This window comes from Aptenodytes forsteri, unplaced genomic scaffold, assembly GCF_000699145.1.
Source record: "Aptenodytes forsteri isolate BGI_AS27 unplaced genomic scaffold, ASM69914v1 Scaffold535, whole genome shotgun sequence".
NCBI classification, from domain to species: Eukaryota; Metazoa; Chordata; class Aves; order Sphenisciformes; family Spheniscidae; genus Aptenodytes; species Aptenodytes forsteri.
Genome location: NW_008795855.1, coordinates 502514 through 573351, shown reverse-complemented (window position 1 = coordinate 573351; position 70838 = coordinate 502514). Strand labels below are relative to the sequence as shown.

Below are 70838 nucleotides of genomic sequence, written 5' to 3'. Positions count from 1 at the left end.
CTCTTATTAATTGATGACATTTCCTCTAGTCAATTTGAAACTTTCAATAAATTCTCAAGTAATCTCTGACAAGCAAGTTTACTGCTGCAGGGAATCTTCATCCACCAGAAGGGGCTGCACAATTAAGCACTTCCCTGTGAGAAGAGTCGGCTGATCGATATTAATCTTGTGCTTTATCCTTTGAATACAGCCGTGCATGGCAATGACACCTGCAATACTCATGAAGACACAGGATTCCTTTTCCTATTACTTTTAGTAATTCTACTTTTCATTTGTAAAGATCATGTTACTTCTGTCCTTTCTGCTAAAAGTTCTATAAGTGACTTGGAAAGTGTGGGGTTTTTTTTTCTTTGGGTGTTATTTTTTGGGTTTGGGTTTTTTTTTTTTGAGGTTTGTATTGACAGGATAACTTTCCTCAAAGAATGTTCTGAGAACTTAGACAGTAAGAAATAGAAAGAAGGCTTCTTACTAGAAGGCTGGCTGGTGTTAAATGCAACGACCGTGACCTCCTTATCTTGGGAAAGCCTTTTTGAAAAAGGACTTAAGTTTTGTTTAATACTTAAAAATAATTGAAGGTAGTAGAATGACTGGTAAAGCCACTAATTTTACTACCGGGTTCAACAAAATACCAAAGCAGTGGGGAATTGCAAGGCAAAGCACAAAATTGTTCTTCTAAGGCCAATGGCACTCAAAGCAGAACCCACTTAAAAGCTGACAGAATGAATGCAAAGCACTTAAGTCAATGTTGTAGTAAAGACTTCTGGAAAGGTAGAATGTGAATTCTCATCAAGTGGTTTTTTTCATCTTTGAGCATTACTATAAGGTTGACAACCTGTTTTTCAGGGGAGGGGGTTTTAGCATGTTACCATTATTAAAGAATGGATTTGGAGATTTTTCACTTCCAGGAGTGTTTAGTTTTTTGATTTTCACTATACTATTTTAGGAAACTTCATCTGTGCAGGCTTATGTGAGGTAGTATATAGAAGCTGTGTTTGAATTTTTAGGACTATTTTTGTCACTCATAACTCCTTAGACATCCTTACCAACATGTAACCTCCTCTGCTATGCCTCTTACTTTGTCTAAGTGCATGAAGGAAATGGCCTCAAGTCTTGAATGTTTATTTTTTTTGGTTAGGTTCTGTATGACATCATTATTTTAGAAAATGTAAGAGTTACTAGTGTAACAGTACAGGCCAGATTCCTTCTGTGACTATGGCTGCTGCTGTTTTGTGAGTCACTTACATAAAGCAGAGGCAGATAATTTGTTCAAAAGCTAATGTAACTCCTAGCTTGCGGGAGAAACGTGCTTCAGTAGTCAGCAGCAGTGCAGTCTATGGATTTCAGTACAAGACTGAAGAACAAAGGGTTAGCTCTGATATCAGTTTTCTGAGACTAATGAGTGAGTTAACCTTTTTATTCATGTTGTGTGGGTATATCTGTGAGACGGGATTTATTACTATTAATTGTCTTTGAAATGTTATCTATATGAGAACTCTGGCAGTTGGAAGGCAGGGAAAAAAGAAAGTAAAACTGTCTGTAAACCACTCACTTTTTTTGTATTTCTCTTGCAGCTTTCCTTTAATATTGACCTGTGAACTTAACTTGCAAATGGGGGAATAAGATTTACCTCTACCCCTTATTCATGAAAGGAATCTGCCAACTTTGTTGGTTCAAAGGATGCTCTTGATAACTCCTTTAAATTAAAAGTGCCATGGCTCAATGTGAATGGTGATAGTGGTCAGGTACACTAGAAGAGGTAACTGTAGAAATAGTGTTTTTGATAGGCCTGTGAAACAGCCTGTCTAGTTACTATCCAGAAGCCTATGGGAGAAAGAGGAAGGGGCCCACACATATAAACTTAACAATACATTCCTAGTTTTCCTTTACATTTACTCATGTGAGTGAAATTATTATTTCAGACTTGGTTTTCCCAGGGCATTTAGTGCTGAATATAAATGGAAGTCTTGACAGACATGTTGTGTATGCATACTGTTTCACTGAAAACTGCTCTATTTGTTTTAGGACTGTTGACAGTGATTTCTGGAGTAAACTTTTTGGGAGAATTCTGAATGCAGATGGTAAGTCCACAGTGCCTCTGCTGAGGGAGTTAAGAGAGGAAATAAGTGACATGTTTGACAGCTGTTTCCAAGATCGTCTTTGTGAATCCTTAGCTGCACTGGGAGAAACTTCCCTCTTGGAGAACTTCCTGTGATTTCATAGAGGACAAATAATTTTGTATTATAGAAAGGAATTTGGTGTTAATTTTTTATTTATTTTTTTCAAATGTAAGTATGAACAGTGATTGTAGCTGTTTCTGCAATACTTCACACGGGACTTGCTAAAAAATGTTGATATTGCATCAGTGCATAGATAACCTCCTAAGCCTACTACATGAACTAGTCTGTGTCTGAGCAGTTTGCCAGAGAAAATTGGTTGTCATAACTGCCCCCTCCCCTTTTTGTATAGCTCCTTAAAAATGTGTTTAATAGCTAGTTCACGCTGCAGTCTCTGAAACGTCTTTGTCCTATGTTTAGTTGGTCTTTTAATCAGTGTTTCATCAATAAAGTTGTATTTTGATAGCAATTCTGTCATATTAAACATTACTGTCAGATGGTTTCAGAAGACTTGATGTAGTATCCATGCTGGAGTGCTTCTGCCTGACTGGGAATTGCTTGTGACTGCTAGATACAAAAGCCCCTCGTTTGGTGGGGTCATAACCACACAAGGCCGCCTGGACACTTGAACACAACTTGAATGATTCTACTTGGAATATGCTCTCATGGATGATTGTCGGAAGAAAAAGTAGATGAAGTCATGAGTGAAAAAGATGCATACTTAAATTTTGCTTCTCAATGCAAGTGTTTTATTTACTTTTGCAAGGGCTAGAGTTACTGACTGGATTGAGCATCTTTCAGAAATCTCACTGAAGTCTAAATTTGCTATATATGCTGAAGTATTTGCAGGTTTTTGTGGGAGGTTTTGTGGGTAGATATTTGTGTTAACCTTTTATGCACTGTATTATTGAAACCAATATAAAGGCTTCATTTTATTCAAGAGAACAGAATTTACAGGATCCAAAACCAAGATGCTACGTACCTTAAGTATAGAGAAACTTCTCGGACTCGGGATTTACTTCTTCACAGCTTCTCCCGCATATGAAAGTGAGAGTAGAAGACTGCATCACTAGTAATTTCTTCTCCCTATAAAACCAAATTGGCTTTAAGTGTTTTTTCATTTGGTCAAATTCTCCAGCCATGGTTCTGTTTGATTTTCCCCCTTTGATTTATCTCTAAATTCTGTTCTGGAACTTAATTCCGTATTTTCTAAGTTGCTGCAAGCCACCTTCTTTCCTGTTCTTTCTGCATATGTCCATCGCTACTCCTTTTCCTCTGACCTGTGTTCTTTTTGCTCTTCCAGATACCTAATGCCTTCTTTATAGTCCCTTCATGAAAGTTATGTAGGCTTGTAATTCAGGAATAGGACTTAAATGTGTTGATAAGCAAGCTTTAATATCTAATGTAAACTGCTGCTGAAGAATTTTTTTGGTCCGTTAATGCCTCAAATAATGCTTCCTGTAATACAAGTTGTTAGTCATCTATTGAGCAAGCAGATGAAATAATAATCTATCTCTAGCCAGAGTTTGGAGCAAAGATCACTGGTAGAGCAACTAGGAGCTATGCATTGGACTAACTTCTGTTAGCTCTAAAAGGACTTACATGTTTGTTAGTGCTTTCCTTTAGTTGAAATTTGTTTTCTTTTGCTGACTTCTAACTTCTTTTTAGACAGTCTGAGGCATCTCACTTACTGTCCTCTCACTTTCAGCCTTTTCAGTTTATATCCTGCAACACTGATACGAAAACCAGGTAGCTTAGGAAGAGAACGCTCATAGCAAAGTTATCGGTCATCCCAAGGACTACTTAGGCAAGACATGTTTCCAGCCAACACAGAACTTCACTATCACTTCACCTATTTTGTAAACCTTATTGAGACAAAGTTTTTGAGAACAGCCTGAACACACAGGTAAGAGCTCTCGGCAGAAGTTCAGTAAAGGAAATTTGTTCCTCAGGTCTTTAAAATCTGTAAGTGAATCTATTTGTTTTTACTCTAATGAAGTCTACTTTAAAGCTGAAACACTCCATTATTACTCTTACGTTGATTTGGCATGTTTTCTTTCTGAGCAAAAAGTGTGCTAATCCTTCTCCATCTAATAAGACTACCCTCAACCAGCTGCATGAGAGCATGTCTTGTTACTCTTCATGTATATCCCAGACAACACAAGCACCTTATCATAACTAGAAAATTATTGAAACTCCCCTCCTCCCCAATATTGTAAAATAAACGTTTTAGCAATGGCATTACAGACTTCTCCATAAAATGAAGAGGAACGAGCAGCTATAAAAAGAAAGAGCAGACATCTCTCTGCTGCTGCTTGTTCCTAGTTCTTCTGCCATGGAACTCTGCATCTCTTCCACACAGGTTAGTCCCTGCCTACCCTATCCTATGCGTTGATTGCACCAATATGTAAAAGGAGCTCAGGGAGGTCTTTCAGATATCCCTGTTGTATCTCTGTTCAAGTTTTGTTATCCAAGCAACTGGGTGCAACTGTGATCCATTATGTTCCTTGAACTTATTTTCATATATATATATATTTTCATATAATAAACAGTATATTAAAATTTGCAATAGCTCAGATTCCATCACCATATTTTTTAGTGATAACCTCACTAGGACTTCTAGGCCTGGACATCAGACATAATTTCACCCTACCCTCTACCCCTTGTGGCACTTCTTGTCATCTTGGCATCTGTAGATGCCTCTCTTCCTCTGAAGCTGTTAGGACAATTTTGATCTCTAAGCATCTTGTGGGCAAGGCTGGTCTCTTCTATTTCATGACTGGTCTATTATAATCCTGGCCTGTGAGGTCTCTTGTCTGTCTCTTACACAATGATTCAAAAAGTGATGCTTAGGAAAAACTTGTCTAAGGTTGGAGGCAGACAGAAAAAAAAAAACCACAACCAACACCCCCCCTAACATGGCTTCATGCCTGCTAATGTGTGCTTAATAACAGAGGGTAAATAGGTTTGATCATGTTTGGTTACCAGAAAGTAATACCATTGGCACCTGGAGAGGAAGGTGCCAAGTTGACTAAGGTTTCCAGGGGGAAATGCCACACGCTTGAAATCTTACACATCCTTCTACTTGTCTTTGGTTCTTCTGTATCTGATGTGAAAACATCAAACTCTTACTAAAATAAAATAAAGGTTAACTTGCCTAAGTAAACTGCTCTAAAAGTTTTCAGCAGAATGGCATTTCCTCGATCACATAGTTGGTGGATATAACACAAGCTGTGTGATGTTTGTCAATATGAATGTTAGTCAAACAAAGTGCCTACTGAATTTGGCAAATCTGTGGTTAAATTTCAGAGCTGCAAGAGCTCTATTGTAAATGTAGGAGATGGCAGACAATTGTAAAAGAAGATATACTATTTCAATGTCCTAGAAAAAAAATTATTATTCTTTAAAAAAAAAGGGGACCTTCTAATATATTTTTTAAATTGGAAAATAGAATAAATTTCATGTAGCTGAAAGAACAAGAAAGATGGTATCTATGATGTCTGAGATGTTGCCATTCTTCCTTAGCCTGCTTTCCATTTGAACACAAAGTTGGTTTTGCATGTATATTAACTGGAGATATAGTAACAATATCCTACTCTTTGGCTACTGTGTCAGTAGTAAATTTTCTTCACTGAAATTACTAATTAGATGCAATTCAAGTACACTCTAAATGCTATGCATGATACTACACTTGGAATAATATTATTGTCTAGATGATGCTTTTTCTTCTACCTGGGTAACCTGCAGTAGGAAAGTTGGTTTTTTTCTTACGCCCAGCTTATTTCCTTGCTTCTAAAATGTTTCAGTAGTATCACAGGTGTTTGACAAGAAAGGTCAGAAGAATGGAGGTGACTTGTAATGTTGGACACTACTGGAAAGCACATATGGATCCTCCTCCTAAAGCCTGAGAGTCTTGTTTTTTGCCATTTTTCTTATGATCCATGTGCCAGCAGCAGCACTCTGAGCTTTAGATCTGTCCCTAGAGTTCTGACTGGCCAGAGAGTGGGAAGATAACAGGAGACAAAGCCTGCCCCTATTTCTTATTCCTTGCTAGGATAGTGCTACAGTGAAAGGTTCTTCAAAGGCTACGGAAAAGGGTAAGGGTACAGAAGAGCTGAGGTTTTAACTTTTTCAGAAATTAAGAGCAACTTGACTGATGCTCTGGATGCCTTGAATGTGCACTTTACAGAATAGCCCTGAACACAGTAACCCGCCCAAACCCCAGATACTTTCATCTGAGACTGTGGAATACTTTGTCTGCTGATGAGGCTCTGGAATGTTTGTTCTTTGAAATAACTTATTGGTATTCATAGGGACCCCTCCTTTCCTCTATGTTCATATAAACTGTTTGCTTTGATTCAGAAACAGTAGAAGAGTTAAGTCAATAATGTTGTCCACTCTGTTATATTAAGTGGAAAGGGGTCTAGAAATAATGACAGAAAGTCATTGAGCCCCAACAACTGCTACAGATAAAAAAAATCTAGGCTGATCAAATGTGCACGAGATGTACATACACTACGAGCGGGGCAAAACCCAGAGGTCGGAGCCATTTTCTGCTCATTAAGCTCTGGTAGCTGCATCTGGGTTTGAAGGAGTTGCTTCCACTGTTTCTAGGGCCCATCAAGATCATGGTCTACACCTGTGAAATACAGATGATAGGGGTTACCTCGTTGTATTTATGTGTTGTAACGACCAACAACATTACATAACCTTATTACTCCTACTTGCCTATGTCAGTGCAAATGATAAGAAAAAGCAGATCTTGACAGTGAAGAATAGAAAAGGGATTAAAAGACGCTGCAGAAGCCAACAATAAGAATCAGAGTTCTAAAACAGAGCTTACTTTTTAAAGTCTGTCTACAGATATTGATAAAAAGTCTGTTGCAAGCTCTGAAACTAACTTGCTAATACTTTAAATCTTAAGAGATCATTTTAAGAAAATGTGTCAGCTAGTAGTACTCATCACCTGCTGTCCTAAAAAGGTATTTAATATGTAGGAGATTCAAAATCCTAAAACTGACATAATTGGCAAAAGTATTATCAGCTTAGATAGATATATTCCAAATGCATTCATATCTGAGACTTCTCCTAGCCTAGGGTCTGTGTTAAATAGAAAGATTATGAAAACCACATAGTAGAAGCATGCACCTGTTGGCTGGTACATTATCAGAGGCATAAGCTTGTACTTGTGCTAGCAGGTGAGACTGCTTAACAAAAAATTTCCAGAATGCACTAGAAACAGTAGCTTGCACTCTACCTTAATGTGTGTCCCCTGTAATACTTAAGTTAGGTGTTTCTGTATAAATCCAACGGATGAATAAGGAGAATGCATTTCATGTGGCTGGTGCATGAAATCCCACACTTGTATTTACAGCTTTTGACATGAAATCATGCAATTATATAATATTTTGATTATAATCTATGTTATAGATCCATATAAATTCAGAAATTCTTAAAATAACAAAGATTTGGCAACACATAAAGGTAATTATGTTGGATTACATGAGTAGCCTTAAATTTACATGGGACAATAGTCAGATAATTTCAGGACTAACCAAAACTGTTATGTTTATGGTTCTCGTCAGGCTTTCATTCTGCAAAATATTTAAGAACTTGCCAAGTTTTAGACACATACAGAACCTGAATCTTGAGGGCTGCATCTCGCCTGTACAGCAGTATTTGTCCCCTAGTCTTCCAGACTAACAAATCTCAGAGCTCTTCTTCCATCTGATAGAGAATAAGGCATAAAGAGTAGGCACAAAGATCTTATCCCTACAGTCAGGACACGGACAAAGTGTGCTCCCAGGAAGTGGGAATGCTCCCTAGTCCCACCGGTTGGACACAGCCAAGGAATTTTTGTTTTTATGGCTCTCCTAAGCGTAGGTTTCTTCTTCTTCTCAGAAAATTGCATTCTGGATCCTGTGAACAACTGATGTGATTTGAATCTGAATGTTTGGAAGGTTTTGGACTATGTCAAGAAGCTGAATTATTCCCGTTTCTAATATCTTTATATTAATTTGGAAATTGACTTCCATTATTTTCTCCCTATTGGACGTGTCGCTTTCCTCACTACAGTGTAATATGGTCTTACGTAAGAAAACAGTCTGTTCATCAACCTCATTGAAGTTTTGCAGAGTTGAGAAGAGACAGTACGATCACGTTTTAAAAGAAAATTATAAAAGGCTTTGGTGAGCCGTTTGTCCTATCTAGTCTAAAATGGAAAGAATTATAGAAGAAAAAAATCCTAATTATTTTTCATGAAGAACACTGTCACTTCACATTTTGTGTCATTCTGACTGACCTACCAGATTGTGGATTCCATACATTAACTAATTCTGCTTTGGTTCTACCAAACCTACTATAAATCAGATCCAACTGTTTTTTAGTTCATGAAATTTATGAATACTTTTAAAAGTAGACAAATTACACCTCCTGCATGTGCATCAGCAAATAAGTCTAAATCTTTCCTCTGTGCTGCTGCTGATTTCCCAAATAATAAATATTCCAAAATGGCTTTGGGCTAAACTGTAACTTCTGAGGTGTTGCGCTCCATGCTGTGCACTAGTGATTTCTCCTGCGATGCTTTGGTGTACAAAAGCTTAGTGTTCTTATTCTAAGTGAGTTATTTGACTGTGGTCTTGAGAATTGGTGGTTAGAGTCTCTCATTTAGCCTTGGGCTATGGGCACTGCAGTTACATTAATGTGCATGTGCTTAAAAAGATTGCCCTTAAAGATTGCTGAAGGAAGACTGAAGCTCCTTTAACAGTTTCATTCTCTTGGTTCTTACTATTTTACACTCATTGCCTCTGCTTGGTTAATCTAGCAGAATGCCATGTTTAGAAACTTAGAAATAAGGGGGTTTCATTTCCATTCGTTCTTTATCTGATAGAATATTTTAAATTATTAAACAAGCACGTGAACATTGAGGTCACTCAGTAAGACCAGGGAAGAACGCTGTTCCTTTTGTTGGTTCTAGAAATATTTGTTCCCTACTCTCCTTTTGTAATAAGTACCACCCAAAGCTATTTAATTATTGATCCCATGGCTCCAGCTGATATGAAAGTGTGATTTACAAAGCAGGATCAGCAGCTAAGTGACAATGCTGATGAAAGACAAATGTTAGTCTTCTGTTTGGTTTCTGTGCCTGAGCTTATTTTTGTTTTTCCAGTGCTTTGGATTCTCTTGATGCACAGTTCTTCAGTATCTTTTGAATTGTATAGTTCCTTTCTTGAAGCTAAACTAGTAATGTATTTTGATGTAGTGTAATACTTTAAATAATCCTTCACTCAAGAATCATTTCGTAGGGGAAAAAAAATGTTGGAGTATTGCAAAAATCAGTGGTGGCTGGATATGGCTTGTTGGTACATTTCCTCAATATCCAGTCAAAATAGATCCAGTAAAGGCATGCTGGACCATTCTGCCGCACCATTAGATCTGCATTTACTCCTAAAGAGCCAGCCTGGATTAGTATTTTACCTGTACTGTGAACTGAACTGGCTACGACTTGTCCTTTTGTGAATCTGTTCCCATGGCTTCACAGTCCAGATCTGCTGATATCCTGTTTGAAAAGATAAGTATCGGGGATTAAATCCAACTGTAAGTAGGCACCTATTTTAGTGGCACATCATCTGCTCCTGCTATGTTTGTAGGGGAACCATGGAAGACCTTTCTTCATATAGCTTTAGTGGAGCGTGCCATATTCTTATATCTTGGAAACTATTGCTTAGATCCTGTGCAACTAAAAGCAGCAGTTTTTATATCAAGATGTAAAACGTAAGTGTCAGCTGAAAGTAGTCTTGCCTAGCCTGAAACAGAAAACATTACTGGCAACTGGTGTGGGCAGCTGTAAAGATAGTCTCTCATTTGCTTAACATATGGGGAATGTGTAACAGGAATAGTCCATTTTTATGCAACTAAAAAAGTTATTATTCCCCCTCATCTCCTGGGAAAGCATATTTTTCACTTGGTGAGCTAGACAACAATGGAAAACTCACTGTGATCCTGTTCTCAGTTCTTTCAACAGATAATTCCTACACAGTTGAACATTGGAGCCATCTTAGTCACTTCTTGTTTATGAGCATTCATTTCTGCTACACATGTGCTCCATGCACCAAGATCAAAATGTTTTTTTGCTTCCTATCAGCTAAACTGAGTTGATTTTTATCAAAGGGAGCAGTATATCGATATACTTTTAGACTGTCCACAAATCGCTTCATAATATTCTCAATTACAAGCTTAAGTTTCTGTGGTCTTTCACGATATGGCATATTCTTCACTTTCTTAAACTTTATTGTGGTTTCCACAGTGATCTTTCCTGATGTATCAATATCCTTTCCAGAAACGGACGCGTAGCAATATGGGTGGAGGGGGAAAGGCAGAACAACTGCCATGTGATTAGGAACACACTCTGGCATTGGATGAGGCTCATGGAAAAGAGTCGCAGTTCTCCTTGCTTCCCTAGTAAATTCACACTGGTCCTCTTAAAATGGGAGACAGCAAATGTGGAAGTGGTGTTTGAGTAGTTGGACTTGTTGTAAAGGAGAGGCAAGAAAACTATGCTCCTCCTGAATCTTCTTGCTATTTCATTACAGTAGAAGCCAAGCTGTTGGGTATTGTGCTGCAGAAGCTGTGGATGTTTTGGCAAAGCCCTGTTAATGTTTCTAGCATTTGGAATTTTGTGAAACTTCTATTACTGAGACAAACAGGGTTCCAGACTGAAGACCTACCTTCCACTGTCAGCATTGCTCCTGGCTTTGCATGGGATACTGACAAATCATTTAAGTCCTGGGGTTCTCCTGTTCATAAAACTGGTGTTACACTTTTATGTATATTTTCATATCAAAATATACACAATTTATAAATGTTTTGCTTCTGTGGAGGAGAAGTGGTTCATAAAAACAAGGTAACCCTTTGATACATTTAGTTGCTGGTTTCCTAACTTGCATTTGGACTAGTAATTTCTGTTGCTCCCTATCACTGTAGTGCTTCTGGGCAGTTGAAATGTACAATGCAACCATTTCATCAAAATAGGTTTTGGTTTTGATATTAGTATCCAGAGAGTAAAGTAGGGGATCTGTTTCTCAGACTGATACTGTCGTTTAAACTGGAGTGTAGTTGTTCTATCAGCCGTTGAGATCCAAGCTGTTTTCTTTGAAAACTAATCTATTTTTTTGAGTAGATAGTATTCAAAACTGAATTTTGGACCTTGATCTGTATCTTGGTGAAATAATTCTTCTTAGCATCCAGCTTTTAGGAATGTCACTGTCCTGTCAGATTTCAGCGTGACAGATGGTTGCATGTTTGGTTTAGGTGCCATACACGTAAATAATACTCTTTTGACATCTATGATAGCTTCCCTGTCATGTTCCTAAACCACCCTTTATTCCTCCCAATTTATTCCAAATGCATTCTAAAATTATTTTTTTTTGTTCATGTCTAAGTTTACCATCTTTCCTTTTCTGTCTTTTCTGTGTTTTGCAATTTTTATGTTCACTAAATATTTCATTATATGAGGGTTGAGTTAATGTGCAATGGCACCCCACATAGTCAAGGCAAAACCAACAGTCACAGTTATTATTCAAAGTGATTATAAGCAGTACGAAGCCTTTACATAAAACAGGGCATCCGTCCCCTCTCTTTTCGTGACATGCTATTGTCTTTCCTTTCAGAAGTGGCTGTATTTCGGTAATGCTGCGTAGATTTTTCAGGATAGAAGTTACTATACAAACACGAGTGTTATATGACCTCAAAACCGGCTATGAGCTGGAAAGCTAAATCCAGTTCTAATGAATGAAGTCCAAAAGCTGACAGCATTCAGCAATTTCATGGGCTTGGGATATTTTCTAACAAGAAAACTCATTTCTGCGACTTGTTGACAGAAACATCAAGAATTGAACTGCTGCCTTTGCCTCCACCCACCCCAGCAAAGAGTGGGGGGAGAAAAGCAGCTCTTTATAAATAGCTCTGTTCCTGTCGTATTTGTAAATTCAGTGCTTTTTGTGTCAATGACATCACCCTCTTCTCCATGGCAACTCCCTACGATGTCAAAACTGCAGGGCACTATCAGAGAAACTTAAACTGGCAAATGAACAGGTTGATTCAAGATTATTTAATTGAGAAATAGTGCAGGGGGTGACAGGAGGGGGTGGGAAACATGAGCAAACAGGCTACTGTCAGCTCTGCTTCTCTGGAAAGCTTGCATCTGTAATGATTGTCTCCTAAAATTCAGCCCCATCTCTTCTCTTTCTAAGTCCTTGTCAGGAAGAGGAGGTGGGTGGAAGGCAGGCATGCATCTTAGTCTCCATCTCTGGTGTGTCTGGAGAGAAGCACTACAGGTGACTAAGCAGGAGGAGCATGACTGACTCACCCTTGAGTTATTTTCTCACTCCCCTTCTCTCCCCCCTCCCATCTTTTCTGTTTGTTTTTTAGCTTTCACCCAACAGCTTGTATTTTTCCCCAGGCACTGATGAGAAAGAATTAGCAGCAGGCTTTCTTGTTACCTAATGTTCACAAAAATGTGCTTGCGGTTATCCAGGTGAGGAAATAAAAGCCAACTCTAAAAGCAAGAAAAATGAATTGTCTCTGGGATACACCACCTTTATCTTAAAAAGAAAGAAAGAAAAAAAAATACAAAAACACGCTTCTCCTTTCTGAATGTTGTCCAGGAAATACCAAAGTAACTGACATGCCAGGAAACTGTAAATAATTGGCTTCTTTATCAGACTACCTATGGAAAACACCTAATTGCCTCACTGGCAGCCCTGCTGGTTTTGACTTGATTTCTAAACTGACTGCAGTGGGGGGAAGCTATTTCACTTGCTGTCTTGATTACAGAATTGGATTCTGCTGGGTTCCATTTGGGACTCAAGTAGCAGGAACATAATGGTTATATCTGCAGAGTTTCAGCCAGTGTAAACTGTCACTGCTTCAATCATCGTAATAAATCTGTCCTAATTTACATCCCTATGAAGTCTAAAGCCTTAGAACAATTTACCTTCCTTCTTCTGCAGGGTGCCATGAGATCTATTGCTGAAATTTAGCCTGCAGAAGTGTCAACTTGATATTATATTTTGCATTTTTGAAATTGCATGGCATGGACGCAGGCAAGTTATGCAAGATCAGCACAACGCCCACAGAGTTCTTATATCCAGAAAGGGATGCGGGACTGCTTACCAGATTGATAAAACACTTTGGTTTGCCTGAGCGATGGAGTAACACTGTGTTTGCCACTCATGGTCTGCAGTTTATACCTCTATAGGGCACAGGAGTCTTTAATCACAGATTCTCAAAGTGTGAGGCTTTGTTATGTTGTTAACTCCCTCCCCACCCCGGAGTGAAGTGTAAGTCAGCCATCCTGTAATTTCAAGGCTTAGTTGAGGGGAAATGCATGTATAGTCTTCATACGCTAGAATCTTGATTAGTATCTTGCTTTTGCCTTTGTGCAAAATGCCACTCAACACACAGTCCCATCCTCTTTGCTGAGATCACAGCATCAGCCCACAATAAAAAAAGTCCCAGAAAACATTGATTCACTGCATTACAGAATCTTGATAGTGGTATGTGTCTACAATGAGATCTCATCAGTTTTAACTGCAAGGTTTTAATGGAATTTATCATTGTGGTCTTCTCTGTCCTCCAGTTGTGAGGATATTTTACCTTCAGTGAATTCTCCTAACACTTCTGCTGACTGCCAGAAAGAGGGGGCGTGTGGCACTGATATACTCCTCCACAGCAGCTGGCATTGGGGTAGTGCTGGTGAGTAAGCAGCTGTGAGCTTGGTGTGTTTGCATGTGGATGAGACTGAACCAGGATCTTTCTGAAGAAGCTTTAAGATGAAATTGCTGAGAATTTTTGCCTGAAGCAAGGGATGTTTCCCGTGTTTAAAACAAGCAGCAACCTGCAGTCAGAAGGAAGAAGGGACTGAATTCACTTCAGAAGTATTTCTCAGAGATCTTTTTTTCAAGGTAAGACTCCTGTTGTGGGAGGTAGATGGGGCAACAGGGTCCAGCATTCTGAACACTAAAATTGAGATGCCCTCTAAAAATTTTTTACCTTTCCCAGCTGTAGAACTGAGATAAATCTCTGATGTCTCTGGCACTCCCTTTTTAGGCTGGAAATTTAAATCAGCCAATAAGAACCACTTTTCTGAGGTCTGAAGCCATAAAAAAAGAGGTGGGGGGGAAGGCTTTTAACACTGCCTTTTGCCTGCCTGTATTCTAGTGGTGAATAAATGCCATTGACTGTGCTTCTAAATCATGTACTTAAATAGCTGAATGATGGGCGTTGTAGGAACAGTTGGTGAATGAAAGTAAAATTTAGTAAATAGACATGAGCTTATGGTTTATTAATTTTGTTTAGTGCTTTTAAACATTGGTGGAGTATTTGTTGTTCTGTAGGAGGCAATATGAAGATGGTTCCTGCCTTGGGAACTTGAGCTCGAAGGTTTTTAATGGGCTTGGTTTGAAGAAATGCTATTGAAACAAGAGCAAGGAGATAGGATTTTTTTTTTAAAGCATCTATTTGAATTGCACCTGAACAACCAGTTTATCACTGTTGAAAACTATTTGTGGAGAGGCCAGAAAGTAGTAGAGAGCTCCTTGTCCCAGCTGCAGGCAAGTTGTTTGAAAAGCCTTATTTAAGGTAGAAAAAAAATACCTTGAATGTACAGAGATGGCTCTGGAAAAAACTGGCGAGTAACATCTAAAAAATCTTTTATCATCAGTAGCCCCTCCTCCCCAGTATGAACCAAAACCTGAAACTCCTCCTAGTTGAGAACCCTCCAGACTGAGAATTGTATGCTTAGGTTGCGGTGTGTAAATTATAGTCCTTGACTGAAGTACAGCAGAGCACAAATCTTATAAAGGTGCTGGAGCCATTAAGGAATGCACTTGCTGAGCCTGGAAGTGCAGGGGAGAGTGTAGGCGTGAGTCTACACTTTCTCTTTGCACGCTAATTGATCTAACGCTTGTATGCAGCTCCATTTTGCTCTTGGAAAAGGAATGTGTTCATAAAAGCAAAAACATCTTATGTTTAGGGAAGCAAGTGTAGTTTGTAAACTTTTGCACCTGGAGCTGAGAAGGTGGAAAAGCCTTGTCAAGTCTGTGAGAAGTGAAATCAAAATGATCTCTGACTTGTTGCCTCCTTTTCCCTTCCCTATGGAAGGTGAGGAACAGAGTGATGCCTAGAGGGGAAGCTGTGCTCTGTGAAGGTTGCAGAGTGGTTAGGTGAGATTGCCTGGGGAAGGGTACTTGTGCCCGATATTCAGGCAGGGAACGATGGCCAGGAGGGTGTTTGGTGCCAGCAGTCATTGCGTAATTTATGCTGTCTCCGCAGCTGGCTTTGCCAGGCGCTGGAGCAGTTAATGCAGTTGGATGCTATTGCTGCAGTTTGATTCCACTTTGTAGAAATAGTCGAGATGAGGAAATTCCTGCCAGCTTCACAGTCAGGAGTCATCAGTTCTGCCTCTGATACTTGGGGAGCATGAATGAATGACTCTTAAAACATTAATCTAGGGCAGCTTCCAAGAATCCTGTGTACTAAAGTCTAGAATACATTGCAATCTGATTCATTATCCAGGGACAGCAAAGAATTTGAAGAGGTGTTTACCCAGTGTGTGGACATACTGAACTTCAAGCTCCCAAAGAAAAGCTGCCTTGGCAACTTTCAATAGTATATTTGGAGAGGATAGACACAACATCAGAAGGTAGGGGAGCAATGGGCGTGCAAGCAAGGAGGAGCAAGGAAACCGAAGAGGGACAGTAGTAGCAACGTGCTGTGGCTGGTGCACGGGATAGAGCAGCAAACAATATGGCTTTGAGGAGTGTGGAAGATGCTGCTGGTTTTGGCAGTGTCACTTGACATTAATTTAAACTGGAATTCTGCATAACCGGTGTTAAGCACCATATTATCTTCCACGGGATGGTTCTTTACTTCAGTAAAATCTTGTAATTCTTTTTGCTGATAGGATTTGGTGGGAGAGGGGGCTTTTTGTAGTTCCTGAGAGAACTGTGGAGGGAGGGATAAATAGGAGGAAGCAAATGATACTGCTGGAGAACACAAAGCACAGCAAGCTAGATAAAGGTGATACTAATTGAGGAGGAGGATTGGTATTTAATTAAAACTACTGCTAAAAATCAGGCTCTTAGTAGTAAAATAAATAATAGCAGGACATGAGTAATTCCTCTCCGGGGAACATTGGAGACAAAATTACACTAATGTAATAATAAAAAGGGCGTGTGTGCAATTGCTCAGAGGAATAGTAACAGGATAGAATGATTTTTCACTGCTAAGAAGTTCAAATGTGGTTCAAGTCAAAAGGGACTGAAACCTGTTAAAGCACACGCTCCTCAGGGTTCTCGGGCCATTTCAGAAGGCAGAGTTGTCTGAGTTACTGAACCCGCCGTTGATGCTTTACTTGGCAATCCCAGCAGAGAGGTGGGAGATTGAGTTCCTTCTCTGTTTTGCAAATGATGGCAAGTTAAGCATGTCGCTTGCACTCCTGCTGCTCAGCCAGTGTGTTTTCAGTGAATTAAAGTAAATATTTTAGGCCCAGACTTAGGACAACTGAGCCATGTGTCATGCATCTGGAGGCAAGAAAGGACATTAAACCACCTTTTGCTTCCTTATTTCCCTCCCACCCCTCATTTCTAATTGTGAAATAATTTCAGAGCACTGTCTGCGTTCCTCAAGCTGTGATGTCTATTCTGGTAAGGTGGTTAAATAGCGTAAACTCATTAACCATTCTCAACTGAGTAATATACAGTGACATAACATAATTTCTTTTCCATAGCTGGCTTGCATAATGCTGCACTTTAGTTGTTGTTACTCTTTCCATTTCACCCTTTTCATTTCTATAATGTCCATCTGTTTACCAGACAAGGTTTAGGAAAAAAAAAAAAAATAAAATCCCAGAATACAAAAAGAAAAAACCACACAAGTGAGCGTAAAGGGGATTTAACAAAGAACAGAGGTATTAGGACACTGGAATGAGAACTGCTGTTGCCCAAGGCAGGAAAGTGAGAGAAGATCCTGGATACTTGGGGACCAGAAAAGCAGTTAGTAGAAGCTGCTTCTTTTTATTTTCTTCCTCCTTTCCTCCCCCCTGCCCCAACCTGGAAAAAGAACCCAACCATCCCTGCCCCCCCCCAAAAAAAACCAACACCAAAACAAAACACCAAACCCCAAAACCAAACAACCACCCTGAAACAGCTCATGTTCTGGCTGTCTGAAAGCTGTCTTGCTTACAAAGACTGGCATGCATTGCCGTAGTCAGTTATTGGTCTCAAAATTTCCTAAAAAAAAAAAAGTCTATTAAGAACTCATGTTCCTCTGGACTTGTTCAAAGTCTAGCAAGGAGTAGTGATGACTTCAACCAAAGAGCACTTTGGCAACAGTTGAGTGATGTATTTTTTCTCCTGCAGGTTCACAAGGCCTTCCCCCTTCCCCTTGGCAATCTCTGAGACACTCAGGTTACCATTTGCAACAGCAGTGCTTTGCAGGAAACAAGCACAGCCCAAACCCCCCAAGTTTAGTCAAAGGAAAGAGTAAGGTAATAGTGGTTTGTGGTAGATACAGAAGGTAATTCGTAGTCTGCTCTAAAGAATTATACTGTAGCCAAACTACAGCTCTAAGCAGCGCCATTTCTAGTGGAGACCAGCTGAGGCACTGCAGTCAGCATCCATTGGCCAGGGACAGGTATCCTGCCGATATGATGTGGAGATACTTGAAACACTATTGTATAAAAAAGATGGTTTAGTTCTTAAAATGAAACATACCGTTTCAAACTGGAAAGCAAACATACTTAGCAGTTTCAGCAGAGACAAGTGTCTCTATGAACTGATAATGTCAACTTGATGGCTCTGAGCTCAGTTGTTTTTCCCCTGAGAATCTGGTTAAATTGGGCTGTCTGTAGTGTCAGTGTTATCTTACTGATGGCCCTCCAGTTTTCCGACTTTCCCCTCTGCAATGCACAATGCCTTGTAAACGACTATATTTTGTTTTTCTTATACTCTGTTGCCTTTTTCATTGAGATGAAAATTTTCATAGAGCTCACTTACAAACAAACTTTGAAGAGATCAGTATTCATGCTACTGTGTCCAGAAGACAGTACTAAATAGGCTGCAGAGCCTTGGCTGTGTTACTGAAAGAGTATGGATCAGGCCACTGCCCTCCCTGCTGTGTTGCGGGTATGTTTTTTTCTCACCTGTGTCAACCTTTGAGTCTTCTTTCAAAGCTGTGGCTTTTCAAGGCATAGCAGGAGCTGAGGGTCTTTTACAGTGGAGCTGAAGAGCTGTGTTTCGATAGGGAGAACAGGTATGAAAGTCTTTCCTTAATCTGGACCAGGAACAGTGGGGTTAATATGTGTAGTGGCCAGAAGGCACTACACAAAGCTTAAAATAACCAAGATGAGGATAATTTGGCTTTAAAAACCATCTGGGGCTTGATTCAGTGCTCATTAAAATTCATAGTAGCCTTATGATTGGCTTCTGGAAGAATTAAGCAGGGTGTTGCACTTTATAACGAGTACTTTGGGCTTTGTCCAAGAAAATACATAAATGCATACAATAACGTTAGAAATTAACTTATTTCCTGTAACATCCAGCTTAGAATAAGAATCTTTCTAGCACTTGTGGAAGTCAGTGAAAAAACTCTGGTTTCAAGGGACTTTGGATTGGGTCTGAAGAACAGATGTTAGAGCTGACTCTGGAAAGAAGTCTCTCTGGGCAAGTCATCTCTGAGCTGTTCATGCTACAGCAAGCTGTCCAGTTTGGGTACACACATAATTAATTTGCAGAAATTGGAGCTCCTGAATGTGTAGTGAGAGGTGTGGAAAATTAGATTGCAAACCTAGATGCTGTTATGGAATATTTGGGCCATAAAATGAAAAATGCATGCTGTGTTTATTTCATTAGAAACCTAAATGTATAAAGTAATGTCACAAGTAGTTTAGATCTTGTACCACCTCATCAACCATACATGATGTTAGTAGACAAAATGCTCCTGTTTGTGATTGCTACTGAGGAAACTTCCTGATTTCTGACACTTTATTATAAAATATGCACTGTTTGGTGTTAACAGAGAAGAAAATACTAATTCTGCTGCTTGCTCCCAAAATCAGGAATTTGCAGAGCTCTTCAGGCTTTTGTGTTCTCTTCCAAGTTCTAAATATGTTCTCCCTAAGCTTCTGCAAAATAGCAGCCTGAGTGACGTAAAGCTGAGCCAATAACTTATTTAAAGAACATTGCCATTTATTTCTGTGTCATTTAAAGGCATGTCTTTAAAACAGTCTCTTAGAACTCAGGGTCACCTGAATTATCTGGCTACTTCTAATTTGTGGTCTGTGATCACCTTCATAATGGGTTGTGGCTGTTCTTGGACTGAGATTGCTATTTGTTGAATGAAGGAAATGAAAGAATTTTCCAGGTAACTACCCAAGTATTTCTGTAGGGAATCTTTGCTTAAGCGCTTGGGCACAACTGTTAGCCAGGCTTTCAGTTTTCATCAAAGTTCTGCAGAACAAAAGAAGAAAATGCTCGTTATGAGTCTTAACATGCATTTGTTTTTAAAGGTCACATGTGGAAATGAACTAAGTTAATACTTTTTTTTATTTGAACACATTTATCTGAATTCCTTTATTTATAGAATTTATTTGGCACTCCAGAGAGCACATGAACAAGAAATGTGTTTTTGAATTAGTAGTTTGATGAATGATGATTAAGTAGAAGGTTAACAGGATTTTTTCACTTATTTTTATGATGCCATCTTCAGAATCTGCAGAATAGGAGACATACCATTTTATTTACAGCTTAAATGGCTATTTCTGATGTTGCTCCTTTCTTTACTTCTTCTTCTTCTTCAGAATCTGGGTATTTCCTTTAATTTTTTATATATATATCTCTGTATCTATCAGTGGATTAGTTTCTGGTGTTATCTTGAAGAGGATTCTGGTTCCATTGTTCCACTGTGGTTTCACTCCTTACAGCAGCCAGCAGGACCTAGGCTTGTTCCAAAGGAAGGACATTTGTTATGACTGCAGCCAAATGCCAGCAGGTCCACGTGGTCGGCTAGACTGTATGAGTGTGTTCAATTTGGACTCCATTAATCATGTGGTAGGGTTTTGGTATAAAAATGTTCTTATAATACCAGAAACAGCTGGCATGTTTCAGTCCTTTGTAACATGCATTGCCTGGCTGCGTGCACATTTTAGTTTCTTATTGTGGAATCTGACAGCATTAATAGTTGCACAAATGTTTTGGGTAGTTTTGATTTTTTTTTAAACAGAGAATGGTGGTTGGAAGCTTTATCGTGTGGCCACCAGCCTGTGTTCTGCTGAAACAGCGTGCCCCAGAGCAACCAGTGTCTTACTTTGTCTTATGCTAGTATTTAGGCTATTATAAATTGCAGCCTGAATGAAGACTGGAGGAGAGAGCTGAGGACAAAAGAAAGTAAAAGGCTTCTCTAACTACTAGCAGGAAAGACCAAAAATCACTCTTAGGGGAGGTGGCAATTAACAACTTTTTCTCTTTCCTCTGTTGTAGCAGTCACTCCTTTGCAACCCATCCTGTGGACTCCAGTGCATTCACAGCTGATGGAGATAGGGAAACTGAGGGTACAGTATTATGACATGCTGGTTTCAGTGGCAAAACAAGAAGGCCCAGTTCCTGCACTGAAGGTTGCTGGCTTCTGAGTTGTGGTGGCATGACTGTTTGCATGGCTGAGCTGTATGCCAGGCTGCTGGAACAATGTGAGTTTAAAAATAAATTAAATATTAATAATAAAAAAAAAACCAAACAGGTTTAACCCTTCACCTACCTCCTATTTCTGGTAAAACCAAAAGCTTTTTGATGCAAGTAGTTGTATTGGTTATCTGCATGGTATGGTCTGCAGGCAGCTGTACAGTTGGACCAGCACAACCAGGGGAAATGAGCTGCACTACAAAAGTATGAATGAGTGGCATGCAGCAGTGCTCAACAGTGAAAGAAAAGCAATTGCTCAGTCCAGCAACTGGAGGGGGCTGAGATAAATTTTGGATACTCATCCCCATTGCAATGGTCAACGCTTCCCCTCTTGTCCTCCTTGTATTCCATTCAAACAGCTGCTCTTCATCTCTACCAGCCTTCCCCCAAAATAAGCTACCCATACACCACCGTAGTACAAAGCACCCTTCTGCACTCGCTGTAGGGCGGCTGCTGCCGGGAGGGTGACTGTGGCACCCTTTCCCTGGCACAGGATTAACAGTGCAGCTCTCTGAGATGGGCTGCATGCGTTCAGCTGCTTAACGCTGTGTTGTCTGTGAGGGCAGTTGTTCCCTGCCTCCACAAGACAGCAAGTGGGATGGGAGCCTCCTGTGCTGCCCAGAGCCACGTGGCTGGATTTTGACAAGCATAGGCTCCAGCCCTCAAATTATTCTAGGCTCTTGAGAGTTGGGTTTGAATGTACGCAGAGGTAGAGGGGGACTAATAACAGCAAATGGTGTTAGACTTTTGCTACCATTATTTTAGCCACTTGGAATTCTCTGAATTCTGGTTAATGCTTTTGCAATAGCTGACTGACCTAGTTATTCTGAACAGAAGCTGTAGTCTGTATTCCTCTTATGTCAGCCAGGGATTTCAATCTGCATTTCTATAACATCTTTAAGGATCGCAGCATGCTTGAAAAACAACAGATTAAGCCACCTCTGTTCTGTGGGAGTTAAGCATTGTCACAGTCATTTTACCAGTGTGCAGAATGACTTTCCCAAGGTGACCTGGTGCATCTGTGGAAAAGGTAGGCTACGCTGACTTTCTGCTGCGATGTTGCTGTTGCAGGACTGATTGTCCTGACTTTTGTGGGAAGCAGCAGATACACCTTTTGCAGAGGGTGGCACAGACTTGTCTGGTGGAGCATGACGTTACTTCTTTTATAACCTAATATGTCTGTGAATTTTTGCAAGTAAAAGATCTGGAAGAAGTGTGAGATAGCTGTGATCCAAGTTGTATTGATATTATCTGCAGGGAATGTCTACCAAGCCACAGGAATTTAACCAGTAGCAAAATAGCGTGTGCTGTATTCAGGTGATCCTCTTGAGCTTTAGTTTCAACTTCTCATCAGAGTAGGAGTTAAAATTTTTAAAGAGAGTCTGCTGTTTTCTTACTGTCTTTAAGCTTAATCTCCTTTCTTGCCTATGTTCTCAGCTCTTGCTGCTCCAGCCTAGTGTTCTCAGTCTGGCAGAATTTGCAGGTCCCCGTGCTACTTCCTTGCTGGCTATGCTTTTCTCCACCATTGCAGTTGCCCAGCCCAGGAAAGCCTGGCTGCGATTCTACCCTAGTGCCAATGAGAGCCTGAAGCAGCACCAATTTTCTTGTGACCCTGCATGCATTGTATTTGGCGGTGTGCATATGGTGAAGAGGGATTCCACACTGCCCTGCCAGATTTGAGCATGGGGATGTGTCCTGATCTCTAACAGCCTGCAGTGCTCTAGCAGAGGTGATGAATTTGCTAAACCAACTTCCAGTTCTTCAGCTCTGGTGCATTTGTTTTTTTCTTTTGAATTGGGCCAAAAAAATGGAAACTGGATTAGATTGTAAACCTTGGAGACACTTAAAAGCACACTGAACGAGCACATGCAGTGGGAGTGCAGATAAGGCTTTGTCCTGCTGGGATTTCCAGGACACTACCTTTATAATGTCAGCAATGCATAGTAAGCAGGAGGACAGCCTAACATTAGAGCACGCAATCCAAATAGTGCTCTCTTGAAATTTTCTGCCCACCTCTGAATGCAATAGCCTTGGGGAAAGGTAGCTAAACTATAAGCACTTATTTAAAGTGAAACTGCCTCTGGAGTGCTCCCTCCTTATCTCCAGTCCTGGCTAATGTCATGTGTTGATTATGAGACTTGCAGACTTGATTCCTATCTTGTGCTTCCTCCCACCAGTTGATGCAGATGCTTTGTGAATTTGCAACACACCCTTTCTCCTAGTGACCCCTTTGTCCCCATTGTTGGCATACTTTTTCACTTCCCTGGCCAGCTTACTCTGGATTTCAAGAGCCATGAAAGAGAAGAGGGACCACACTTCTTTGATGGAAGTGCATTTATGCCTTCTAGCAAATCCCAGAGCTCAGAGGAGCCCTGATAGAAGGTCTAGCTCTGAACCACAGCCTAGCTCCATCGGTGGAATTGCCTTAGTTCTTACTCAGATTTCCTGAATGCATCAGATTTACTGTGCCTTGGTATTAGGCTTCTCCTGGAAGCTTTGTTGAAGCAGGATAAATTTTTCTGAACAGCTTGCTCAGTTCCCACAAGCTCCAAACAGGTGGCCAAGTATGTTTCTCCTGGTTGAGGCAGAAGAAAGTCGTCGTATATGGTAGAGTTGGCCTTGGTGTCTCTAACTTTTTTTTTTTTTTTAAGATTGGAGGTGCCCAGTCTTGCCTGTTGGCATAGTAAAACATTGAAAAGTTTTTCTTCTCTCACAAAATTCTGCTCCAGTAGAGATGAAATGGGCTTAAGTGGAATCTATTGCGGCAACAGTGCAGGACGTGAGCTACTGGTGCTTTCCTGATGCAGTGACGTGGATGGGCAGGGTGAGAAAAGAGGCGAGATCAGCAGTTTTGATCTGAAATTTGCTATGCTTTGTATCTGGGGAGGGGACATGGAGTACAGAATGGCCTTTGCTGTGTAGATAAATCGGGCAGTCTGCAATGCAAGCATTTAGTCAATGTACCCTGCAGCACTTACTGCTTGCCAGTTATGGCTGCCATAGCTAAGACAGACAGGGCCTGAATGAGCAACATAGAGTATAGCAACCGTAGGAGGAGTGGGGTGTGTATGCGTGTGTTTATATAAATGTGAGTATAATTATTTATATTATCTTGTGCAATTCTCTAGGTAAGAAGGGAGCAGTGGGCAGGGAAGGAGCAGTGAAATGTTTAATAAAGGGACAATTGCTAAAGGGGAAAATTAGAGATGCATCACTTTTACTGGGAAATTTTTCTTCAAGTGTGTAAGTGGGCAGGGAAGGAGCAGTGAAATGTTTAATAAAGGGACAATTGCTAAAGGGGAAAATTAGAGATGCATCACTTTTACTGGGAAATTTTTCTTCAAAGTGTGTAAGACTGCTGGGACCCAACTTGTGAATAGAGACTGGAAAGTGTCCTAATTTTTCATTAAGATTGTAAGCAGCAGAGGTTCAGACCAACTCAAAGCTGCCTTGGTTTCATCTAAGCTTGTGTCTTGACAAGTAAAATCAGGCTTTTCCATTTATAAAGAACTTGTGTCTTGTTCTAGAAGACTGTCTTAGCATGTAAGCCCATGAAGTATAATACTTATGCAAATCTGAAGCCAGTTCCAAGCCTGGGTGACTCCTTGTAGTATATAAATGACATTTCTGTGTGACACTCCCAAAGCTATTGTGTCCACGACTCCTCACTGATTGGCACATCAGCAAAGCATGGATGCAACAGATGACAATGACAGTTGGCACTCACTGTCGCGTTTCCTCCACACCTAGAAGGATCATGCTGTTTCCTCATCTCTGATCCTCCACAGCACCGCTTCTGCCTTGCAAGTTCCAGTCTTTTGGAGAAAGAATGCTGTCCCCCTTCTTGATTGTACTTTGTTATTTACTACTATTAACATGAACTTTCCTTTTTTTGATTACATCTGTGTATGGGGCTGCCCTGTAGGAGGAGACAAGCTAATCCCCAGACAGAAAGGAACCTGGCTAACTTTATTTCCTATACCCTAGGGACGCTGCTGTGAGGTAACAGGCAGGAAACCTCAGTCTCTTTGGCAGGCTCTGGCAGGCAGGGACCTGCAGTGTAATGTAGAAGCAGTGACTGCACTTTCAGGAAGCAGCCTTCCACAATTTAGCTAGCAAGTCTGGAAATGAGGATTATGAACCTCAGATCATCAGCTACAATGCCAGGGTTTCCTTTACGTTCTCTATATGAACCCCAGTTCTGTTCCTTCTCCATAACATTACTGTAGATCTTCTGCATTCCAACTAGATCTGCGACTCTGGTTGTTGTACAAAGATAATGCAGCCTAGTTAGGCGAGATGAATAAGTAGGAAGGAAAATGGGAATGGGGAAACATGGCTAAAAGGTCACTGGGCTGGCCCACATCTGCTGGACAAGCCACTCCCAGCAGAAATTATAACAGCCTAATGATTATTTGTAGCATGTCATTCATTTATTTATTTTAAGGGCGGTTCAACAAAAACCAAGGTTAAAAAAACTTAAAAAAAATATGGGGGTGGATTTTTAAGGCTTTTATCTCTGCTCTTTGGACCTAAAAATACCTTAGGGTTAAGCCAGCATTGTTAGTGGTTTGGAAAGGCCAAGAATCCTCTTCATTTGCAGTGCAAAAAGAGCAGCTGATGGGCTTGCTGACATGAACTCTGACCTGTCCTGGGCTGTAATCCCTGAAGTGTCCTCTAATGATGCCCCCTTCCAGCTATGCTCATCCGCCACCGCTGAGCAGTGGTGGAGCTGGTGTCCTACTGAACACAAGTCGCTTGTGGAAATGTCTATTTCCAGGAGTTGGTAAACCCTGAGGCACGGCACAGGCAGTGCAACAGGATTATAGGCTGATACTAGACTTCAGACCTCGCAGCACTGACTCATGCCGAGTGACAGGGGAAAAGTAAAAGCGCCAGGTCATGTGCTGCTCATCTGCAATGCAAATAAATCGGTGAATTCTTCTATAGCCAGCCATACAGCAAGCAATTAAAGCTTTCCTGCCGGGAACGACAAGGAATTGGTGGCAGGTCCTGAAATCTGCAGCCGGGCGACACAGGCGGAGATGTTGGGATTCGTTAGAAACTGCAGCAGCTCTAGGCCCTGAGGCTGTGGAGCCGAGAGGGAAGAGCTAACAAGCAAGTCGGAGCTTTAATAGGTCAGCAGTGAAGTGGGGGGGTAAAAAGGGTGGAGGGGAATGGGAGATAATCTCCCCAGGGTTCCTGCCTAAGATCCCGCAAACCTCGGTGCCCAGGTGTGGCTCTGAGCTCTTTTTCTCTCTCATCCCCTCTAGGGACCAAAAGGAGGAGATGGTGAGGAGAAGGCAAGATGGTCCCAAGAGGCTCTGCTGTCGGTGTGTGTCATTTTCCTTGGAACACTAATCTGAGGCTTCTCCGTGCTGAGTTCTTCTGTGTCCCATCTACTACCACACCCTGAAATCAAACTCGGCAGCTTAGGTGAACCAGGCACTGTACAAACATGTCAGACTTGCCTCCACCCCTTTTTCTTCTCCCACTTTCTCCTGCCGTCTTTCTCTCTCAAGTTTATCGGCGTGTCAGCGGATTCCAGTGGCAGAGCATTCCCACCTCACCTCTGGTTACGGAGCAATGAGGAGTCAGGGGTAAGCTCCCTCCTGCAGGTTTGGGGATCAACATTGCCTTGCTTGCTTGCTTTAAAGCAGTAACAGCACTGTCCTAATGGCTGCTGTTTTGTGCGATTTGTTTCCTCTGTTTACAGAGGACTAGGTTTGTCAGTTTAAACTAGCGTCTTCACTCCCCAGTGGCTGTGCTGCTATGGCTTAACCCCTTCCCTTCGGAGCTAAGCCTTGCCACTGCCAAGAATTAGTGTAATGATCACACGTGTGTTGGCAGTGCCAGCCTAGGGCAAAATGAGAGGGGAATGGTTCGGGGGGGTCATACAATTTTTTCCTCTCAAGGGATGGTTCTGGAAGGGAAGAAAAACCAGGAGCTGGATTCCTTTGGGAAGGAGTTTACTTCATCTTTACTCCTATAGCCCAGCAACACCGTCCTCCAATCGGCTTTGCTGCATGACAGCGGGAGAGTTTCCCTCCAGACCCTTCTTTCTCCTCTCACTTGGAATTGTCCTCTACCGGCATTGTTGCAGCAGGACTGCCAGTAAGATCTTCCATTTTTTGCTTTCCAGTGTCTTTTAGGTGGGCCAGCGTATGGTTCTGTGGTGCCTGGGGTCTAGCGATTTAGCCTTCTGACACTCAAGATGATGGGGAATGTGGAGAGGAAAATGCATTGTTGAATCTTGCAGGGTGATGCTCTTAAAACACTGGGGTGAAGAAGGGGTTAAAAATTACTCTGGATGATGCTTGAGAAAGCAGACAGCATGTCAGGAACATGCATGCTCATTGCCTTTATGCAAGACATAGCAATATCTCCTCTTAAGTCTCTTGTATCTGCAAGGACCCTCACCATATCTTATGAAGAGGTCTAATTGACTCACCAGTTAAAACCCCTTGTGTCTGTATTCCTGACCTTCTGGCTGCTGTGCTAGCCAAGATCCTTTCAGCACACCTACTGAAACTACATTGTAGTACTCCTGTGTGTATATGGGTGCGTGAGTGTATTTTGGCTATCTGAAAGCTGGCTAATCTCCTCCGATTTAAATTACAATCTACAATTTTATTGGGCATTTGTACTTAATTATTTTTGCTAGGTAGTAACCAACATACACAGCCAGGTATTTACAGCTACAGAAAACAGTTCTGTCCATTAATGTTTGCTGATGCGTTTGCTTTCTTCTTTGCCAGGACATTAATGCCTTAATGTATTTGGGGACAGAGTACTGAAAAAACAGAAGAGAGGTTTGTGGCTGGTGAGTGCGAGTTCTCAGGTGAGGCTGGGGGATGTACGTAGAGTAAGAGGTATTTGCTGAGTCTTCCTCTGCTTTTCTGAGTTTTGTGCTTGGGTAAAACCTGGGTCGGCTGAGCCCCCTGCACAGCTGTTGGGGAAAGAAACTCTGCTGCATGGCGCTCTCTCAAGCCCTGTCCCACTGAAAAGTCTCATTCTTGTCGGTGTGATGAAGCTGTATATTGATTTTAATATTCTACACTGCCTTGGTATGTACATCCCATGTGCTAAGTTTGAGCAATGGTTTATGTATCTAGTAGCAAGGCTGATCAAATAGTGGAAAGAGCTATCAGCAAACAGTTTGCTGGATTAGTAACTGTGCTTCCAGATGGGACAGTCTGTTCCCTGTACAGGGGTTGTTTCTGTCTAGATGGGTGTGAGTATGCATGTACCTGGAAAGAATATCCTGGGTCCTGCTGCCAAGGCTTGCAGAAGTGAGAAACAGAACTCTTTCGTGGTCACAAAATGGTTTTCATTCACAAGGAGAAGCACTATAAAAGTTTGGCTGTCCAGCCTTCAATTAGAAAAAAAGAGCACTTTTTAACCTACTTCTCTATTGTGCTTAGGGAAATTCATCAGCAGAGAAAAGAATTAAATATTTTGTGCAAATTGCTTAAAACAGCTTGGACTAGCCTACTCCAACTGCAAGTAAAAACTCAACCAGGTTCTGAGTTCTGCATTGCACATCATGTTTTCTTGAGGGTACCAATACAGGTGCCACGCTGCAGCTTCATCACATTCAGAGCTGCACATCAATTCTGTATATGTAAAGGACATCAGCTCTGAAGTTAGCAAGAGCAGCTGAAGGCTAACCAGTATGTTGTGCTGCACAGCACTGACAGCTGGAGAGAGTACAGCAAACTTTCAGATCTTGCCAAGGGAGGCTTGGGACTAGGGGACCGGTTTTCTTGTCTGTTGTACTAACCCTGCTCCTGCACCAGTCTTATTGGCTTCGAAGTTGTAATTGTATAGACTCAATGCGATGGAGTACAGAATCAGGACTTGGCTGATACAGGTCTTGTTTTTAAGGAATTTCTCAGTATGGTTTCTAAAGTTGCAAGAGGATTACCATGTGGCTTGAGGACTAATGCACTGAGATTTGGTCATTAGTGGCGATATTGTTGTTTTGAGACTGATCTTCCATTTGTCTGGCATAAGAGGGCAATGTGAATGTAGGGTGACGATAGACTAAAAGTTCAAATCTATTTCCCTCAAAAAAATCTCAGGAAATTACATTCACCCTAGGGCTGAGCCATTTTAACTCGTAGTGTTAGTGATTAGATTATTTTGTAATTAATTGATGAACAGAGTGTAGCTGTAGACAATAACAGTTATTTATCTTTACTTGTGTTACGAGTGCACCTCAGGTTTTAATGTATGGAGTGCTGTGTGAACATTCATACTCGTGGCATGTGTTTTTTTCCTTTCCAAACAGAGCAGAATAACTGATACTCCCTAGGAGAAGACTTCTCTGTTATGATTTAAACTTCTGTATCAGTGTTGGCAGTAGTGAGTAGGGAGGCACTCAGAGTCAGCCAGGTTGTGGGGTTTAAGCTAGTCTGTCTCCTCCATGTTTTGGGGCACACTGCCTCGGCTGCAGTTTTCCCAACAGTTATCCCATGGGAATAACACAAGTGAACTGCCTTGCAGGCTGTTGACAGCAATTACATATATATGTATCTCACTTTGGGAGAACATAAATAGGGACTAAGATTGTTTAGTGTTGTTTGGAAGGAAGTTTCTCTTGCATCTCTATACTTGGGCGGTCTGGGGAATCGCTGTGGTGTCTCTGCCAGCCCTTTGCCATGCTGCTGGAGTGAGGAGTGTGATCCAGGACGTGTGTGATCGACAGTGCCTCTGCTGGGACAGGTCTGCTTGCAAGCAATCGGCCATGCTCACCGAGTGTGCGACACTTGCTTGGCGCCTGCCTGGTGCTTCCCTACAGCAAAGTCTGTATCATGCGCATTTGCAGTGCAGCGCTAAAGCTTCCTTCTTTTAACCCAGTGTGCCAGAGGCAGCTGGATCTGCGATCCGTGACGTGGCATGGAGGAGCACAGTGAGGTTACAGTGCTCAGACAGAGCCGCAGGACGTGGCACCCAGTGTTTTGAAGCGCTGTGTTTGAAGTAGCGTGTTCCCCAGCTGCATCCGAGTGCCTTGGCTCTTTCGTGTGTCATGTGAGCCGGCATGCCAGATGTGGCCCTTGCACTTGTCCCCACATAACCTCCTATCTGATATGTAAGATGTTGCTATTCATGTGAATTTTTGGAGACGGAACCTTAAATGTTCTTATTCTAATCCCTGTAGTATTTTTATGCTCGTTTTGAATCGATCTGTCACACAAGACAGTGGAGAGTGAAGCCCCATATCCTACCCTGTCTTGAAGCTCTTTGGTATTCTGGATTAACAGCAAAATACAGCCGCTTGTTTTTAACCCTGATGCATCCTTCGTGGCAAAATAATGACAGTAAACCCATTTTAACAATGCAGTTGCTCTTTGGACATGGAACAGTGAAGTGTGCGTGTGTAAGGCAGGTGTCAAAGCGATGCAGTGCTGTATGGTTTTGTATATCCAGAACGGGACACAGCCACATCAAGTGTTTAAAAGGTGGGGAAAAAGCATCGTAGTTGTTATAGTGGCTTATGTCTTAGCCTTACAATCTGCAGCATGCATCTTGCTGGCTTTGGGTGAAGAAGATGCGATGAGTTGCAGCCTTCTCTTGGTGCTGTTGGTATTTGCTAGCTGTAACCCTCTTACAAACCAAATACAGATGGGAAACGGCTAATCTTATAATGAAGGCGTTGGATTGCAGTTGAGGTTTGGGTGTGATTTCTGTCTGTGCAGCTGGTTTCTGTCATGGTGTCTAGACCTACGTCCTGGTGTCAAGATCAAACATGTGGTCAGAGCATGTCTTGGCTCCTGCCAGTCCTGTGCACCCATGTTTTCCCTCCGTGGAAGCCAGGGTGTGTTGGGCCTGGATCTGGCCTTGATATGAAGTTAAAAAGCAGCCAGGAGACACACCTGGAAGCTCTTTTAGGTTTGCTAATCTAGACATAGCTGGGAAGAAACCGAGCTAGTCATTTTTTTTCTGTCTCGTCTGCAAATGAGGATAATAATTCCTTTTCCTTACCTTTCGTCTGTTTAGATGAAACCTCTGGAGGGTGGGGCCTGACTTCAGAGACTGGCACAATGGGACAGGGACTTTAGCTGGGATTTCTAGGGGACTGCAAATAATGGAAAACTTTATTATTTGTCAAGGGAAAAAGCCCATTAGCAGTTGGGACATGCCTGTACTGGTTTCAGAAAGTTCAAGAGGTCTTTTCTTTGCAAGTGCTTTTATATGTCCCAGACTGAATTTGGTCTAGTATAGCTAAAACACACCTAAAGTATGTCACTGAGCAGCATCCAAAACAAGCTTAGCAAATAGGTGTTCGCTGTGTTTCAGGTTTTAGTCTTAATTTATGAACAAGGAAATGGAGCAGGGGAGAAAGAGGCAGCACCATAGCCTTTAGACCCTGTTCAGTGGAGCCAGGGCAAAAAATGTCAAGCAGTTGTGTTCTTTTTCTCACTTGTCAAAAATAAACCCACCAATATAACAAATATGTCTCTCCCTAAGCTTATTTCTAATGTAATATTAATCTGTGCACTCATGTGTGTGTTTGGGCAGGATTTAGAGCATTACATCAGTTTGCTGTGCTGCTAGTTCACTCCGACACACAGTTTTGCTATTGGGGGCTGGTGAGGGAGAGAGAGGAGTGGAAGGAAAGGGCTTGAAATAGGGGAAGTGATAGCACAGCAAGCAAATATCCACTCTTCCTTTAGGAGAAAAAAAAAAGTACCTAAACCAGTATTTCTAAAACTAGAATTGCAGACAAATGTGGAAGGTGCCATCATGACAAGGCTCTATGTGCTTCGATCCCATTTCAGATTTCAGACCATTTTCCTTTTCCCCCTTTCGCTCACCCTTTGTTGTCATTTCTTGCTGTGTGAAGTCACATTTAGATTGGTAAGCTCCTCAGGGAAGTAACCTGTCATTTTTCTTTGTCTGCAAAATGCTATGAACGTTTATGGCTTGTTATAAATAACGATCATGTCAGAAACCTCAGGAGGGTAAACATTAGGATTTTAGAAGGTATGGAATACAGTGAAATACCATGTGTGCATATTCACACATACATATGCATGACCACATGCATATATGCATACAACATGCATTGATAATGGCCTATTTAACTTGCGCTGCATTTGAAATGTATTATATGACAGTGACCTGTATAGCAGATTATGGAAATATGTTTTTCCTTTTAATTGGTGGGTTCTCTGGGATCTTCTTCATCTTCCTACTCCAAACTCAATCTGCATATTGCAGTTCCTCAGGTCCTGTAGGAAGAGTTCTCCTCCTCCCCACCTCCTCTTGTAGCTGGCCAGAGTGGTTTGGCATATCAGCTGAGGGAGTGCTTAGAAATCATGGGAATTGCTTTCTTCAGCCCAGGGACCAAGTGTTATCTCTTGTCCGGGGTGGGAGGAATGCAGCTAGCCGCGTCCAGATCTGTGATAGCCGTACAATAAGCACTGATGAGTGAGTTTGGTTGCTGCAGCAAGGAGGGGGAGGGAAAGCTTATTTTTAACTGGAAACTATACAAGTGAGACTGAAGTAGCTCTCTGCTGTCTTGCTATCATCAAGTGTATGTGTGAGTGAATGAGCGTATGAACATAGTTAAGTACAGTGCATATATACTAATGGAGTATGTAATTGTATGTGTATAGGGTGGAGGCAAGTCAGATTAAATGACGGTGCATGCTAGCTTCTTTGTCTGAGCGTTTGAACTCGTGTGTTGTAATGAGCAATTCATGATAACATTTATCTACTTCTTTTTTTCAGTGGGGTTGATTCTTTTCTGTGCCCTGCTCCTCGGGTTGCCTGTCTCCCAGCCATTCCTCCTTCCCTTCCTAACTCTCATTCCCCTTTCCCTCTTCCATCCTTCATCTTCCCACCCCTTCCTCTCATCTGAGCCTGACCCTTCTCTCTTCTTGCCCCTCCTTCCCAGCCGATCCCTCCCCCTGCTCTGGATCTGCTGGCTGTGGGATTTTTTTCTCATGCTCACTGGCAGATGTGACAGCTTTTGGAACTGTATCATCTAGGAACAGCTATATCTGGAGTTGAAAAATCTAACGTGGTTTCCCAGGCAGCAGGAATGGATCGCTGAGAGAATTTCAATCTCCGACTGCTTTTGTCTTGTGGTAGTGACTTTTATTATTTGTGTTTGTGACATTTCTTACAGTACAGTTGTCAGCAGTGAATGAAAGACTAAAGTCTAGTAGCTTATTATAAAATCAGTGTCACAGTATTTGTATTATTATATTAAAGGGATGCTGTCTACGTTTAAATACAGGTTTGGCTTGATTTACAAAATCTTGTATGCATAAAATGTTCTTATGAATTTCTTACTGAATTAGAAAAGGCCTGTTTCATGTATTTTATTTAAACATTCTTTAGCTGGGTATTGGAAATACAAGTAAATAGCTCTTGCATGAAAACCACAAAGTGAAAGGAGACTGCTTAAATACAGACCTTCTCAATGAAATGCAAAACCTACACAGATTATTACTATCCATTGGATTTCAGATAACTATTTTTAGTGTATGAATTTCATTTGATCTTAATGCAGTGTACCTTTAAACCACCTGTCTGATATGGCAATGTCTTTATAATCAAAGATTGATGCTGACCATATAAAGCAAATGTCATTGGATACCCAGGGGTATGTTGTATTTGGAGTTGATTACATTTTGCTGTTTTTAAGATGTCTATTATAAGCCAATAAGGTAGATGCAGGCCATGTCAGCTAGTTACCCTAAGATTGACCATGAACTTAATAGATGCTTCTTTCTGGGTTTAGGAAGCATGCTTTTGTATATAGGATCTAAGTGTAGTCCAGGTGTTGATTGACAGGTATAGTGATTTAATGTAAATACACAAATGTAGTGTTTATGCTTATGCAAACTGATACGCTGGCATAGAGCCACTGTTCTATTTGGGGCCAAAATATCACCCGGGCTTTAAAAATTTGCATTTTGAAGTAGTTTAGCTAGAATCTTTCTCCTTATAGGGAAATGATGGAAATGTTCAGACAATTGATACTACAGGTGCTAATGGTTGTGGCATTTGTAAACACCATAATTTACATGACCCCTTGCACCTGAAGCAGTTAAAGAGCAAACTTGAAAGACGCTGTGCGCTATGCTCTGAATATCTTCTCATTATGAAGATGAGATGAGGAATGAAGCTGTGAAAGTAGGAACAGGAGAAGGAAAGATACTGGTTAAAATAATAACATTGCTCTCTCTGGAAATGCCCCCGTTCTGGTGGGTCAAGTAGCTGTCACAACTGACGTGCAGTCAATGCTTCAGAACTGAAGCACTTGATATACTACTACAGATATACTTCCTGCTTTCCTTGGGGGCTGTGAAAGCTCCTCGGTAGCACCAGCTGTTGGTTTGAATAGTACTAACACCATGAGCTGTTAGAATATCTTTCCTTTCCAGGATTGTCTGCACTTTTTTTTTCCTTAAAGAACTGCCCTGTGACTTTAGTCTTGATTATTAGTTAATATGCAGCACCTAAGGGGCCTTAGAGATGAATCACTGTGTTTGAGTAGTTGCAATACAGACCTGGAGCACAGAGGCTCTTCACATAAGCTCTCCATTTAGATGTATTTGGGTTTTCATTGGAACATATTCTAAGCAAAGATTATTCTGTCTGCGAAACCTCTCCTAGGCAGAGCAGTTGCTTCCAACCTCTTTTGTAAGTGTTTTTTTAGTTGCCTAGCCTTTTGCTTTCTTTTTCAACTGTAAGGTATCTTTAGTAGGCTTCTGGACACAGTATTGCAATGGGCATTCTCAGTGTGTGAAGTCTGTATTTCACCAAGGATGGATTGCATGATTGGGGGTTTAGAAAGTGTAAAGATCCTTCTGCGACAAACAAACACTTCCCATCCCAGTGATACAGGATCATGGTAACCAAATTTTAAGCCGGTGTGTACGGATTTTCAGGATCTCAGTCTAGCACTAAGAAGCAAAGTAGTTGTTCACCTGCTGGCTGCACTTTGCTCCCTAAACAAGTTTTAAGTGGAACAACCTGGAAAATGTTTGCCATATATTTCACTGTGGGGAAAAAAGCATGAGGTGTGTTGATTTTTGAGACCAGTGTCCTCTAGAAGTGTGTTCATGTCTACACCACAACATGTTATCTCGATCTCAGTCTAGCACTAAGAAGCAAAGTAGTTGTTCACCTGCTGGCTGCACTTTGCTCCCTAAACAAGTTTTAAGTGGAACAACCTGGAAAATGTTTGCCATATATTTCACTGTGGGGAAAAAAGCATGAGGTGTGTTGATTTTTGAGACCAGTGTCCTCTAGAAGTGTGTTCATGTCTACACCAGAACATGTTATCTCTCTATGTGTTCTTTGTCTCCGACCCTTGTAAATATTTATTCAGCACAAATAGTTGGAAGCTGAGGTCCTATACAGGGGAAGAGTGATCACTACAAAGTTGAAGATCAAGTGGTAAAAATCCTCTACCTGATGTCAAGGAAGAGGTAGTGTTCATCATTTTATAAGCAATATTAGTGAGAGGCAAATGCTAGTATTAAAGTTGTCAGTTGAAAGGGAAGAGCACACAAACGTTTTTTTTTTTCCTACTGGTGGATATTAATTGCCTTAAAGAAACCTGTACAGCTTTTTCCCAAGCTGGAGAGCTTTAGCACTGAACTACCTAAAAATTTTTGGCACTGGGTCTCTGCTTTGTCTCATCTCTCTTATGGATCTCATTGCGCAGTTCATCCTGTGCATTGACAGAAAGCATCTTGGAGAGGAGATGTGAGCTCTGGAGCATGCCAATTCCATTGCATCCACACAACAGTAATCTTGCCCATTAAACACGTTTCTCCAACAGGAAAATGTAACTTGGAATACTTGTAGCTTTAAAGCCATCAAACCAGTCAATAGAATCATAGAACAATTCAGGGGAGAAGGGACCTCAAGAGATCTGTAGTCCAACCCCCTGCTCAAAGCAGGGTCTGCTCTGAGGGTCGGACCAGGTTGTGCAGGGCTTTGTCTTCAAGAGCAAACTTGCTCTTGAAAACCTCCAAGGATGGAGACTGCCCAGCCTGTCTGGGCAACCTTCTCCAGTGCTGGACTCTCCTGGTCACAAAAAAGTTTTTCCTTCTATCCAGACGGGACCTCTCTTATTTCCATTTATGCCTGTCGTCTCTCAGACTCCTACTACTCTCCACTGTGAAAAGCCCGGCTCTCCATAGAAAATTGCCCTACCTCTGAGCCGTTTCTTCATGGGAAGGGTAACTTCCCCTTCATCCCGTCTTCCTTGTCTGTCTTTTGTGAAGAGGTTGTGTCCATCCATCACAGTTATTCAAGCTTTCCCACCTCTGTGACCGCATGCGGAGCTCGCTTCTTCCTTTTTCTTCATATCTTCCCAATTTCAAAAAGGTCTAAAATTTTTGGCTTTCTATCTATCTACATCTCTTTTTTTTGGCTATAAAGTCTAAATTCAGATTTTGAATGTCTCTTGTGTTTGGGTATATTTAAGTGTTAGCTGGTTTTGGCTTGTTGCAATTGTAATGGCTGTTCACACAAACTGTCTCTCTCAGCCCCCGAGGGAAAGGAATCTTAGTTTTTAATTTTAGCTTCTTCAGCTACCTGCTGACAGAGTTTGATTTCCACCTACCACCTCCTCTCTCTCTCCCAAGCCCCCTGTCAAAGCTAGAAAAAGTGAGATCCAAAATCAGTCTTGGGCAGCTCTTCCTTTGGCAACAACTCTGTCATCTTTAAATGGGAATCAAATGGATATTACTTACTTGGAGTAATCAGTGAGAGGACAGCCCGAGCCCTGTTCATAACCGCCCTTCATTCCAGGCTTGTAGTGGAATCAGCACTGTCTAACTGGCTGGACTCCAAAGCCATTTAACCTAGGTGCAAGCCTGTAAAATATAAATATGTATCTCATATATATTTAAAATGTTTATATCAGGCAATATGAATTTGTAGAAATAAAGGAAGCCAAGTGGTAGGAGTTCAGCTATAGATGTAACACGTGTCTGTTTCTTTTCTGAAATAGGAGCACTGTTTCACAGTGGGCAGAGCACTAAAAAGGTCACTAGAAATCCTAGCTCAGCCACTGACCTGCTAGGTGGTCTTGAGCAAGTCATTGGTCTCTTGTTGCCTCTATTTCCTCATCTGTAAAAGCAGATGATCACGTCAGCTCTGTTGTTGAAGTGCTTGTCACTGGAGAATGTTCTTAATACAGTATAATTAACTAATATAATTGATACGTGATATTACTGATTTGGCATATCGAACCTAGACATGCAAGAGCACTGATGGCATTGCCTTCACTGATTCAGGCATCATGTTCCGCAAGAAGAAGAAGAAACGCCCGGAGATCTCGGCTCCGCAGAACTTTGAGCACCGTGTCCACACTTCATTTGACCCAAAGGAGGGCAAATTTGTGGGCCTGCCACCTCAATGGCAGAATATTCTAGACACGCTGAGGCGCCCCAAGCCAGTGGTAGACCCTTCAAGGATCACGAGGATGCAACTCCAGCCTATGAAGGTAAGAGAGGAAGACTACTCTTTCCTGTCCCCTGGGCTTTCCTGTTCCTTGGGGAGGCCCAAGTTGAGGCAATGTTTCCATTGACCCATATATATTTAAATGGGGCTAAAGGTGGGGTCTGTAAGGAATTCAGTGGATAGCAGAGTCTGGGCTTTGATAACACTGTCTTTTTTTGAGGTGATAGTAACTTCATCAGAAATAAGGACAGTAGTATCCTTAACTGCAGTAGTGTCACTGTTCAAATAACCAGGTGGCTGCCTGTCACTGTAACAAGGACCTGTGAAAGCTCCCGTGGTAGCTGACAGGGCCTAGGATGTGTTCGGCTGTTGTACAGAAAAGTGAAGAGGAGAATTTGTGGAGAGACCTGTTTTAGCAAGTTTGTCATTCTCGTGGGTGAGCAAATTTGGCTGGTAATTAAGTTGACAGGGAAGCCTGAGTGGGAGAGAGCGGGGTAGCACTAGCTTACTGTTCATGGATGGCTAAGTGAATGAGCGACAACAGGGAGCAGGACTAAACGAGGGTTTAGGCTAAATGAGTTAATAAAGCTGCAGTTTAACAGCAAGTGGGACATAGTAAACAGGAGAATGTCCTTAAAGCAGGTCCTTCACTAAGGAGAACCAAGTTACCGATCTTTGTAGATGGGTGAATTTAGATGGCTGTCTTGCTTGGGTGGCTGTTGATAATGGCATCTGGAGACTGCGTGTTGATAAGTGACTGCAGGGACCTGCTGTGTGAAAAGAGGCAGATTCATGATGACCTCTTGGAAAAGGAAATGAAACATGGTGACAGAATTATTGTGTTTAAAGTCTGGCTAGCTTGCGGGAAGTTTTTGTTCCCAGTTAAAAAAACCCTACAGGGGCCTAAAAAATGAAAGGTAAGTTGTAAAATATTACTATTTGGATTTTAGGAGGGACATGAAAGAAAATAGTTGTCTATATGATGAATATATTTAGCTTTTTGTGTACAGATGCTTAAAACATGGGGACTAAATGGGACTACATTTTAGTATATGCAAGCATTAATGCAAAATCAAACCTGCAATTTAAATGGCACATCAGGATCTTTGAGCAGAATGCTGATTTAGAAAGGAAAAACTTGCTCAGGAAGAACAGGTAAAAGAAAAAGGGAGGAGGTATTGCCTTCTAGTTTATCATGTCCTGAATGTGCTTTGAGGTTCAAAATGTAGTAGGAGATGGGAGCACAATCCAGAGAAAAGATAAAATGTGTAATAAGAGACCAACTTGGTTATATCAAGAGCTCTCTAATGAGCTTAAACTGCAGGAGGATTGCTCAGAAGGGTGGAAACTAGGTCAAGTTATAAAGGGCAAATAGAAAAGAAATTTATGTAGGAACAAAACTGGAAGGCCAAGGCACAAAAAGAGATGTTATTCTCAAAGAACATAAAGGGCACTAAGGAGGCATCATAAGTACACTGGGGAGGAGAAGGAGGATGAAGGAAAGAATTTGTTCGCTGCTCATTGTGGAAGAAAGTTAGTAACAGATGACACTGAAGAATTCTTAAATGTTTAATGATTTTTCTTCAGTCTTTATTGAAAAGGTTAACTGTGATCAATGGGCTAACACAACATGAGCATGAAGGGATAAGAATGCAGGCTAGAATAAGAAAAGAACATGAACAGAAATGAGACTTCTTAGATAAGTTACATATATTCAAGTCAGCTGGGCCTAATGAAATTCAAGGAATTGCAGATCAGTCAGAATAATTTAAATTCCCAGAAAGAGACTGGAACAAATAAGCAAGTAATCTATTTGCAACCACTTCCTAGGAGATAGCAGGGTAATAGCTAGCAGCCAGCATAGATTTATCAAGAACAAATCATGTCAAGCAACCCAATTTCCATCAATCACAGGGTATCAGGCTTTGGATCAGGGAGAAATGATAGCTCTCTCCTATATCTTGACTTCAGTTAGGCTCTTGACACTGTACCTATAGCATTCCCGGAGCAAACTGAGCAAGTTTTCTCAAGTATTAGGAAAAGTATACTCAAAAGAATAGCATGAGGCATCACTGTCAAAATAGAAATGTGCTTGAAGAGATTTACTGGAGTTTGTCCTGAGTCTAGTGCTGGTCAGTACTTTCACTATGACTTATTAAACCTGTCGATGGTAAAAGCTGAAAGGAGGCGCAAACCTTTAAGAGAACAAGGATAGAATACCCAACAGTCTTTAAAAACTAGAGAAGAATCTTAAACTAATACTGGGGGGGTTTTGCCCCAGTAAATCCAAGTGCAAATACTCTCTTAGACTGCATCGCATAGTTGATTATTTCTGGTAAACTTCATTTGAACACATTCCTGTTCAATGATACTGATCAATAGTAAGATCTTTTTTTTTAAGTACTAATTGGCCCTATTAGGCCAAGCCCTTATACACAGAGTCCTGGATTCAACTATCATAGTCTTTCCTTTTTTTTTTTTTTGACACGTACTGTGTGTAGCTTGTAAAGGGTTGCTTTTCTTTTTAAAATTATAATTTCTAAATTTTGGTCAGTAAGGCATGATCTTTGTAAGAGTACTTCATATAGATCTGGCTCAAATTTGGATGTTTCTTCATTAATGTGATGCAGTCTTTAAACACAGCTGCAAAGTACAGCTAACTCCCATCTTCTCTGTCCACTGGTGATAGGACTGACTTAATGGACTAGAAGTGCAACAGGAGTGACTTGAGTCTAATTTTAGGAAGTTTTTAACTAGGAGGCGAGGTGAGCACTGGAATGAATTTTCTAGAGAGGCCATAGTGTCTGTTCTTGGAGATTTCTTATTTTGAGAACGTTAGACACAAGTCTTTCTGGAATGACTTTTGTCCATCTACGTTGGACTAGCTGGCCTCTTGAGATTTCTTCCAACTTTATTTTGAGTTATTCTTTTTCCCAGTTTGTAGAAACATTGAACCATCAGTGAGCGTTGGAGGAGGGCCTTTTTCTCTCCCATCTGCCTGTGCAAGCATGAGCAAGGGTGTGGAGGCATCAAGCTGAGTGCTCTGTGACTTGGGGGTGTGCGTATTGCATCTGTCCCTGCTCAGGCTCATTTATGAACTAGTGCTCTTAATTGAGTGCATTACTGAGGTAAACTGATATGTCTGGCATTTCTAATGGATGAATTAGAATGGACAGAAGACTCTTCCCACCCCACTGACAGATTTCAGAGACTGGGTTTCTGACCATTTCCTTTTGGTACTTTTTTCCCCTATCGAGTTTGGCGCAAAAGTGATGGAAACAGTTCGAGGAGGTAGTGTCCTCAGCATGCTGTTTACTTGACAGCAGCTGGGGCCACAGAGGAAGATGCATGTATGTGGTGAGGGAGGTGTATTGCTACAGTAGGACTGAAGAGCAGAATTTCCTGCTGCAGGTGATGCAGGTATGCAATGGTGTGAGTCAGATTGTCCTTTCTTCACCTTGTTTGACAAAATCTTCTATTCTGCCTTTCATTCTCAGATGCTGAGCAAACCGGGTGCTCATTTTGTGCACTGTGGTGACGTTCTGTTGAAATTACTGGAGCTGCTGTTTTGCACCAGCTAAATATTAGGCTCAGTGTAATTAATTCAGCATCTTTAGAAGATCCCTGGAGTTCAGTTAGCAAACAGGAGATTGCCATCACTCCAGGGAAGGATTTTCCTCAGGCAGAGATTCATGGAAGTGTAGGAGTGATCCTATGCTGTGAATTTCTGTGAAGAAATGAAACATTTTGGTTCGCAGCACTAAAAAAGCTTCTGTAAGCTTTTCAGTTCCAGAATAAACAAGGTAGAGCACTACATAATATACCGACAGCTTCAAGTGTCCTACTTGTATAGTGCTGTTGCTTGTTTGGATGGAAGCCTTGTTCTTCATCATTTGCTTACAAGGCAATTGTGAGCTGTTGTGACCCTTTGTTCGTCACTTTTAATTATAATAGCTTGGCAGAACAGAGGAGGGATGCAGTGTTGGAACAACGTGGTCTTCACTGGTCAGGACTAAGATGCATTAGCAAAAACCAGACTAAGGGAGGCTGATTACAACACTATCGAGAGCGGTACAGGGAAGGGATGAACCTTGTATTGGAATAGCAAGGTGATTTTTGCAGATAGAGCTTAAGGCATGCTGTAACTTCTGAGAACTAATACTCTCAGGAGCTTGTTGAGCCTAAGTTAGTGATGTAGTGTAGCACAATTTCAGCACAAGAGTCAGGAGTGCTAAACATCCCGGTTTTGCTCTAACGTTGTCCTAAACGTTGTTCTAAAGAATGTGAGTGCAGCAGCAGAATTCACTGTTCTGGCTGAAAGCACTGCTGCCTCTGACAGAAGGATGTAACCCAATGATTCCTTTTTTTTTTTCCTTCAGTAAAAGACAATAAAACAAAGGCAGAAAGAAACATTTCTCTTTTTTTCCTAAACTCCCTGAGTAATCTTTGGCTAGACAGACAAAATCTAACCTTTGTCAAGATAAACTGAGCCTCAATTTTTACAACTCTAACTTTTTCACCCCTTCCGTATGTTTCACAGACTGTGGTGAGAGGCAGCACTGTGGAAGTGGAAGGCTATATCTCCGGGATACTCAATGACATCCAGAAGCTTTCTGCCATCAGTTCGAACACTCTGAGGGGAAGGAGCCCCACCAGCAGGAGGAGAGCTCAGTCCCTTGGGCTCCTGGGGGAAGACAGACCCCCAGACATGTATCTGCAGAGTCCTGAAGCAGACTGGGCAGACAAATATGGAAACTACCTCAATTGCAATGGTGGGACCAAGGTGACCCGGAGGCAGACTATGTGGCCAGATTATAAACCCCGATTGGAAGGACAGTCTCATCCCAATGGTATGGTAATGAAAGCACAGTCCCTCGGGCCTTCGGAGTTCCAGGGTGCTGACGGCAGCTGCCTCCAGCGTGCCTCTGGTTTGCAGCATATGCCAACTCTACCGGGGGAGAGTGAGAAGACGGGAAAAAAGAGCTCGGAAGAGTGCTGGCCTCAGCCTTGTCTCGTACGACAAGCAAACTCCAGGCCCTCAGGGGAGGGCAGCCCTAGCTCCAAATCAAGGGAGAACAGCTTGAAGAGGAGGCTGTTACGCAGTGTGTTCCCCTCATCCAGCGGCTCAAACAAGTCAGGCCCTTCCCTGCAGATAAAGGTATAGTTATTCAGTATTTTTGAGCGAGTGCAATGTTGACTTTACAGTTACAGAGGTTACTTACACAGCTGAAAAAATTTAATTGCAAACGTCATGCAACCATCTGTTATTGTTATGATTAATGCTGGAATCAAAATAGTCCTGGACAGGGGAAACGTGTAGTCTGCCTAAGCTTCACAGAATATACTGGTAGGCATAGCTCAAAATGGCAGCCAGATCTACATGAGAAAGGCTTGTTAGTGGAGCTGTGCTTGCAGGAGTGTAGGTTGGGAAGGAGGTAGGGGACTTACTCATTTTTGCCCTTCTGTAGTAGTAAAGGCATAACTCAAATGCCGTTATACAAGCATAAATGTGCTTTTGCTATTTGGGAAATTGCCGTAATTTACATTAGTAATGTATTCTTTTGCCTGTGAAAAACAGAACTACCTCAGGAGAGCTTGTTGGTTATAGCTGTATCTGCCAACCTGCCTACAATAGGAATGTTTCCATCAGCACCCCCATACTGTCAAACAGGAAATCTGACTGTTCGTTTTTGTAAGGACGGGACAGCTCATAGCTAAATCTCCCCCAGGAAAGCTATCCTGAATGAATGACTCACTTCTTACTAAACTAGGAGAAAAACTCTGGTTCCTGTAACTGGATGGGAAATGCAGCCCTTCGGGCCACAGCTTCTAATTCATCCCAGGCTAACCCAGCACTCATTGTCCTTGCCCTGCCGTTCGGTGGTTTCAAAGGCTGCGCTGGGCTGGTGCAAAGCCAGGCTAATTTCTGGCAGGCGTGGAGTCCCTGGACTCGGAGGAAGTTGACAGGAACCATGGCCCAACAAAACGGACTGTTCTAAAGTGTATTGTGGGGTGGGGTTCTCTCTGACCCGGCTTGTTGGAGTTTGCATAAGGATCAGGCTCAAGGCTTTCAGACGCAGCCTTCTCCCTGCAGATTCCCTTTCCGAGGGAGTGGGATTTTAAAGGAATGCAGTTCTTTGGTAGCACAAACTACACTTATTGCTGTCTCTGACTTTGGGCTGATCTATACTGGCTGGAGGCCTGTCCCTGAGTACTTAGGAGAACTGACCACCTCTTTCTTCTCTAGCAAGAGTGTCTTTGCCGTGCCTCAGCGCTTTCACAAGGAGGAGCAGAGGTTACCAGTCAAATGGCGTGTGTGCATGGATGTGCTTGGGTGTGTTTGAACTCGAGCTGCTGGTGAAAGGAGAGGAGTAGGAAAGACCTTGAGGTTATCTAGTCCATTTCCCTGCTCCAGTGAAGGATCTGCGCCATCACTGGCAATTGTTTATCTAAGCTGTTCTTAACAGCCTCCAATGATTAAAACCTTAGTCTCCCTCACAAATGGAGATGATGATGCGTAATTGTGACGTGTAAGAAATGCATAATTGCAGATGAAATGGAAAGGGGATATAACTGGCTGAAAATGGGGAGGTGGGTGCCTTGACAGGCTGCCTGTAGTCGCCGTGGGAAGGCCGAGTGCTCTTTCCTTTCAACCTAATGTGGGGGGAAGGAGTGGGAGAACCAGTGACATCTCAAAACGTCCGGAGACTGAAAACGTGTATATATAGGGGCTGCCAAATTACAGGAGCAGGAAATCATACTTACGTGTGGTTAGACAAACATGTGTGAGCTTGCATGCATGTTGTGTGCCCTTTTGCATGCTCTAGGTTATATAAAACATTTTTTTTTTTTTCCTTTCTCCTGAGACAAAACAGGAGTTGGGAAATAAATACTTCACTGCCATGAGCATGTCTCTGCAGGACTGCAGGGGTGGAGCTGGTAAATGAGGAGGAAGTAACTTCTGACAGGCAGTTTGTGTTTGTGCACTCCTGCACCCCGACGCCAGCAGCTACTAAATCATACTTTCAGGGCCTGTGTGTGTGTGAAAATGAGCTGTATGTGTGTTAGCCTTATGCAGATTTTACTGTTGACAAAAATCCTTGGTTAAAAACCAAAGTGCATAGAATTAAATTCTATACAATTATTTTCTGTCTGAGACAGAGAAAATGAGTTCTCTTTTAAAAATTTCTCTTTTGGCAGTTTTTAGTTCCCATAATTAATAATCTGTCTGAATTGTAAGAGAGGAAAAGCTTGTCACTTTGAAGTTTTTATTTTGCCCTATAATATAAATGATTGGCTTGCTCTTCCTGAAATTGCTACTTTGTCAGATCCACTATTATTTACATATAACTAAGTATATAATGTATTTTATACCTAACCTGCTCGATGTTGTTGGATTTTAATTAGTCAACGTTTCCAGGGTGAGCATTAGCACTTCAAGGTTTATCTTTCTTGGGAGACCTATGCGTAGTGCTAGCATGGGAATGCGTATCCTGAAGCCACATTACCGCAGGCTGTGATCTTACTAGATCTCATGAACTAAACAGGGTTGGGCCTGCTTCGTACTTGAGTGGGAGGTCTCCGAAAGCCTCGAGTGCTTCGTGAAAGAGCATTGCTAATCCAAATTCATTGTAGGTCAGTTTTGAGCCAGTAAGGTGGCAGGTGGCTCTGTGTAGCTGAAGCATCACGCTGGCCTCCCACAGCTGTCCTGGTTCATAGTGCTTTTCCCAAAACAGAGTGCTAATTCTGTGTCTGATCAACACGAATGCTCTGCAGGTACCAGTGGAAAGTGCAGAGAGAGTATTCAGTAGGCAGAACGTAATTACCCAAAGGGAATTAGGCCAAGACATCAAAGTGATTTACAGCTTTGGCATGAATCCTCTTTTCTTTTATATATAGGAAGATCAGAGGCACAGAGGGATAAAGGATTTTAAAATTCTCTGCAGCACAGGTTGCCCCAGAGTTTTGATGGCAAGGTTGGAATGCTTTTTAGCAGCTGTTTTGTTTTTTGGCCTTTTTTTTTCTTTAAAAAGCATGTGCTTTAAAAGGTCCCTTTTAAACTGCCTTAATTTGGAGGTCCTTAAAGTGTAGCACCCATCCTTTAACTGATTCTTGAAAATCCGCATCCGTGGGGCTTCCCCTAGTCATGCAGCTTATGTTGGGCAGACCCGGAGACAAGAACCTAGAGCTCATGACTCCAGTCTGCTACAAAATGTACTAGGCCATAGTGGCATAACACGCAACTGATTCCTGACACTTCTTTCTTCTCGTTAATCTAACTGTCCCTTTTTCTTTCTTCCACTTTCATATTTGTTCTTCTCAAAGCCTAATGCTTTCTTCAGGCCCCAGCAGTGGGGTTCACCACGCAGCCCTGCAGCCAAAGCCCAGTCTCTTCCATCAGATCAGCCTGCATCCGATTTCCCCAGGATGATCTCCGAAGCTGGGACCCCCCAGAAATCACCAACAGCGGAGAAGGCAATTGCACTGCCACAAGGCAGGCCGTCACCGGCAGGGTCTCCGAGGAACCGACAGACTCAGACTAGTTCTAGCAACCTTCACCTTCCCCAGGACTCTTCTGTGAAAGGGCAGCTGGCCAGTGAGGACCCGGTGGTTGTGACTCATGAGCAGTTCAAAGCTGCCCTTAGGATGGTAGTGGACCAGGGGGATCCCCGGACATTGCTGGAGAATTATGTAAAGATTGGTGAAGGGTCCACAGGTATCGTCTGTATTGCTCGAGAGAAGCACTCAGGGCGGCAGGTGGCAGTGAAAATGATGGATCTGAGAAAGCAGCAGCGCCGGGAGCTCCTTTTTAATGAGGTGAGTGTAGTGACGAGAGGTGGGGTTCTGCTGTCCACCGTAAAGCCATGGTAACAGTTGGTGTGGTAAAAAGAAGGGAAGAGCAGGAGACATCTTCCTTTTAACAGAATTATGCTAGTACTAAGAAGAAAAATGACTGGGGGGATGGAGGCTACTGCGTTGTACTCATAGGGTTGTGCATGCTTGCTTTGTTGGATAAGATTAAGTGTTGTTAGTGATTTTTGTGGTTGTCAATTGTCCACTGTGTTTTTACAGGTGGTGATAATGAGGGATTATCAACATGTCAACGTAGTGGAGATGTACAAGAGCTATCTAGTGGGAGAGGAGCTCTGGGTGCTGATGGAGTTCCTGCAGGGGGGAGCCCTCACAGACATTGTGTCTCAAATCAGGTACGAAGCAAAATCCAAACCATCAACACTTGTGTTCCCACCTGACAGGCAAGAGCAGTCGAGTGGAGATTTCTGGGAAGAATAGTTTCCCTCAGAGATCTTGTGACTGCAGTGCCCTGAAACTATTACACTTTGTAACTGTCATCCATTTGAAGTATGCGATAATACTTCTGATGTAGAAGGGACCTCATTTACAGTACTGATCCCTTTAGATACTGACTATTCATCTACTTGATGACCTTCCCTGTAAAACACAGTACTCATCAAAATTATTGTAGTAAACAATATCTGTTGTATTCTGGCCAGGAAGCTCATTGAATAAGTATTAAAGAGCATGCAGAAATAGTTTTCAGTGGTACAACCTTAGTGAGGTTGAATTTGTGGCTAACTCCTCTGGAGAAGTGCAGCAGAGCCTTGAGATCTGGACTCCTTCCCAAATTTCATTGCCTAAAGATAGCAACTACTGGACACTCTCCTAAATTTGTTTTCTTATCCACACCACTTCATATTAATTAATGACCAAAGTATTCCTGTAGGGCAAAGAAGTTGTTCTCAAATGGCCTCTAGAGTCCCACTCACAAGGTGTTCCGGAGATGCAGTTGTGATGATTGTGTCTTACCCGTGACCCTGGAGCACTGTTGTCCTGCTTCCAAGCAGTCCTGGGGGGCTGTAAACTGGTTCAGGGAATGCCAATGAAAAGACTGACCAAGAAAGTCTGTAGGATGAGCTTTCCTTTTTTGAAGATTCAGAATCTTAATTGGATTGCAATTAGGTAGTATTGCTAACACTAATTGTATTTACTTTTTTTAATCATAGTATGCCTTTAATTCACTTACATGCTTTGACTAGCCTTTACTGATCCTGTGGTGGATTTAAGGCATACATCTTGCTCTGTTGGATTCTCTGTTTTGGATTTGCATCTGTGATGTGTTTGGGAGGCATAAAAAAGCACGTTGTCCTTTGTAGCCTCTACAGCCCCACCTGTAAGGAGTGTCTTGGAGACACTTAGATGGCCAGGCCCTCCAGCATTGAGTTCAGAGGCACATCTTGGGGTCTGAGAACCAAGGTTTTGTTGTAAGTCATGTACCTGCTCCTGGACAGGAAAAAGAACATTTAGTCCTCAAGAGTGCTGAGTTATGGCATTGCAGAGCCAGCTCAACTCTTGTAGCTCTTAGCTGGTATTAGAACCAATGGAACTACAGATAAAAAAGAAAAAAATATTCTGAAGAGGTTTATGAAGGGTCTGTGTAGTTTATATCCACCAGTGAGACTGAATTCCATTGTGGGACCTCAGCCTAGGTTTGAGTTATTTTACAAAGCCTTCCTTTGAACCTCTTTACGAATGCTTGTTTTTCCACATAGTGGAAACAGGATCTGTTACAACCGTAACATTTATCAAAAATAAGCTGCAGGCCTTTATCAGTTTTTCACAGGGAGGAAAATACCCTCATTCCTTTCATTAAACATTTGCTGAAGGTGATAACTGATTTGCATCTCCAGGAGTGAGCTAATCCTCTAGTAATCTATTTTACACTATGCAGTCACTTGACTGAAACCAAATTCCATACGTGACAAGCTGAAAGTATACCTCTTGTTAGAGCTCGGAAGTGTATCCGCTTTTCTTACAGCTTGTGCGCTATGAAATGAAAAGCACTGTTTCTAAATAGGTTAGGTTCTTCATTGGAGAAGTCCCTCTCCCGTTAGAGGTTAAATCATAATGGCAAAAGTAGCCCTCTGCCATCCTTCAGATATATTTGCCATCAGCATGGCACAGTGCAGCCACAACGTGCAGTGTCCTGGTCAGATGGTCAGTTTGGTAGAGTGAGATATGGAATACCAAACAAGCAATGGAAGTATAAATTTCTCAGCTGATGGTGCAACCTCCTTCATGAATGTGTAGAAATTGCTCTTATGTATTTAGAAGGTACTGGTGCACTCTGCACAGTTCTGCCTTCTGAGTGCTCTCTTCTCCTCAGTCTTACTTGCAGACCTGGATTTGAGGAGGTGTCATTTCTATGCCCTCAACTGGGAATTGTTTGAAACAACTGCTAGAGACAGGCTGAGAATCAAAAGTACTCAATTTGGGTACTTCAGCTATTCTTTGAAATACTTAATTTCTAGCATTGCTCAGTATAAATGTGCAGAGAACACTGTCACTGTCCCTAGTTACAGGAGATAATTTTCATTTCTACCATTTTCACTTATATTTGATCATCAAGGTTCTTGTGTTGGTATTCCAAACAGCAAGAGCTTCTAAAGATAAGGTTCTCGGTGCTCATACTTAGTGTGCTAGCAGAGAGGTAAAACTCAGGAGTGTCTTCCCTGCTTGTAACCTGTGCTGCCTTTAGTTAGGTATATAAGAGTATCCAAAGCACCTAGCTGCATGAACCCAGTAAAGGATCCCTATATTCTGTATTGAATTAAGTGTTTAGATGCTTTCTGGATAAAGTTGCACAATATGCCTTGTGAACAATAGCTTTACTATATTTGCTTAAAAAAAAGCTGTCTCAACAGTTACTGTGGCACCTTGGCATGAAGAAGCAGTCTTGCCTATCAGAATTGCTTGAAATAGCATCTTGCAGAATGAATTTAGATACAAGATTTATAATGCAGTTTCTCTGTATTAGACTTATGAAAACTTAAAATTGCTAACCATCAAGAAAAAAATGTTTTCAACAGTGAAAGACAGACATAGAAGAACAGTAAAAGTGAGATAGTACATGGGGAACCAAAATATGTATCTGCAATTCAACTCCAAAATTGCGCTGTGCCTGTAAAGAGGACCTGTGACTGAGTACTATCCACTGCCCAGGACAATGCAGTTTAACTCCTGTGTCTTTAATTTCAGGCTCAATGAAGAGCAAATTGCAACAGTGTGTGAATCAGTGCTGCAGGCTCTGTCATATCTTCACTCTCAGGGGGTCATCCACCGAGACATTAAGAGCGACTCCATTCTTTTGACGCTGGATGGAAGGGTATGTTTCCTCAGACAAATTGTTTCCTGTCTTCTGCTGCTGTAGCCTTAGTCTGTCTCCTTATTTCCTTTCTGTTCACAATCTCTTGTTTGTACCTCGTCCTCTTACTCCCTTTGTCGTCTTTGTCTTTGGTGTTTCCCTCTGTGTTGTTTAAAAATTATTTTTAAGGTTGGTTGCTTTTCTCTTTGTACAGGTCAAACTCTCAGATTTTGGCTTCTGTGCTCAGATCAGTAAAGATGTACCTAAAAGAAAGTCCCTGGTAGGTACTCCCTACTGGATGGCTCCAGAAGTTATTGCAAGGATACCATACACTACCGAGGTAAGGGACCACTTCCCTAATACCAGGAGAGGTAGCAAATAATATTCTGAAGTGTCACAGGAAAATAACTATTGGCTTTTCTAGGAAGAGCCTCTAGAGTCTATTTAAAATATAAATTCAACTATGACTACAGATTTGATTGTGATGATATCAATATTTCCTAAAACAGTAGAAAAACAGGTTGTTCTGCTTCTGGGAGCAAGGTGTAAACTTGCTCTATTCTTACAAGCCTATGCCAAGCTTCAGGTATATCTGCTGTAGTGTGGACAGATGTTAGCAAGGAGCAGCCTGTGATGCGATATGGATCAGTAAATCAATCAATGCCACAAAGGGAGGGGAGGAGAGGAGGGAAGGCACAGATGGGAGCTCTGAAATTATGGGCAGGTGGCAGCAGAGTGATTAGTTTTGTTTGCTTGTGCTACACCTGGTTGGTTGGTAGTTACTTGTAGACCTTTTGCATGCTGCAACACCAGCGTGGCTCAGTCCTGGGTGGAAAGCTGTCTTTGTTAAACTGCGGTAAGGAGTCCAATAGCATCAAGTGGGTTAATGTTTTACTCTCTCGGTAACATTTGTCCTGGGTGGGGTGTTGCAGTCTTTGTGAAAGCAACAAAGCAAGGACCTGTTGCTCTGAGCTGTGTGTATTGATGTGACATTGGCTCCCGCAGGTGGATATCTGGTCTCTGGGGATCATGGTGATAGAGATGGTGGATGGAGAACCCCCCTATTTTAGTGATTCTCCAGTCCAGGCAATGAAGAGACTCCGTGACAGTCCTCCTCCCAAACTGAAAAACTTCCACAGGGTGAGCATGCTGGCCAACACTCATACACCTGATGATTATCATGGGGAAACATCCTATCAGCCATTCCTGGTAAAGCTGGCTATGAAAGTGATCTTGCTAGGACATGTTTCTTGGGGAACTTCTTTGGCCCTGGTGCCTCAGTGGATGCAAGCTGCTGCTGACAGCTAAGGGCTGGTTTGGGAAATAGTCCAAATAACGTAAGGTCACTTGGGCATAAACCTGATAATGCAAATCAAAGCTGCTTCAGGTGGACCCAACAGTTAATAGCTTGCTGATGTTGACAGAGTAGCTCATCATCCAGGGAAGCAAATAGGAGGATCCTTGCTCTTGAGAGTTTCTGGCTTCACGGTTTTCAGGACTGCAAAGGCTGCATTATGGTCAGAGTGGGAGAGCTCAGTACAGACAGTAGCTCATGGAGACACTGCAGCTGCTTTGAAGATGAACTCAGCTTCATGGTTTCTTGTGAAAAAGTAGCAGTGACATAAGAAATACAGTGATTACCTTTTAGTCGCCACTTAGAGCAGTCCTCCTTACATTTCAGTCCAAGCCTCTGAGATCAAATAGCTTCTGCAGCATTCTGAGCTATCCGGCCTTTCCAATTAATCAGAATATCTGCAGCTGCTAAAACTGAATTATTTAACAGAGTAGACTGCTGAACTAACAGCATACACTCAAACATCAACAGCTGCTCTTTCCTCATTGCCTTTGCAACACTAGTTAAAATTTCAAGGTCACATTCTGGACCCAGTGCTTGTACTCCTTAGGCAGGGTAAAGCCAGTTCTGGTCTGGATGGACCCAGTGCTTGTACTCCTTAGGCAGGGTAAAGCCAGTTCTGGTCTGGATCGCAGACCTTGCTTGGTGAGATGACTCTACCACGGGCTGTGAAAGCCAGAGCCATTTATAGACTTGCTCTGCTCCACTTTGTCCTAGGAAGCAAACTGGCTTCCAGCAGACCTCTGGATTGCCAGGCCAGTGGCCATCCTCCTCCGTCTGCCTGCTGTCTGAGTGGAGCTCAGCACCAGCTGTGGATCCAGCCCTCCATTCTGATTACAGTCAATGGCTCACCGGGGTCAATTACTGTAGTACTGGGTGCATCAGGTTAAACGGACGCCACCTGGGATCACCTCTGCTGCTTTTCTAAAGCATAACTAGATTTATTGATAGAGTGATAAAGGCTGGATCCTGGCACTCGTACTTAGCTGCGTTGTGCCTTCTCCCTCTAGCAATCACAGTGAAGTCGTTCAAAGCGCTCATGAAATAAGCAGTAGCTCAGTGTGAACAGTATTTCATGATCTACTTCTAAGTTAACCAGAGCTGGGAAAATGCCCCCAATCTAAAATGAATGTAATTAGCGGCAGTAAAATAAATAAATATATACCAAGTTCATTTTTTATTCAGTTTTAATGATGCAGAGGATTACCACCAGCAAGAGACGTGCAGTGCCTTTAAGTGGTTCTTGGGTCTGGCTGCTCAACAGGCTTTTACACATCTTTCAAAGGACAAACCTGCTGAGGTCATTTAGGTTTTTGATACGCTGTTCTGCAGTTTCTTCATCTTCTTGTATCAGCAGCATCAGGTTTCCAGGCTCTCAAAACCTATTTGGGAATCCTATTTAACTACTTTTTCCACAATCTGTGGCCAGTAAAAGAATGAATTGATCAACCCTTCACACCCGAAGTGATGTGCCTCGGGTAGCAGGAATTCTGTTGAATTTTTGAGCTGAAATGCAGAAAGATTAAATAACAAAATGGGAAACAAAATTAACTTAGATGGAAGGACATCTTAATTTGCTGTGCCCCATTAAAAAGAAAACAACCTGTGCAAATGTTGTGCCTACCGGTGACAGAAAGTTACTACTGTAGGGTAAAAAGCATGCTATCGCGTGTTACATTTCTGTGCAAAAGCAAGGTTACAAAGTTGAAATGTACAGGATCCTTTTTAACCAAACCTGCCTCAGCAACCTGTTGTCGCGTGAACTGTTGCCTGGTTCCTTTACGAGGTTGACTTGCTTGGTTGCTTTTTCACAGACCTCCCCAGTTCTGAGAGACTTCTTGGAAAGGATGTTGACACGGGATCCGCTAGAAAGAGCAACAGCACAAGAACTTCTGGATCACCCCTTTTTGCTCCAGACAGGACTTCCAGAGTGCCTGGTTCCCCTTATCCAACAATACAGAAAGCGTACCTCTACCTGCTGACTTTACCTAAGGGGAAATGCTAGGAAAAAGTAATGTTTATTTAAAAAAAAAAAAAAAAAAATCAAGAGACCAGGCAGTCTCGTCCTGTGAATGGTGCTTGGAACTTGTCAGCGATCTTTTTAGAGGATGAATGTGAATACTGTCCTTGCATTCTCAGCCTTTTGTGGCTTCTCTTTTGCTGAAGACAATCAATACATACTAGATGCAAATAAGACCAAGTATGTCTCAAGAATAAAGCAGGTGTTTCATGACTTGTGGATCGCTTCTTCCGAAGAATGGCATTTTAAAGCGGAGTCTGAAGTTGCGTATCTGAACGTCTGCAAGTTCCTGCAAACCTTGGCTGCTGACTACTGAACTGGAACAATATTTCCCAATTAGAAATGTGATCTTTGTTTCCTTAGTTGTACACTGGAGTCTTGAGCTGACTCAAATGTACATTTTGGGGCACAGACCCCTTTAAACTCTCAAACAATGCACAAAGACTTGACAGTTTTCCTCTGAGACTTTTTCACAGGTGATTTTAATTTCCTTCAGTTAAATGTGGACCTAGAAAACTCTACATATTTTCCTAGGGAGCAGATGTGATATGTATATATTTGTTTCTAAATGGCTCTCTTGCATCAACATGCTTCTCTTTTGCTGAGGAATATGTATGGTTTAGTGGTCAATCTTGAATCCATTTCATGATCTTAAACTTTTGGAGGGGGGAACCCTCAGATACAGGCCTCAAAACAGACTCTGTAAAGACAGGTGTTCTTGCCACCAGGATCTTGCGGTTGAAAATTCACAATATGCAACACCTCCATTGCTGGGTGGAATGGAGAGTCTGTGAAAGCTTGTTCCTGTGTTTAGTTTCCAGGCACCTTTCTTTCCAAGTCCTTTCTCCCACGAGAGGCTGAGAAATGCTGCCCCGAGACAATTGTTGGGTAGCGCTTTGGGGATGCTCTAGGAGACTGAATGAAAAAGTTTCAGCTGCCCTGCATATCCCAGGAGAGATTTTTGTGTTCATGTGAGGCGGTTTGTTGAGCCTCTGTCTCCTCTGCTTGCTACTGCAGAACATCGGGAGAAGAGAAACTTTTGATGTATGTTTTGTTATTGGTATGCCCTTTCCCACCATTCCTTTGCTGATACATTCGGAAAGTTACTGGTTGTTTAAACAGCTCTTTCAGTTATTTTAAAATAGATTTAGATATTTTGTATGATACACTTTCTGATCAGTGAGATAGTCAAGGTAATTGGACTCTAGGTCAGGATGTAACATTGTACAGTAACGGTGTGTATTGTTGTGAGGTCTCAAGAATATAATCTTACATGTGGAACCGGGATCCTATTTTGAAACTCCAGATACAAATTTATTGGAATTTAAGTTATTCTTGGGACAGTCCTGCTGTCTCAGAAACTAACCTCATAATTGCATTTTCTTCAGAAGATGTTAATAATCTCTATCCTCTGCTATTTACTCCAGTTACAGATCCTGCTTCAAAATTGAAGCCACAGTTGATTACTTGAAGTAATTTGGGATGGAATTCATCTGCACTGATGCCAGCCATTTAAATGGTGGGCACCCAGTCTGTGAAGCGTATAGATTGGCTCTGTAGACCAAGGCGAGAGGAACACCTCCGGAGGGTGATTCATCTCCATTATCTCAGATACCTGCTGAAGGATGAAATCACTGTCTCTCGATACCACTCTGCCTGTGGCCAGTAGAGGGATCGTAGGTGGTTTGCCTAGACTGGATGTCTAAGTTTGGGGCTGATGAAGTTGGTTGAAATGAATTCGTTTAGCTCCTCCTTAGCTGCACTGGAAAATTTTTGATGTAAAATGTTTCTGTATTCCAGATATACTGCTTTTTCTAATGCAAAAGAGCAGGGCTTTGAAAAGATTTATAATTTGAAACAAACGATCCTGCTCGTCTGTAGATGTGAATCCTTTGCACTTGTGTTTTAAATTAAAGTAGATCTTGATTTATTCATAAGCCTGTTGCGGTGCTGAGATGCTTTAAAATGTGTCTGTAGTTCAGAGATGTAAGGGAGGTGTGAACCTTGAAGTCTGGTCTAACTTACCTATTCTGTGGCTATGTGGCTTTTAAAACAAGAAGGGACTATAGCAGAAGCCTGGATCCTGAAACAAACATTTCTTGGGGACAGGGATGACAGGTTTAACATCTAACACCGTTTTATACTTTGGCCCAAGTCTGACTAAACACAGTGAGGGAAGGCCCTTGAAGGATTGCATTCAGGTATCTTATAAAATTTTAAAAACTCATTACCGTATTTGTGAAGAATGCAGAAAGTATCCATCTTCCTGTCCAATACAGAATTAAGTATCTGATTCTTGTGTTTCTCTCTTTACAGTTCGTGCATGGCATATTGCCAATTAATTGCTCCATTACTTCGATGAGTGTGAAATCATATATAAATCCTAAGATAAACCTAGATCAGTTAAAAAATTGAAGCTCTGTCTCCAGGGCCAACAGCTCCTTCCCTAAGAACCAGGCAGCCAGTCAGGAGAATTACAATAAGCAGAGCAGGTTTGTAATTTGCATTGCAGTAGTATTCAGGAGCGAGATTTCTTGTATGCTAAGTGATATCTAAGTGCATACAAAACGTAGCCTCTTCTCTGAAGAGCTCATAGCCTACTCAGTGGGTAATTATGCTTTGAGATGTTGTTACCTCTGAATATCTTTTCGTATGTGCTTTCAACAAGGTTACACTTACATCTCAGGGTTTTCTGTTGTTTTGTGTCATGTTTCACCCGAATCGTTCCCTTTTATTTTTCCTTCCTGTCAGCCTTGCCGGTATTGAGTCTTTTCCATGCTGCTGGCAATCACCACATAGAAGGCCTTTGAAGATGGCAGGTTGAATTTATATGCGCAATTTGCTGAATCAAACGGGGAGTCTGTGACTGCTGTCATCTCCCAATTGCTCTTGTTTATATATAATGGTGCCTGTCCTCCTCAAACAGGGCTCTGTGCTATCAAATGCAGCAGCTTATTATCCCCTTTATTTCAGAACGGGACAAATCTTTCTCTAGAAGCCCCTATCTTTTAACCAGTGATTACAGAAGGACCCTAGATCAAATGAGGCTCCCGACTTTTAAGATTGTTCAGTCTGGTGAGAAGAATCCTATGCTTCCCCCCTGTAGCCTGGAGAAAGCATTTTGCTGTGCCCTAGGTCCTAGTCTATAAATGGGGAATAATAATAAGTAGTGAATCTTGACCATGTGGGGATGTGTGTGCGGCAGGGAGAGTGTCTCTGAAATACAGTAGCTACTGTGCAGCAATTCCTTCTGTAGTAGCAATAGTCATGTCAGCACCGTATCTTTATTACGGAGGTAAAAGATAATTTTGGATCATTCAGTTCAAATTGAGCCTGAACTGTAGCTCTCAACTGGATACAGTTTGTAGGAATATCTAGAGCAGCTTGCGGTATGCAGAGTGGCCACTGAATATTTGAAGGCAAAGTTTCCTGTAATTGCAGGAAAGGGAGCGGAGAGAACTGCCTGAACGCACTGTCCATTCTTCAGTTAAAAATTGGGGCATCGTAGTTGTGCAAACTGGAAGGAAATGAGTTACTCTTGCTTACAAAGGAGGAGAGGATGGCCAGGCATTTGTTTGGAGCTGCAAAGAGACATCAAAGGCCTTTACTGCTGCATTAGGTCCCTTACTGCTTAGGGAATGATGATAGAAATAAAACTAAAGCAACCAGCTACGTGCATTTTCTGGCTATTTGCTTCTCAATGTTTGGTTGACAGCATCATATTCATAGGGATCTGCATCTATTCACCACAGCAAACTGATTTGCTTTTGCAGTGACCTTCAGGCTTTTACTCGTGCCTGTAAAGTGCTCTGAAAACGTGAAGGGCATGATGATAACAAAGGTGCTAATAGCAAGCCAGCCTGCCGAGGAGAGCTGCGCTCACCCTGACTTTCCCACTACCACCAGTTCCACTGGACAGTGACGAGACGGCAAGGGGAAGCTTTCCACCGGGTTGGGCTTCTCATCTGAAAGTGTGTGCCATGTTAGTCTTTTAGGGGTGTTTTGGTTTTTTTTTTTCTTTTTTTCCTAAATGTCAGTGCTGAATTCTCATTAGGAAAGCTGCCTGCAAAGGTGTTGGCCAAGAGATGAGTTCGACTGCTGTGTCTTTTGTTAGTAATGCTCTTGTTTTAGAGAGTCCCCGTGCTAATCCTTCAGGTGCAGTGTCTTGTATTTGTATCCCTTGTTGTGGCTGGAGTCCTCCTTTGCTTAGGGATCTCCCTTATTTAATTTTTTAAGAATATAGTACAAAGTTTGGGCTCCTGAAAATAAGTATTTTGGTCTCCATTATTTAATTTTTTAAGAATACAGTACAAAGTTTGGGCTCCTGAAAATAAGTATTTTGGGCAAGAGAATTTAGTGGTAGAGAATGAGATTTAAACTATGCCCCATAAAAGTTGAAAATGTGGAAAGAATCTAAGATTGTGCCTAAATCTGCTGCTGTTCAGTGTCTGACCAGGCACTACTGTTGTCTTAATTACCGTTGAATTTGGTTTGGTAAGCAAAAGCACAGGCAGGGCTCCACGGCTGCTTGAAGAAATCTTCAAGGATGTCTGAATTCTGTGGGAAGAAATAGTGCTGGAAAATCAGAAGGTGGCATTTCTCGTCCGGAGTACGTAAGTAACCAAATGCTGGTGTGACTCTGTGAGCTGTTGTGCTGCTGGAGGGATGGTCAGAATCCATCGTGTGTTGTGTGAAACCCCTACGGTAACATTTCTTTTAGTGCCTTTATCTTTTGTCCGTTTCTCATCTTGCAGAAATGCAATTCCAATTGTCTCCCCCATCCCACTGGGGGGGGGGGAGGGGAGTGAGCAAGTGGCTGCGTGGTGCTCAGTTGCCGACTGAGGTTAAACCACGACAAGAAATTTCATCACATTTTGTGTGGAGACAGTATTCTGTCAGGAGGAGCGTCGGCACGCCTGGCCTCTGAGGCATGAAGACTGCTTCCCTTCAGTGGGGAAAAGTGTTGATGCAGAATGTGGTCTGTACTTCATCTGAGATGTGGCTTTGCTTACAGTTAGCGATTCTTCTGTATACGCTCTGAAAAGTACATTTAGAAGGTATTTTTTTAGCACAAAGATGTAATCTGCGTAAAACATCCACCTGTTTTTCATGAAATTCTGCATAAATCGCCTGATAAAGCTGTGCCAGTGCTTTGTTTAAAAACAGAAGGGTTGCACAATAGAAACTGTGATGTGGTGTGTGAGGGTACAAGTCATCATGGTGTGTTTTCTTCCTCAGGCTTCAAGCGTCAGAGGATATTAATAACATGAATCCAAACTGCTGAAGTTAAGTTTTCTTACATCTGTGTCATGGCGTAGCTGAGCTATGATTGTTTTTCGAAATGTCCACACCTTTAAAAAAGCCTCACGAAGAGCATTTTACTCTGGCATTGTTGCAGCCCTTGCTTTGGCCAACCAATTTATGGTGTTCGAAGGCTGTCAGAGAACTGATGCTCTGCTTGGAGATGATGGCAAAAAGAGCCGAAAAGGTTGGAAGAGGAGAGTACTGGGTTCAGCCCGCTGTGTATTGACCTCGAAATGCTCACAGGCAGTATGAGAGCTCTCACTGAAGGGCGCTGCTGAAGAGTTGGCGCGATGCAGTAATGAGAGGTCTCTAGGCTGGAAAATGAAGCAATTGGGGAATTCTGACGGGCACCGCTGGGTAAGTTGGCGCAGGCTGGAGGGAAGGAGGCTGGAGCGGTGGTATCTCTCGTTACGAGGGCTGCAGCTTGCGCCGGTGCAGTAGGTGGGGAGCAGCCTCTGAAGTGAGACTGAGCCTGCCTGACCTGGCTTAAGAGTCTTTGTCCTGTCACGTGCTGCGTGGAGGAAGGGAGCGCATCCTTCCCCTTTCCCTGCAGCTGCCATTGGGGCTGTCCCTGTCCCTGTGAAACACGTTCTTTTTTAGGTGGTGGTGTCAGGGGAGAGAGGAGTGAAAACTTCCACTAACCCAGGCCCTGCTGTTCCGCCCTGGCTTTACATGTCTGTCTCTGTAACGTGGGTTTATTCTGTTGGGTTCATTCACTGTAAGGATTTGAAGGAAAAAAGTAACCCCTGGTGCTTTGGCAGTGTGCATGGAGAGGGGGGCACCCCATGTCCACCTTTACGCCTGAGCTAGGTGTCCGAGTTCCCTCCAGAGAGAGAAGGGATGAATTGTCCTTTAAAATAACCTCCAGACAACTTCTCTGGAGGGGCTTTGGATGGCCAGTATGGACTGGGTGGCTGAAGCTGGTGACAAACCCCCGTTTAGCCAGCACGAGGGCTGTGTTTCTGCAGTGCTGGATGTTGTGTGTGCAGCAGAAGGGTGGGATAAACACCAAACAATTCAGTCTGCGTTGAATTGTGCATATGCCACGTAATGACATACAGAGCAGGTGGTGGCTGTTGTGCCCCTAGAAATACAGTTAGAAACGGCTCTGAACAGCTTTTGTTATCAGCAGTCTCAGGCTGTAAAACAGTGAGCATTGCGGATTTATATTTATGGTGATGGGAAGTTTGCACGTACTCAAGGGCAGTTCCTTGTTTTCCTGGTTGCATCCACGTGCGGCTGGATCTAGGGGAGTAACTGCAGGCACCGTTGCGTGGCTGAGAAACGCAGATTGACCGTTACTAATGTCTGGCGATACCTGGTGCTTAGCAGTGACTGGGGAGCCCCACTCAGGGCCAGTTTTTCTGGGTGGGTTTTCAGTGTGTTTCTCCATTTGCAGTTTTTCCTCACTGTTACGATTGCGGTGGCTCTGCTCTGTGCTCTTACTGGGAAAGCAACCCCTCCCCCTGTGCTAATCCCATTTCTGACGCCATCCTTGATCTCCATTGCCAGCCCCGGTATAGAAAGCAGGGGGCTAATGAACATGGGCTCTGGTCTGGAACTGCCAACGCTGCGAGCTGGTTTAAGTCAAAATATTGAACTGCTTCCTGGCTGCAGTTCTACCTTGCTGTGATGTTTGTCATCTTTTTCTGAAGGCCCTCAAACTTCACAGCGTGAGTGAGACTTCAGGGACGAAGGCTGTTCTATAAACCAACAAAATTGATCTAACTGGAGTAGTATTTTACCGCTTCCTGAAATAAAGCTTCAGTCCTGGAACAGCAAAGGCAGCTGCTCTCAGCAGAAGGAAGTGGCCATTAGTAACATATATCCACGCCAGAGCTCCACTGTACCAATGACGGAGCCCAACCAGCCGTCAGGACGAGCTAGGGAGGGGACCGAGCTCATGCTGTGGTACCCTGGCATTGCTTGGCCAGAGTTTTGTGGATCTGTTGCTGCCCACAGCAGAAAGGGTTCTGCACCGAGCCCGGTCTGTCCTGGGAGATGCTTCTGCCGGCGGTCAGAGCCAGCGAGCGGCCAGAGAGTTGTGCGTGAGGGGCGAGCGTTGCTGTGGGGTGGGAGAGAACCAGCTGCGAGTGCAAGACTTCATGTTGCTGTCCTGGCGTGTCTGTGAAGGACCATTCTGTCTCTAGGCAGTCCCTTTGCTGGTCTGAACTAGGACTGAGCCAACATGAGGAGCGTGAGCTCACCAGAATAGTTTTGACTCCTGTTGAAGTGCTTTTCTGACCTGTGCTTGTGAGGAGGAGGAGGCCACTGTATTAGTGAGGCGAGGTTGCCTGTAAGGGCAAGGGGTATCAGGAGCGGTATTTGGACTGTGAGTAATTTCCTTTGCTAGATTTGGTTAAGTACAATAAGGAGTGGAATGAACTGTGCAGAGGAGAATGTGTGTGAGAAGGATATTATGTTTAAAAAAAAAACAAAACACCTCACTGCATATTTAATAACTACAGTTGAATTTGAGAACTGAGCACAGATGGCAGAAAACTCTGGGCACCTGATACCTCTATTAACATGTGCGTACATTGGGCAACATTTGGGACTTGCTCCCATATCTGCCAACTGCAATGAAAAAAAAAAAGTGATCCAATTTTTTTAAGAAATGCAATGTTTTATTTTATTTTTTTTTTTTAGAAAATAAATAAGTCAGAAATTTACAATACATAATTCCAGTATTATGTTAACACTGCAGGGGAGGGATGGTCTCTTCTTGGATGTCAGACCAGGCTTGGAACATCTTGTCTCTCATACCTACTTGAGCTGTTTGTTGGGGTTTTGTTGGTTGGTTGGTTGGGGTTTTTTATAGCATTACAGTCATAATGTGTTTATCAATGCAGTTTCTAGGTGTAACTGTTCTCATGTAACAACCACTGCATGCTGTAGGTTTGCCGTGCCTGAGCTCACTTTTCCAGAAAAGACAGAAACCTGAAGAACAAGTTGAGGGCTGAGTGGGGACTTCCTTAGATTACACTGCAGCGTGGCACTTAAAAATTTGGGGAGAGGAGAGAGACTTGCTCCAGTCAGGAACACATCTCTTCTAGTATTGTCTCAAAAGAGGATGGAAGAAGCTCCTTTTTTAGACCATGGTCTCGCCTGTTTCTCTTCTATGACTGGGCTTAAAGACGCTCTGTGGCTCTGTAAGGTAGCAATAAAAGGGGGCTTGAATGGCCAAATAAATACATTGGGGGTTCATCAGCGCAAGGTTCTCTAGGCTGCTGGTGCTAAGACTTGCAGTAGTCCCAGATCTGCTCAATTGCAGGTTGAGGTTTGGGGGGGGGTCTCATCCCCCCCATTTCTCTGCTGCAGTGTTTAGGGTTTTTTTGTTGTTGTTGTTTTTTTGTTGTTTCCTTGAACAATCTTGTTGTTGTTGTTGTTTTGGTTTTTTTGTTGTTTCCTTGAACAATTTGGAAGATTTGACCTACAGTATCTTATCTCTGGGATAAGCATTTGCAATAAAATATTTGCAGTTCCCATTTCCTTTTGTATCCCTATCTTCTTCCACCTCTTTTAATTGGATGTCAGGTCAGTTCCCCCCCTCCTCCATTGTGACATCTGGTGACCACAAGTGCCTAATTCCCCAGGGTCCCTGTGACCTGGTGTGGGTATACTTTGGCAGGCCAAACTCCAGTTCTTGGGCTAACATTATTTCAGGACACGATATGATTCCAGGCCAGGATGTGGCTGCTCTGTGCTGAAGCATTGCTATTTCCTGCTTTTTTAGGACCCATAAGCAAAGTCTGTCTGAAATGGTACTAGGAAAAGAGTTGGACCATATGTTTCCAGTTCCTTCCTTCTGGATGAGTGAGCATTTGCTGTGTCAAAGCTGTTCGGTGCACGAGGTCATAAAACAGGTGAGAGAAAGTATGTGTGGAGGCAGGAGGCACTGATGCAAGTTCTACGAGGTCATAAAACAGGTGAGAGAAAGTATGCGTGGAGGCAGGGGGCACTGATGCAAGTTCTATATTCACAAAATAAGGCTTTGCTGTCCTAGACAGTGGAAGCGTAAAGATGGCTAAGAGGAACCTACGCTTTTTCTGTTGCAAGAGAAGACCAAGATATTGGGAACCTGGCCCTCCAAGTGTGTTCTGCTGGAAGGTTTTGTGTTAGTGAAGACAGACAGCAGCAAGTATGTGCTAGGGCTGAAAGAGGCTGAGGACCATTTGCCCTTTGAAGTCATATGGCCAGGCACTTTTCACTCAGAGTTAGGCCGTGGAATGAGACTTACCTGTTATGTCACCGAAGGGGAGGACTGCTGTTAGTTACAGGTGCACATACTTCATGAAGAAATGGGAAGTGACTAAAGCTTTGAGGGGAAGGTGTGTGCAGTACTCCTGCAAAGGGAGAGCAAACAGCAAGAGTAGTGTGTAGTCTTCCCCCCAAGGCCCTAAAGAACATGGATATTTGAGGAGTTTGGTTTTCCCAGCAGCAAGGAACAGATTCTACAGATCACTGCTGTGAGCCCTCTGTTGTCATTAACTGAGATGGCAGCGTGTAAAAGAAACACCAGAGAACTGCTTTCTGCTACCTGAATGGATAATTCAATGTGGTTTCTTATGCGCCGTACTCAGCTTTCTCTGTAAGGGACTCTTATGGGCAATATAACTGGCTGGCTCTTTATTTGAGCAACAAAGTTATTTTCAAACAGTTTAGAAATTTTGTTAACTGTTGTTATCCTAAGCCCATAATATGGAACTAATTTAGCTTCATGAGAAAAACTTTCAGTGACGCTCTAAAAATGTCAAATTGCTGTAGATGGGAACTCTGCAAGTGTTTCTGCGGTAGCTGGAGCAAATGCTGAGGCTCTTAGACTCCTCATAGTATGCCTGGTAATTGCTCAAGGAGCCTGCTCAAGACTGGCAGGGTCTTCAGGAGATACGGATCCAGAGCTGAGAACTTGCCTGAAGGCCTGTGAGAGTCAAAGTTAGAATTAGGAGAATCAGCCCCTGGGAATAAGGGGAGGGTGGAAACAAAGAAAGAAGAAAAGCTACAATGCTGGTAATGCACATCTCCACAGAAGGGAATGCTGGTTTATGCTGTGTGGATACCAATGTACTGAAAACTGTCCTCATCTGACTGGGGGGGGATGACACACCAATTAAAAAGCCAACACTGGTTGTGCAAGGAAGTGGTATGCTGACAAAAAATGGTCTGAGGTTCTATCAAACTGACCTTCCCTCCTACAAACAGAGGCTGTGTCTACATTAGCAGGTAGTGTTGCCAGAAGGAATGGTGCCACCCACACCTACATGTATTTCAGGAGGCTTTATTCTGGGCTAGCTCTGAGCTGGTTGGAGCGTATTAGGTGGGCTACTGGAGAGCATCTCTCATAGTTACAGTTCGTTCAAAGGGATCTGGCTCTGAGACCACTCTGATATGAAGAGATGCATGTGACAAATGATGAGGGAACTTACTCTGAAAACTGAAGTCTGAATCCAGACTAAAATGTTAATGTAGATGCTGCTGTGAATGCCAACAACTAGCTTGTCTTCAGCCACAGGGCCTTTCACACTGCTTAAATACCTTAGTGCCAAGGCTGTGGAAGACAAAGAGAGTGAAGCACTCTCTGAAGGGTGATCTCTTCAGACTACTTCCAATACCTAGGGTAATAAAGTAGTAAATGCCTGAAGGATTTCAGGAGTTCCCCAGAACGGAAAGGGGGAGTAGTTTGTCAAGCCAGTCTTTAACTTCACTATGTACCTCCATAAACCTTCTTGAAGTGGAACAGTAAGTAAGGGAAGCATCTCTCAAAATATGCTTTCTTCAATCTCGACATCTGTTTCAGCTCCTGGGGGCTCAGGCACAGCTATTGTAAGCCTTGACACCTCTGCCACTGGGATCTTTTCTTCCAGTTGTGCTGTAGAGCCTTGTTCTCCCTCAGGAACGCTCTGAACTGCTTCCTTCTGAGCCTCTGGCTGTCCAGGAAAGCCTGCTTTTGTATAGTTCTTCACCAACTCCTGCACCTCCATATTCAGACTTTTCAATTTCTCCTCATACTCTGCCAGTGCCTCCTGCTGGAGCTGCAAACAGAGACCTCAAATCATTCTCCAAACACTGAAGTTAAGCAGACGTCAGTCTGAGAACGGTATAAAAACCTGCTCTGAGAGAGACCGATATGATGAGATGTTAGCACTTCACAATTTTGGTCTCAACCCTGTATTGAATGATTTGGCAATCTTTGGCTTCCCTGAAGACGAAAGCGCGGAGGATTGCTGATTTACATTATTCTGATTTGCACCACAGTCTGATGAATTGAGACTGCGTGTTCACTGCACCTCAACCTTGAAAGAGCATGAATGTGTTTTGTGTGTTTTGAGAGTTTGAGGAGCTCAGGGATGAGACTCATCGCTTCTAAAGATGCATTTCCATCACACTTTAAATGTAGGGGGTTTCTGTATGGTTAGATGAATGCTAGTGCTGGCACAGAGTGTAGGAGTGCAGCACCTCTGACTTAGATCTGTGTAGGCTCCTGTAGAACCACCTTCTAAGTCATTCATTTTCTCAGCGTACTGAGGAGTGGGTGTCTGAAGTGTGTGTGTGGAGGATGAGTGTAGCGTCAATTAAAGAATGCGCAAAGGAAGACTGATCCCCTCTAGTGTTTTGGATTTACTGCACTGAGTAACAGCATTGACCCTGAGCTTCATCTTTGCCTTTACCTGGCTTTCTTTCTCCTTGATTGTTCTCAGATTATCGGCCTGCTTTTCTTCCAGTTTCTGCTGATACCTGGCTGTCTTTTCTGTCACCTTTAAAAAGAACAAATTAAAAAAACACTCAAATTTAAGTTTTTATAAACAAATGCTTTAGCCATCCCAAGCTTATAACAGCAAGACACAGAGTTAACAGAGCACATGCCCCAATGTCCCCCTCATTTCCAATTCTGAACAATTTCTGCTGGCTCCGAGTTATTTGTGTAGTACTCAGCACTCTGAACTCCAGTGCTAGGGAAGCACTGCAAGAACGTGCACATGTGCGAGCATGTGCACACAGACACACACACATGGGGCCTGTGCAACAGGGGATGGGTCTCTGAAGGGCAAAGATGAGATCCTTAGGGTCTCTTCCCCTTCTGCAAAATTTTGCACATTATTAAATAGATGAGGGGTTACACTGCTCATTAGTTGTGCTTAGAAAAAAAATCCCTGAATTAGAAATGCAAAATATCCTGGACAGCTCTGTTTGCACTGCATCTCTGCCAGGTGGGAGACCCTTATGGACCCGCGGTATTTTAGTAAAGGTAGCAGCTGTCTTCAGCTGCACTTTGGCTGTCTCAGTTAGACGCTCAGAGCCCTCGATGCAGTAGCAATTTAATGGGATTCAAATGCCTCAGAGAACTCGCACTCTTGTCTGTGAGACACGCTGATGATGTACACGAGACACCCCCACTTTGCAGAAAACAGAGATGCTGTGGCAGACTGTCACAGGAGAGCTTACCAGTTTGATTGTTTGCACCACTTCCTGAATGTGAGAGTTATTAATTTCTTTCTTCAACCTTTAAAGAAAGGAAATGTAAAAAATCTGTAATCCATCTGTTATCTTTATATAAAACCTGTTTAGCAATTCTGATAAAGTACCATACAGTAAGACAGGACTGCTGGTGCCCACACAGAAAGACAGGTGTGTTACATTCCCATAGTGTCCTCCCACATTGAGGGGTTGCTGTAATTTTAGGAAAGGCAAATAAAACACCGTTCAAATTTGACTGAGACATAAGCCAAATAATTGGATGCAAAATTCTATTTTTTTTCAGCTTAACAGACAGCAAAAGGACCTTGCTATGAGCTGGAAGCAAAGGAGGTAGCGCACCCTCTTCTGTACCCTTGAACACGTGAAGCTGTTACAGCTGATTCATGTCATGCAGTACTTGAATACACAGGCTCAATAGCAGAGTATTATTTTTATAACCACAAATGGGAAGGAAGGCTGCAGCCATTATATGCCTAAACACAACCTCCTAACTGAAATGATTGCTGAAACTGATTACAAACAGATTCTAGAGAGGCTGGGGAAGACCTGCCTTTGATTCTAGGGGGAGATAAATACCCACCAAGGCGTGAGGGTAGGCAGGAAGTATTTGGAAGTGCTCTTAGGCTTCAGCTGAAGTGACTGGAAGGTGCGTCGTCACATCAGCAAGAAGCTTACTTGTCACGTAAGAGAGCTAAAGAGACGGATGCATGGGAGGCTCATCTTCAAGGTACAATTTCTCCATCTGTAATGACCTCCCCCTGCATTTCCATATCAGCTCCTACTCCCTGCGGCAGGGCAGGGGGCATTTCTAAGGCACTACTCCTCTCAGGCTATTCAGAAATCCAGTAAGTGAAGCCGATCTTGCCGACTGCCTTACACAAAAAAATTAAGCCTATGGAGAAAGATCCGGAAGCCACTGTCAGCAGTGACTGCAGGCGTGACATTATTGCTACAGCTAGGGAGCAGATGTTTGGCTTCACAGCATATATGCCTGTGTACTGGAATGCAATGGAGAAAAAGTGCTAAGCCAGGCGTGAGGGCAGGCCAGCACGCCTTCCCTGACCACTACAGCTCTGCCACTACCTGTTTGGCCGCTTTAAAAAGTTTCCCTGTCGGTGACAGAGACTGTGGTGTAGTGCTGTTCCCTTCCCGGAGCAGGGCAGGACAGCTAGTGTTCTGCATAGACAAAGCCCAGTAACATCTACCCCAGTACCTCTCCTGAGCAGCCTTGTCACTAGTATTCCTCATCATGGTTTGGATTCGGTCCATTCTCTTTGCCTCCAGCTTCTTCTTAATGTCTTTAATATTGCTGTGGAGAGAAAAGAGTGCCGTGAGAGACAGGACTGATTACAAACCCCAGAGACCAAAGCAGCCCTCTGCATTTGCTCTCTGGAGTGCTCTACTGTCCAGAAAAGCAAAGTTTGAGTGATTGTGCAGCAGAAAGCTCTAAGTCTTAAGAATATTTTAAGTCCTGTAACTTTTTTTTTTTTAAAGAGAGTCATAACAAAGGGACAGGAGAAAACACGTTATATAATTAGGTTGTATTGTATACCTACATTAGGTTCCTCTCGAGCAGCAGGAGACTTGCTGAAAGTACTTACACTGCTAAATTAAAAAGAAAAAAGAAAAAAAGAAGGAACTACATGTCTATATAGCAGACCTAAAGAGACCTGAAGCAAGCAAAAAGGCACATAAACTATGGGATGTGACTTGCAAAGCAGAAACCATAAACACTTAAAAGGCATTTGATCAACCAGTAGGAAAGATGGAAAGAACAAAACCCAGACCTAAGATCTGTGCCCCTGACTGAGGCATATGTGGCCATCAAAAACGCTAGCTGCAGGCCAGAGAACGTGGCAAGACAGAAGGAGGAAGGTGTCAGCGTCAGGGCACAAGAGGCTGCTGACACACCACCAGCACCTCCTCTTGGCCATCCATGTACAAAACGATTACAACAGGACAGGTGCTAAGGGGGCGTAAGAATGGCCGTTGGGTAGTGGCCCATCGGCCTGGTGTCTTGCCTCCAACAGTGCAGGAGCGTACGCTTAAGAGAGGTTTAAGAAAGAAAACAAGTGTAAGGTAATTTTTCGCTCCTCCACCTTCCCAGTTTCCAGTCTATCCTCCAGCTGCTATGCATTTATCTCCCATGAATGTCTCATACCTTGGAGTTTAGCTCTACTTTTGGACTTCATAGCTCCTTGCCCTGAGAGGAAAAGAACTCAATTTATACGCTGTGTGACAGAAGTACTCCCTGAGAACTTCACTGGGTGCCCCACATTTCTTCTGAGAAACGGTGAGTAATCACTTCCCTATTCTTCTTCTCCATGCCATTCATGATTTTACACACTTCTGTCACATCCCCCTCAATCATCTGTTCTCCAAGCTGAGTCCTATTTAATTTCTTTTTGTGCAGAAATTACTCCTCACTGCTGACTATCCTCGCCACCCCCTTCTTGCTCTTTCAAAGCTTTTTATTCAAGATGGCATACTGAAAAGGTGACTGCACTATGGAGATAGATCTCGTGGCATAATGCTGACTTTGAATCTTCTTTTTTTCCCCATACAATTCCAAAAAGTTTATTTGCCACTTTGGCCACCGCAGAGCTGTGAATGATGAGCTGTTTGAGAGAAGTATCCACAGCAGCTGCAGATCTCTTTCCTGAGTGACAATAGCTCACCCCCGTGTACAGTTGAGCTATGGTTAGTTTTCTTCCGTTCGCAATATTTTGTATTTATTCATACTGAATTTAACTGCCATTTTATTGCCTGTTGCTCAAGATCTTTAAATCTTTCTGGAGCTCCTCACAGCCAGCTGTAGATGTGACTGTACTAAATGACATCGTATTGTTAGCAAACTATTACCTAGCTACCTGACCTGTTTTTCTTAGTCTTGTTTGAATATGCTGAATAGCTGACAGAAACAGAGAATCTGTCTTGATGGAGGACATGAAAAGAGGGAAGTTTTGCCTGACTTAGCAACTAAAGGCTGAGAGAGGATTTAATGGGAAGGAGGAATGTGTGAGGATTTTAGCTTCAGGACAAAGTTATTGCAAGAACAAATGGATAAACGCCTGGCTAGAAATCGGTAAATTGATTCTGCCAGTTTATTTAAGTACTGGAGCCAAGATGCTCCATTCACTTTGAAGACTGAGCTGATCAGCCCCTGGAAGGGATTATATGTGATGTACTGACTACAGCAGGTAGAAATGACATCCAGTGACCAGCAGTCTTATTTCCTATCTTTCTGAATTAGTCAGTCGAGGCTACTTACTGCAGCTTGAACGCTAGTACCCGGTTTGGTGCCTCGTGGCAGGAAGATGTTCTGGACAAGAGCTGTCTTCCCACCACTGCCACTGTGTAACTGTGTGAGACCCTGTGTCACATCGCTGTGCCTCAGTTTCTCACCAAAGTAAAAGAAATGCTTCTCTTCCCCTGGATTCACTCACTGTCTGTAGTACAGTGCTTTGAGATCTAGCAGAAAATGCTACCCCAGATAAGAGCTATGCATTATTACTTTGTTATTCAAATACTAAGTTTACCTTTCTGATGACTCCTTCAGTGCCTTCAGCTCAGCTGTCTGCTTCTCTCTGGCTAGCTCTATTATCTTGGTAACTTGCTGTTCAAGGAATGAAAACAAGATCAAAACCAACCAAACCAAGACGAGACACAGCACACCATCCGTATCTAATTACCACCAGATTCAGCTTTATCCCGCCCTGCACTGAATTCCAGCTAATCCATGAGGCTTTGTGCAAACCCATGCACCACAACAGCGAGTTCAGATGCGCGCACAGATTGCACCGTGGTAGTGGACTGACGCCACCAAGGCTCCAAAGGCTGCTCTGTGAGCCATGTCACTCACTTGTAGGTTATCTTTATGGACAGCTTCCTATCTCTTTGTGCAGGAGGCCACACCAGATTCACTGTACTTGTGGGTAGGTGGGAAACAGCAGTAGAGCTTGCCTTCTAAACAACAGAGGCTAGCAAGAGGATGGGCCTTCTGTTTTGTGGAAACAAAGTTCTGTGGAAACTCCTGGCAGAGTAAGTGTCAGTGCAGTCAGACCTGCCTGTACCGCTGCCTGCTGAGAGACAGCCTGAAAGGAAAAACCCTGGCTGCTGGGCTACGTGCTGTGCAGTGAGAACTCAAGGTTTTTATTTCCTTTTTGTAGCCTTACCCACTAAATCTCAGAGTCTTTGACAGAGTTGTGAGACAAGGATGTTTTATTCCTTTGGCTTCTCTCTCTGGTAATAAGCATGATTTCCAGGTAAGCTAGTTCTCAAGAGGCAGGTTTTTTTTCCCTCAGGGTTGGTATAGGCTAGACCAGCCAGTCTTGTAGACAGCTTGCAAGATGCTTGTCAAGCCAAAGTGCACCAGGGAACCTAAGATTTAAGACATACGATGCAAACTCCTTTGGAAAATAAAGATAGGAAAAGGCCCCCAAATCCTGGAGTCATCCCCCTTTCATTGGAACAGATGGCGTATGACATGTTTATCATCACCATCTTGTGGACTGCACTTTGTCTCCAGGCATTACTGTGTCTCTTGCTGGCATTTGCTTAAGGTGGGGGGGGTCTGAGGGTGTGGGAAACACTGATGCACTTGCAGGACTCACTGGCAACACCTTACCTGGACACTTACTTTGACTTCTACTGAGTCAAACAGCAAAACACTTTCCAGATTTCAAGAGGAATGAGATTCAGCCCTGCTGTCAGCGCTAAGGGCTGGTCCTAGGCGTACTGTCCCTCACAAGGCTTTCATTTTACCAGCACAGATGCAGCAATGGCTGCTCTGTTCCCACGCATCATCTGTCCTGGTTGAATGACAGTGGTGAGCGTGGTTGCCCCTATAGCATGTCTGTAATGCTCTGATGGTTGCCACTGGTGAACCTGCAGGGCTTCAACATACCTGTGTGTCACCCTAGCTCCGACGGTACAGCATCAAGCAGGGAGCCATGACAGGCGTGGTACAGCCTCATGTACCCATGCTCCTACAGAGTTGGCACCTGGCAGCGTATGAAGCCAATAAATGCCACGTTAACCCCAAGCTAAGCTATCAGAAGACTTTAAGCAGATGGAGCCTGATGTGCTCCAGGGCACTGCTTCTCAATTTTTTTCAAATTGCAGACCTTTAAAAATGTTTCTGCTGGATTTTTATAGCTTGTAACAAATAAGCATCGCTGTCTACATTCCCAATTATCTTGCATGGACCTGACAATTGTTCTGAGGGGTGTTTTCT

At 42.6% G+C, this 70838-nt stretch overlaps 3 protein-coding genes across 6 annotated transcripts in view; 2 read left to right on the top strand and 1 right to left on the bottom strand.

Annotated features, from left to right (window-relative positions):
- BUB1B (BUB1 mitotic checkpoint serine/threonine kinase B) overlaps positions 1 to 2212 on the top strand; it is a 26591-nt gene extending 24379 nt beyond the window's left edge. The window contains exon 23 of the mRNA XM_009283718.1: positions 2023 to 2212. Within this exon, the coding sequence (XP_009281993.1) occupies positions 2023 to 2212 (190 nt within the window). The remainder of the gene's footprint in view (positions 1 to 2022) is intronic.
- A 24662-nt stretch (positions 2213 to 26874) lies between these two features.
- Positions 26875 to 52784, top strand: LOC103902619 (serine/threonine-protein kinase PAK 6). 2 transcript variants are annotated; one of them, XM_009283701.2, is made up of 9 exons: positions 26875 to 26962; positions 37123 to 37331; positions 41829 to 42446; positions 45614 to 46105; positions 46361 to 46494; positions 49343 to 49469; positions 49663 to 49788; positions 50454 to 50588; positions 52617 to 52784. In XM_009283701.2, exons 1-9 carry the CDS (start codon positions 26875 to 26877, stop codon positions 52782 to 52784), a joined length of 2097 nt encoding a protein of 698 aa, XP_009281976.2. The 2 variants fall into 2 exon arrangements, with proteins under 2 accessions (XP_009281976.2, XP_009281977.1); XM_009283702.1 differs by lacking the exons at positions 26875 to 26962; positions 50454 to 50588 and having other exon boundaries at positions 37128 to 37331.
- Positions 52785 to 63386: 10602 nt separating this feature from the next.
- PLCB2 (phospholipase C beta 2) overlaps positions 63387 to 70838 on the bottom strand; it is a 63273-nt gene continuing 55821 nt past the window's right edge. For 2 of the 3 annotated variants that reach the window (XM_009283699.2, XM_009283698.2), the window contains 5 exons: positions 69142 to 69218; positions 66816 to 66911; positions 65570 to 65627; positions 64795 to 64881; positions 63387 to 64158 (listed from right to left, as the gene is read on the bottom strand). In XM_009283699.2, the coding sequence (XP_009281974.1) occupies positions 63886 to 64158; positions 64795 to 64881; positions 65570 to 65627; positions 66816 to 66911; positions 69142 to 69218 (591 nt within the window). In that variant the 3' untranslated portion in view covers positions 63387 to 63885. Of the gene's footprint in view, positions 64159 to 64794; positions 64882 to 65569; positions 65628 to 66815; positions 66912 to 67158; positions 67208 to 69141; positions 69219 to 70838 lie in introns of those variants that run through there. The other variant, XM_009283700.2, reaches the window with a different exon arrangement.

Coding starts and splice junctions, on each gene's coding strand:
- LOC103902619 (XM_009283701.2), top strand. CDS start 26,875: ATGACAGCGGGAGAGTTTCCCTCCAGACCCTTCTTTCTCCTCTCACTT. Junction 46,495..49,342: donor GACATTGTGTCTCAAATCAG/GTACGAAGCAAA, acceptor CTTTAATTTCAG/GCTCAATGAAGAGCAAATTG. Junction 49,470..49,662: donor TTTTGACGCTGGATGGAAGG/GTATGTTTCCTC, acceptor CTCTTTGTACAG/GTCAAACTCTCAGATTTTGG.